This window comes from Aedes aegypti, chromosome 1 (assembly GCF_002204515.2).
Source record: "Aedes aegypti strain LVP_AGWG chromosome 1, AaegL5.0 Primary Assembly, whole genome shotgun sequence".
Taxonomy (NCBI): Eukaryota; Metazoa; Arthropoda; class Insecta; order Diptera; family Culicidae; genus Aedes; species Aedes aegypti.
Window position 1 is genome coordinate 222138448 of NC_035107.1, and position 72089 is coordinate 222210536.

The 72089-nt window shown below is 39.0% G+C and overlaps 3 protein-coding genes across 3 annotated transcripts; 1 reads left to right on the top strand and 2 right to left on the bottom strand.

The window, feature by feature from the left end:
- Positions 1–5161: 5161 nt before the first annotated feature.
- Positions 5162–6035, bottom strand: LOC5578808. The gene is made up of 2 exons (XM_001657123.2): positions 5611–6035; positions 5162–5551 (listed from the first exon to the last, which is right to left on the bottom strand). The coding sequence occupies exons 1-2, from the start codon at positions 5965–5967 to the stop codon at positions 5192–5194; spliced, it is 717 nt and encodes a 238-aa protein (XP_001657173.1). The 5' UTR covers positions 5968–6035; the 3' UTR covers positions 5162–5191.
- A 24842-nt stretch (positions 6036–30877) lies between these two features.
- LOC5576920 (N-acylneuraminate cytidylyltransferase A) lies at positions 30878–31946 on the top strand. Its single transcript, XM_001662967.2, has 2 exons — positions 30878–31151; positions 31207–31946. The coding sequence occupies exons 1-2, from the start codon at positions 31078–31080 to the stop codon at positions 31916–31918; spliced, it is 786 nt and encodes a 261-aa protein (XP_001663017.1). The 5' UTR covers positions 30878–31077; the 3' UTR covers positions 31919–31946.
- A 23731-nt stretch (positions 31947–55677) lies between these two features.
- On the bottom strand, positions 55678–57762 carry LOC110681562 (heat shock protein 70 A1-like). Its single transcript, XM_021857641.1, has 2 exons — positions 57297–57762; positions 55678–57233 (listed from the first exon to the last, which is right to left on the bottom strand). The coding sequence occupies exons 1-2, from the start codon at positions 57672–57674 to the stop codon at positions 55737–55739; spliced, it is 1875 nt and encodes a 624-aa protein (XP_021713333.1). The 5' UTR covers positions 57675–57762; the 3' UTR covers positions 55678–55736.
- Positions 57763–72089: the final 14327 nt, after the last annotated feature.

Genomic DNA, 72089 nt, shown 5'->3' on the forward strand with positions numbered 1-72089 from the left:
ACGGATACCGCAACTATAGGAACACAAATTAAAAATGTACCGCAACTAAAGGAACAGTATACCAATAGTGGAGGTATTATTTTTCACTGACACGCCGTGGATTACTGCGAAGAAATCATTTTTCTCATTAAGTCAACGGTCGTTACTTCCCGTTACAACATTAACATGTACATAAATTGCGCTACTTGAATTTGGGCGTTTAAATGAGGTTCAATCGTGCTTAGTACCTCCACTATTGGTACATTTACCCTACTATGATATCATCCCCTTCTAAACCGTGAATTTAATTAACTCCTAAACTATTTACAGCTTCCGCAAAACGACCACCAGGGACGGGTTTGGTGAGAACGTCCGTTTTCTGAAGCTCTGATGTAACGAGATCGCATTCTTCTCGAGTTGCTCTCTTATAAAGTGGTGCCTCGAGTCGATGTTTTACTTCGAGGCGAATTTCCTATCTCCTTTTGTGCCAAACAGATCGCGCTTTGGTTGTCACAGAAGATAGAGACCGTGAGATCTATTTGGAACATCTCTCCAAGGAATCCACGTCATCAAACTGCTTCTTGCGTAGCCCCCGACAGAGCCATGTACTCAGCCTCAGTAGTAGATAAGGCCACCGTCGGTTTACGCCTACAGCTCCATCAGGTCCGTCCCACTCGAGCTCAGATTGTGTACCACTTCTAGTACTGCATTTGGTCCCTCGGTAGTGCAAGTTTGACACTTTTCATGGCATTCTAGATTACCTTATAAGCCATAAAATTTTGGGCAACTGCAAGAGACATGGAGGTCTTTAATTTGTCTAGGTATTTAATCATTTGTAAGGTACGCTGGGTTGCGGTGGGTGCGGTCCGCACCGGGCCCCGGATTCTTAGGGGCCCCGAGATCATGGTGAAAATTTCTCAGCATTAGAAATTGAGTTTTAATTTATCGGAAAAACAGGTTTGGAGAGGCCCTGAATTGGTAATAAGTAGGGGCCCCTATATCATATACCGGGTACCCCCGTTGGTTTGACCACATTTAATCTGAACACTTTTTAATTTGTACCCCGCTAATTTGCACATCGTTCAGATTAAAAATGGTTCAAACGTCATTTTGCTCATGGAACGGAGTAAAGTGAAATGAAATACTGTGGAACGGAACGGAGAATCAAAACAAAACAGTGAAAGAGATAACCAGGAACACGTTTCTAGGGTTACTAGATGTTCAAATTAAAAATGAACCCCGATGGTTTGCATGAGGTACCGTTCAAATTAACGGGGGTGCACTGTAGTATATTGATATGGGCAGCTTTTATTTCATCACTAAAGAACAGCACTTTTGAACAGAACATCGTGGTTTTGGATTCGAAAATACATTGCTCTGTTAATCATCGAATATCAATGGGGCCTCTATAACTTGAGCCTGAGGAAGCCATGAACTGGTTTGGAAACATTTTATTATGAGCCATTTTCTCCTGAACTAAGCCGAAATGATTATTTGTTCACAGTCTTCAAAAGTACCAAAGCATATTTCGATAACGCGAACAAAGGTGAACAAAGGTCTATAAAGTAGAAAAGCAAAACATCTTATCTATCTAAAGTTTATTGTTCCATTTTCACAATGTATCTTGATGTATATTCTTTAGGCTGCAGATATTACTACGCGACGAGTCCACAGGTTCATTGATTTTCATCTTCAGGAATTCTTCTAGAGATTCATTCAGAGCTTTACGTACAAAGACTTCTCCAAGGATCTCCCCAAGCTTTCTTATAGAGATTCCTCTAGCAAGTCTCCCAGGAATTTGAAATGATTTCTTAAGGCTAAGAAGGCCGTCATTCGTTTTGGCAACAATGATGACCCTTCAGCTTGCATTTCAAAGTGATAAAACTCAGTCTCGATAGTTTATATTAACTTGAAAAAGTATCACTGTACGCGCTAACATGCATAAAGTATGCTGATACTACTGTGTCAGTGTTAAACCAACTGATTTTCTTTGATTCGATATCGTGAGATTAATTAGGAATAATCATCAACGACGCGTATCGTATTGTAGGTTCGGTCAATCATTAGAAAATGCATTTCGCCGAAGTTGGATTTTTCTCGAAATCTATGCAAGATACCCTACTTCGGAAGTAGGGTGCATTCAAGTGCATCCAGATGCGAATCGAATGCACCACTTCCGAAGTTAGGTATCTGCCATAGGTTCTGAGAAAAATCCAACTTCGGCGAGAAACTACTTCTAAGTTTTTACCGCGCCGACAATAATCCGGGGGCAAAATGATCGCTGGGGTGAATTTGATCAGGTCGATACAGAAAAAACATTTCCTTCCAAGGATGCTGAAGATTTTATTGGCACCACAGACATTCCATGTTTTCTAGTTTATAGATGTCCAATGATGATTATGAACTATTTAATTTTTAATAGGATCAGTTTTGCCCCCAAATATTCATAGTTTTTGAAGAAGTAAGCAATACTGTTGGAAATGTCTGTGCTCAACAATCCACCGGTGCTATGCCTACATATTAACTTTTAAAGCTTAAAATGTGGTGTATGCTTCATTGTGAATTACTCAACCTATTTTTGATACCATACAGCATAGCAAATATTGTTTTTGCCAATAAAACCGTTTAATCTCGAATAATGTGCTTATTTTAATGGCAATTGCCTACATTTAGGCGTATTAGGCAAATTTTCAAAGTTTTATTTTGCAATAAACTGATCAAATACTCGAGTTGTAAGAATTTTGATTTCATTTTCAGATTCAGGAGACACAAATTTAGGTAGACAGGAAAAATTTGAATTCTAAAATCTGCTTTGTAGGGGGGTCCGTAGCCTTGAGGTTACGCTTTCGCTTCATAAGCGGAAGGTAATGGATTCAATTCCCAGCCCCTCCAAAAATAACCCGTCCAGCCACCAGAAGACGCCGCACGGAGGACCGTGCATAGGGGAGCACATCCATCCTCCGTCAGTATCAGATGGTGACTGAGACAAATCGACCCACTTCGCAGGCATCTAGCCTCAAACGACTCAGGAACACGGCAAAACGAACCACCGCAAGAGCAATGGACTATGGCTTATGGAAATCGATTGGACCAACAGCAGAGCACTCTCCTACCTGCTCGGTGTGAGAGCAAAAGAGCAGAAGAGAGTGAAAGCAGATGTAAATATAGATTAGTTAAAAATAGAACTGTATCGGTAAGGAAGATACAGATAAAACTGATTCCGGCACAGTAGTGGCCACGAGCACGGAGTGCCTTAATAAAAAAAAAAAATCTGCTTTGTGATATGATGGTCAATTTCACCCCAAAGTGTCATTTTAGTTTTTTTGATTTTAAAACTTTTATTATGATATGTTAAATTTTATGTCATGAAAAATTTATTTCTTAAACTGATAAAGATCAATGGAGTACTGATTTTGTTGAATTTCACTTGACAATATTTGAATTCCGAAGGATGACACAACAAAAAGTTGTAAACTAGTGATCAATTTGCCCCCGGATTACGGTACGAATTTCAATGAAGGCCTACTTCGCCTTAAGAAATGCTAAGAGAAATTCCTTCAACATTTACTCCAGAAAATTCTTCAGCAGTCCAATAACGGAATAATAACGAAACTTCTTTCAGAAATGCTTGTAACTATTCCTCCAGGTATTGAACTGAGACTCCTTATTCCTAAATAATTTAGGAATGAGGTATAACAAAATAACGAAGGTGTATTCTACGATTGGTGTAATTCGTGTACATTATTTCGAGAAATCATACAAGAATTCCTCGAAAGTCTCTCATGGCAATTTTTCAGAAACCACTGGAAGTGTTTTCGGAACCTATCTGTCAATAATTACTCCACTGATTATCTCTGAAATTGCTCCATGAATTCTTGCAAGGATTTCCATTCCAAGGATTCTCATTAATTCCTCATTACTTTCTCCATAGAAAATGATTACTTACAAAGATTTCTGTAATTATTTTTTGAAGTAAATTCTACTTGGATTCATAAATTTGAAGATTTATGTAGTGTTTAAAACCACAAAAACCTACAGTAACTATTCCTGTAACTCCTCACAATTCCACTCGAGATTTACCAGGACTTTCCTCTAGCAAATTTTGATTGGGTAATTTTCCAATTATTTAATGTCTATGACGGCTCTTCCAAGACTTGCTCTAAATTCCCGAAGGGATCCGGAGATCTTTGAAAGTTGTAGGAATTTATCATATCATGTATTTCATCAGTGATATTTTTACGATTTCGTTCAGAAATATGTCTAGTTTTTTTTAATAAAATAAAAATCTGAAAATTTTCTTAAGCATCTTCGTGGACACATTCCTAAAGAATTCTTGTAATAATTTTTTGAGGACTAATTTGGGAAACTTTTTATGGCAATCTGTGGAAAAAACAGGGGGTTTCATTGGCCCAAAATAGCCATGTGTGACAGAACATGAGACTGAAAGTAGAAATATGGTAGAAGAACTCTTGCTCTCCACAATATGTATTCAAGGCTCCTCTGCTTGTCGCAAGCTCACTTTGAATGTTTTAATTTTTTTTTTCATACAAGTGAGTCAGCAATAAGCGGGGCGCCGCAAATTCATAATTTTGGAAGCCCGGGATTAGCATATTCCAGTTTTTTTTTTCAAAACTGAGAACCAGGAAAATCTGTTAGTGGAATCCGATTTTTCTTCTAAATCATACATTATATTCCATGTTTTTATATATAGGTAGAAACCCCTTATATCGGCAGTCGAAGAGTCAAGCATTTACGAGTTCTGCCATCTAGATCTAATGATTGCCTGATTACGCACTACCTGCCATCATCCTCCAAATTCTTGAAATACTTGGTTCCGGTTCACCCCCAGATACAATTAACGTTGTTCGAGGCAGTGTTCTAATAAACATGTGAACTATATAGAATTTACTGATACCAACTGATTCATAAATCGTGTTCACATTGATTAATATTTGTGGACAAATTTTTTGCCAATTTATAAATTGTGGTTTTAGACAATGTTCAAATAAGGGAAAATTTTAAATATTTTCATTAACTTAAATGACAACATTGTGCATGAACTGTAGGTATATAAACCCCACTTTACCATTCGGCATTTATTTCATAAAATAATATTGTTTATTTTGCTCTCTATAATTTTTCAAATTTAAGCAGAGCCTTAAATGATTAATAACTGTGGGACAAGTGTATAAGTATTGAATATATTGTCTCTTTATTTAACTTTGAGTGTCATCAACTTGTTGAATTCCACCGGCACCGGAAGATTATAGCCCATTTTAACTAGATCGATGAATCGCTTCACCACCTCATCTTGGAATCCCACTTTTGCCGCGGGCACCTGCGATCCCGGATGCGAGAACACAGTTGCGCTTAGAGTCAGTCCAAATGCCCTGCAAAATGAAATTCTTGCCCGAAGTATCTCCGTGGCGATTCCCAATCCCCGATAGATGGGATGAACCGATAGGCCCCAAGCCGACAGGAAGCAGTCCACTTGGTGGGTGTCGAAAAGTTTCCCCTGCTCTGTCATGTAAAGCGTTGCACTTACAAAGTCTCTCACTGCTGGACTTTCGAACTGTTAAAAAAAAATAAAAAAGAGAGATAACGTTCAACCAACTGTCATGACACACTAACCTTTGAACAGTCCGTTCCGTCATCCCGCGTCACAACCGTCAGCATATTCAAACCTACGATTTCGTCACTTCCCTCGCGGAAACAGACAACGACACACTGCTGATTGGCCACCTGGCGCCAGATGGTTGCAATTTCTCGCACCCCCACCGGGTCATTGATCAAACCAAGGCTGCGACAGATCGGTTCATCCCGCAGGAAATGGGTGCACATGTGCTGAATGGCATCGTCGACTCGTTCCGGTGGGAGATCCTGTACACGATAGTTGATCAAACGATTGTCGCTGGTGGGGTCTCCTGCTTGAAATGTGTGCCAAATTTGGGGAAAAGGGATGTGATCTGGACGCTTCCAGGTGGCCATCCTCGACGAAGCAACGAGATTGAGATGTGAAATGGGATGCGGTTGGAGTTAAACTAACTGGGCTCTCTTGATTACAGTGTGCGGAGAAGATGTGCTTATCTTGTGAATTAACTGTTGTTTTAAAGTGGTGCATTGCACTGCATCCAACTCGATTTGCAGTACTACATCGCTGCGTTCAACGCTTTAAAGAGTTAACGGTCTGAATGCGCTGGACCTTTAAAATGAGTGTTTTCAAGGCGAATTTAATATATCGTCAAGCTACCATTCACCGTGCATTCAAGAAAAATTTGTACTTCAAAAAATTTTATAACTTTTCCAAATAATCTGAAGCGTACTAGAATACCACTACGTAGGAGCATGCAATTATATTATGATTCAGGGAAAAATCTAAAACTAGTGATGCCTAACAAAAACTTCACAGCAAAAAATTCTCAAATTTACATGGCACGTAATATTTTATGATAATCATGTAAAACAAGTTGCAACTGAACATTCAACGATAATTAATGTAAACTGTCTCATTGCATTCGATAATGCTTGCAAACTTGAGTGAAATTGAAACATTGCATGATCTTCCTTTCAACATTCGCCAATGTTGCATGCTTTCTTGCATCTTGAAAGTGAAATTGCAAACTAGAATTCTCGGTTTACATGATTCTACGCTGAATATTCTGTCAAAAATAATGCACATGGATGGATCGACGGCTTGTCATTCCATGTGCATTATTTATGATTGAATTTTCAGCGTGAAAATCATGTAAACCGTGCCGTTTTGCATGCAACATTCTTCGAGAGAAGACGTTTCGCGTTCAATATTAAGGATTTTGGTAACAATGTTGTATATAATAGATGTGTTTATAGGTTTTATCATTGAATAATACATGAGAGATGGCTTTACATGATTGAAACTAAAATAACGTTACGTGTAAATCTAAGATTTTTTTTGGTGTGTTACTCAAAAATTATGTTTGAAAATGTCATGTTAAGGTCGCCTCGTACCGTTCTATGTCACAATTTACCGTGCACACTGTTTGTATTTTTAATTTCTTTATTAGTATCATTCCAAACATTACATTCATTTCTTATATCTTAGTGTTCTACACACCAAAAAAATCTTAGATTTACACGTAACGTAATATTAGCCTCAATCATGCAAAGCCATTTATCATGTATTATTCAATGATAAAACCTATAAACACATCTATTACCACACATTGTTACCAAAATCCTTAATATTGAACGCGAAACGTCTTCTCTCGAAGAATGTTGCATGCAAAACGGCACGGTTTACATGATTTTCACGCTGAAAATTCAATCATAAATAATGCACATGGAATGACAAGCCGTCGATCCATCCATGTGCATTATTTTTGACAGAATATTCAGCGTAGAATCATGTAAACCGAGAATTCTAGTTTGCAATTTCACTTTCAAGATGCAAGAAAGCATGCAACATTGGCGAATGTTGAAAGGAAGATCATGCAATGTTTCAATTTCACTCAAGTTTGCAAGCATTATCGAATGCAATGAGACAGTTTACATTAATTATCGTTGAATGTTCAGTTGCAACTTGTTTTACATGATTATCATAAAACATTACGTGCCATGTAAATTTGAGAATTTTTTGCTGTGTATGTTAAACAATACTAGCATCCTAATTAGCTAAAACAAGATTTTATTAACATTTTGTAAACCACATAGGGTCGATGTACCAATAGCCGCATAGCTAAGAACAAAAATTCGTATAAAATCGAAAAATAACGCTAGCGTCATTATTTTTACATCATCTGAAAGCTTTTTATCTTGGTTTTGTGGGAAAAATATGAAAACAAAAAAAAACTCAAATGTTTGTATTTATTATCACGTGTGCCACTATAGGAATACATGTGCCTATAGTAGCACTATTTCTAATTTCTGTTCCTATAGTAGCACTAGCATCACGGCGTTGGCAAAATACTTATCAAAACCGTATATTTACAAAACTTTTATATTTTTCCTACAAAGTGTGGATCAAAAGCTTTCGTTTGATGTAAAAAAAGTTCTTAATTCATCAATTATTTCGTATAATAAAAAATAGTTTCTCTCAGTAGTGCTACTATAGGAACAATAGGTTTACTATAGGCGCAAGGGAGCTCAAATTTTAAGCAAAACTAATTATTTCCATCATTTTTTGAACAATATCAATCTGTGTATCAATGGTACTTAGATAAATAGCTCCTGACCTTTATGTCAAAAAATGGTTTGAAAAGATTTATGGCAAAACGGCCGTAAAAAGCCACTAGTGCGACTATAGGGGACTGTCCACTAAGGGAACACCGACCCTATTACATTTCATTTGCCGTAGCAGTTCAGATTTTTTACAGGTGAGTTGATTTCACCTGCTTATAAGTGAGCATACCCCATCAAATCGGTCATTACGATAAACAAAAAAGTTAGCATCTCTCAAGTTTGGATCCAGGCTTCAAATAAGCTTCAGTAATAACTGCTATATATATGTTTTTAACTCTTAGAAAATTAAACAGCCCGTCTCTTTAGCATTTAAAAACGAGCATTCTAATACAAAATATTCAAATAATTGTTTGGATCCATTAGAAAAATGTAATCCAACAGCAATTTGATTATTTAATTTCACACCAACTTGGACTGCTTCCGTCATAGTGGTGGTTTTGATACATTTGATTCAGTTGTTTAGTTAAAAAAAAATAAAATTAGAGGGAGACATATGACTTGAAGTGGGTACATTATCTGATGATTTTCTGTTAAATTTTTTGGTAGACGAAGAGGCGGAGTAGAAGTTTCCTGTGGCGGCCGGGTTTTTCTATTTGATTTGAAACAACTATTTATTTATTGATCATCATCTTCAGTAATTGAACTGCACAGACTGATTTCTTAATAGTTATGATAATACTACTTTCATTCAAAGCGTAGGACAATTAACAACGATACATATTTAAGCATGAAATATCTTCAAACTTAGTTCATCAACTTCGCTAACTAATCAGCAGAATATAAACATAGAATCGTTTTCAAAAAGTTGGGTTTCGTTAATGATCAGGTCGATTTCTACTTTAAACGAGATAAAGTCCATTGTAGAAACGTCTTTCCAACTTGGTTTTAGGCAATGGATTGCGTAAATTTGGTCATTTGATCATTTGATTCACTTCATCTGCAGTAACCTCGTTGGCAATATTCGAAAGGTAGAGCTGGAATGTATCATTCAGTTCATTACGCTGTTCGACATAATAGGAAGATGGATCATTGGACGGATTTTTTGTTGATTACAGCGGCGGCACTTCATTTGACGACGATGAAAATACATTTTGCAATGAAGTTTGAGATGTAGAGATCAGGGAGCCAATTGTAGCATTCAACTCATTCAACCTTTCATCCATCTTAGTCATTTCACTTTTAATAGAGTCAACTTCGGCTATAACAGGATTGTTCATTGACTTCACAGCGTTAACAGTTGAACGATAACGCACAGACAAACAGACGTAACACTTAGAACAAATCTCGATCAAAATCATAGTCACGAGGACATGTGCGCCCAATGCTAAAATTATTGTATTTGGCCGACGGGCCAACAGATGGCGGTAGTGTGCAAACGTCAAACGCGAACAAAAACGATGCGAGCGCTGCGGGTGGCGGATTGGCCACCTACCATATTTTTGAATCGACCGTTAAAAAGGTGGTCAATGGACAATGATGAGAGTGTGACGTCTGTTTGTCTGTGGATAAAGCATATCTTCCATCAACATACGGCAGTCATCGCACATCCACATTATTGCGGCGCTTATATTAAATCCACATCCAGCGGCGGCGGTAACGCGCAGAAGATATGCGCGCAATTCAAACGCAACGTCAAAATTCAAGTAGGCTTGGATTTTTTCGTCGTTCAAGGACACACATGTTTCAAATTTGCTAAATCTAAAACATTTGGTGATTTTCATTACTACTGCGACCGTATATCGACATTTTCAGATAATCGCATTACGTGGATTTATCTTGCAGAGCACAATATACTTCAATAGAGATAAACAACCGCTTCTTCGTCGGAAAGTCCAACGCACTTAGAATGGAACCGACGGATACCTTCGCAAAAACCTTCGCAAACTACTACAGATTCATCAGCGCAACAATCGTTTCTGCATGAGTTGCAATTTTGTTCCATTTTGTCACACCCTATCTTGATTCGTGATTCCAATTCTCAGAGCTAGGTGGTGTTACGCATCCAATCGCAAAACTAAACAGTACGGTGGCTACATCTACTTTTCGCTGCGGCAATTTTCGAAGCGATGATGGTTGTGTTTTTTGTTCGCTGCAAGTACGCAAAAGTAAACAGTGTCATCGAAAATCGGTTGAATTTTGTATAAAATCTCAATTTTCAACGATGGATTCCAGTGAAAAAGGTAGAAAAAAAGTCATTATAGTGTTTATGAATAAAAATTGTTCTGAACTGTTCTACTATTTAATAAAAAATGAGATCCGGATTTCTTTAGTATATGCTGGCTGACGAGTTTTGTTGTGATGAATTCCTTTGCAGTACCCGAGGATCGTGACGTTGAAATAAAAAATGTGGATATATTAGATTACGTTGGCGATTCGACGAGGCCAGGAAGGTTTTGCGGTTTTTGACGCCAATCACATAATCTGTCTGGGGTACCGTGCTTACAATATTGGGAGTGTCAGTATCACAGCATATGTGACCTAATGCTCTCATCCCGGTAGTCATCCGCACCAGGTAAACCTGAACCTGGGGACGTCAGTTTCAGAATGGATACTGACCTGCTCATGTTAAGCAGGCACTGCAAAGTGCAAGCATATCATCGCATGCCTGCTTTACATCGAAAAGTAAGTAATGGATTGTCTTGATGTATATGTACTTCCGGTGGAAGGGTAGTAGGGTGACATAAATCATGATTATTTTTATAATTTTAACAGGTACAAACGCCTCGAGTTCCTTTCGGGTACTGATGTTACCCAGGCATGGGGAATGTCAAAATCACAAAAATCGGTTGCTTGGGGAGCAAAACGTGTACGGGACATGTGTTGCGTACCACTTCCCAAAAAGCTAAAGGAACAGCACATCCCCGATGATGGAAGGATTATATCCGAATCATTCCACCGTATTCTTGAGGGTAATTATGTATATAGGTATATTCAAGTAGTAGGGCGACTTGTTATATTTTCGGCAATTTTGTTTTCTTCGCCATGAATGGTTTTCTAATAGTTATTGGGCTCAAGATTTGCATCAATACTATATAAATAACCCAAGTAGCACTGGTAACAAATGATTCAATATTTTAGAAAAATAAAACAAATTACATTGTCGTTGCATTTCAGATAATTTGTAGCATATCTTATTGATGATTTTTAATTTTGGTTCTTAAATTATTGCATTGTAACTTCCACTTTGTTTACATTACATAGGTGTCGCATTTTTACTTGCATGTAACTTAACCTAGAGCTGTCAAAATGAATAAGTTACATTGAAATTGAATCTATGGTTGCAAAGAAACAAACAACACGCTAGGTTACATACAGATTGCTAAGTCACATGTGTGTAACAGCATGAAGTTTGTTTACCATTTGTCATAGGGGAAGGGGTGAAAAAATGAACAGGATGGTAAAATGAACACCGAACTTGTTACGCATGAACAACAAATTTCAATAATTTTTATCACGCACGGATGATTTAGAGCATAAATAAGAGTGTTTTTTGTTGATACGGAGATAAATTGAAGTCAGAACCACGTTCAGAAATTAAAACTGATGTAATTTTAGGTACGGAGATGTTGAGGTTTTTCAATGAGGTGAATATCGTAATGATATGATTATCGTAATGATATATCAAAATGATAAATATATCGTAATGATAAAATTCAAAAATGTTTGTTTTGCTCGTGTGTTTTACCACCAGCATAAAATAAACATTTCCATTATATTTTAATGACAATGAAAGTATGTGAAAATTTAGCTGTCTTAGTCTTAATTCGTGTCGCTGCGTTAATTAACATCTGAGTGATTCCAAGCAACAGCACCAAAATTTGGTAAATTTTTTAATTCATTTTTTTCTATTGAGCTGAAACTTTGCACAGTTTTCCAGTTCCATCTAAATCGTCATTTTCCGATATCAAATTTTCAAGTTGAGTCACGACTAACTTTTCAAAAGGGTGTATGTGAAAATGGTTCAAAAATATTCAAAAAGCTGCACAGCAAAAACGGTTCGTTCGATTGTTAGACAACTAAAGAAACAAAGTTAGACAACTAAATAAAGATTCCAAAAAAAATACAAACAGTAAAAAATTTTTTTTTTTGCATTAAAAAACTTTTGACACAAAAACTCAAATATCTCAAAACCCTATCGGAATACCAACGTAATTTTTTGAGGGAAAAATAAAAATTTGGTGATGGTAAACCAATAAACAAAAAAGTTATGACATTTCAAACATGTCACAATTTTCACATTTAGTAGAAAAAAAAATTTTTTTTCGGTGTAAATTATTACGGGAACCACAGTTTGTTGCTGATTTCATTGTTAAGGGCCTTGCGTGAATTAAACAAGTCGTTTTCATAAATTTCATAAATATTATGTATATGTATAAATATTATATGTATATGTATATATGTATAAATTAAAATGAATTAACAGATTACACGAAAATAATTTTTTTTTTACCATGATATTTTTTTTAGAGTATGATCGATGAGTTTCTAAATGTTATATATAAACTTTAAAAGTTTTGGATTTGGGTATGCGTTATGAGATCATGAAAACATTTTATTAATACTTATTTATTTAGTTATTGTTATTCATTTTTTTTACAATATCGAACACTTTTGCATCATTATCAGTACAGTTCGAGTATAGTTTTGCTTTAATTTTAGTTTCTGACAATGGAATGAAACAGTGAAATTTTTGGGTTCCTTGGATCGTTTTCGCGTTATTATATTGCTCGCTTAGCTCTGATGCCGTTAATTCGTACTCTTCAGTAGTAGTGAAACAAAATGATAATTTTGTTAAATCTTCTTCTTTTCTGCGATTTGCCCAATCAAATAGTTCTTTTGCAGTTTTAATTGGATGCTCACGTTCTTTGGCTAAACTTGCTCTTGTGGCCATGCGCTTTATGGTTCCTCCAATAGCATCACAAGGACCTTTGCCATGTGACGTAGCAAAGAAAAGCCATTCTGCATCAATTCCGTACTTTGATTTAAATTGACATAGGCTCGAAAAATTCTTACGGTTTTTGTACTGCGATGCTGCTCCATCAGACATGAAATTAGAGGGTCTTGTTTCCCGGATTTGAAAAAATCCCGGGATCCGGGATTTTATTTTAACAAATCCCGGGATTTCCCGGGATCCCGGGACAAAAATCAAGTGCTTCCAAAACGATTATAGCGCGACCAGAGCGCGTATTGAAGCTTTGTTTAGTCTTATAGAGCAGTTTCACAATACCCGAACCTGTTTTCGAAGGTTAAGTTGAATTATAGTAGACAAAAACAATGCTGTTTTAGATTTCATTCATCAATATATCACCTATCTGCAGTTGAAGTCAACGGGCATTTATTATAGTTGATTTGAAACTAAAATCAATCGTGATGTATAAGGTATAGTATAGGTGATACCAATCACTCGCAAATTTTACCATATCTTTTAAAATCTACTCTCATGATTATGCAACTTGTTTACATTGTTGTGTCAAATCTTCATGCATTTAAATTGTTGGCATGACAAACACAGATAAATTCGTCCTGGAAAATTGTATGGTACACCGGGCAAACTAAAAAGGGTACGGAAAGATAGAATGGCAATAACAAAATTTTAATATGATGAACAATTCAAGTACCAAAGAATTTATTGACAAATGGAACAAACCGTAGAGTAACCTACAGTTTACAGAAAAAAAAGCATAAGTGGCCCTAAGCCTCAATAAAACGCTTATTGAGTAAGATAAATGCAATAACCAAAATGCATTCCTGTATCAACAGTCAGCGGAAAAAACATGCAGCTTGTACTGTGCCATTATTTAAAAATAATACAATATTTTCTAGTTCAACATGAAATTTCGGGAAATCCCGGGATTTTCGAAAATATCCCGGGATTCGGGATTTTTTAGATCCCGGGATTTCCCGGGATTTTTGTCCCGGGATTCCCGGGGCAAGACCCTCTACATGAAATATATCTTTCTGATTTCTTTATCCTTATCAACGCGTAAAAAGTTAATCATTTTGGCAATGAACAAATTTACAGATACTGAGTCGTGTCTTAAATCTTCGGAAATTACAATAAAACTAAAATGTTCAATTTGCGTACTTCCATTGAAATAAATAACGAATGGATGAATTGTAGCTTGTTGTACGTTCCAGTGATGGGACTGCACTTCATCTTGCAATACAAAGCTATAGTTTTCAGAAAAATCACAAATGACTAAAAATTCACCATCTTGTAATTGCTCTGTTTTAATAAAGTCGTGAGGAATTAAACTTTCTAATTTCAAGCAAAAAAATGACACAAACTCATCTACAGGTTTTACAATAGTTTCTAGGTCACACCTATCCGTGGTCACCCATTGCTCAAATGATAACTGATCAATATAATTTTCTTCAAACTCAGCGAATAAAGTATTTTCCAATGATGAAGAAACTGGACAATCCGAACAAGATCGTAGATAGCAATTTGATGTTGTATTTTCACACAAAAGACTACCAGTTAACATTTTAATATCCTTTGATAAATTGATTCTTTTCAAACTATGTAAGATTAGGTTAATATTTTCGTGTGTTGTGCACACACAAACATTATGTGTTCCTGAATTGGATAGAAGCTTGCATTGCCTTGGACGAAGGCTTGCAAATGAGGAAAAACCTACCTTAATATTTTCGTTAATTTCCTTGAAGCGTGTATACGCTTCTTTCAAAGTAGTCATCATTAATCGTTTTTGGATTGCTTGACGCTTTCCATCTTTTTTTACAGATACATAATCTTTTTGGCCAGGCATAGCTCTACTTACTTCATCGTCTTCAAAATATTGAATTATTTTTTCTTTTGTCTCATCTGTTAATGAAGTACTCGACCTAGCATTTTTGGTTGCAAGACAGTTATTTTTGAATTGTTTTGCCTCTTTTGCTGTATTTCTATTGGTTTTGAACTCATCAATGGCGTCTTGAATAGACCACGAGCTTGGCAGCATCGACAAAATCAATAATTTTTCTTTCCATGTCGTGGCTAGATTCGAGAACTTTTCCTTCATATTCATAATTACCTCATCGTAGTCTGTATTTTCCACATCCTCAGGTCCTAATTTGAAGAGGTTTCTTCGTACAGCTTCGTTGATTTCATGGTATTTTTTCTCGGGATAATTGACGTAACCCATCTTCGTCCATTTAATCGGAGTCACTTTTATTCCATCTATCCCTTCGTTGAAGCGTTCGATGTTGACCTTCTGGATGCACTCATCTTCTGATTGATTTGTTGAAACAGATGTCGCTGATGGTACCGTGGCAAGACTATCTGCACTTGGTACTTCTGGTTACTCCTCAGTTGTTGTCGGTGCATCTAGTAATTCCTCAGTTGTTGTTGTTTTCGAACTTCCTGCAACCTGATCCACCGATGATGTACAAATTGCCCGTTTGTCAACGTTTAAACGGCAGGACGTACAAATGCGTAAATTTGTATTCAATGTAGACATTGGAGCATAACCAGCCGCTTTCAGTTTATCTATGGTGCTTTCGGTGAGATTTCGTAGCTCTTTCGAACACTTTTTTTCTGCAAACGGCCTGCAACAGTTGAGAAAGCGACTACTCATGTTGCTCGTTAGATTTTAATAAACAAAATCACTTTTAAGTTTTTACTGACTAGTTTGGTGTCGTTTGCTTGACTGAAGAAAAATTTTACAATTAAATCTTTTATAACCATAGTGGTAGTATATTTTTAGCTTTTTCGTGAGTATGTTCATGGTATGTACCTATCATGTTTTTGATGAAGTTGAAGTTTTGATGTTGTGAAGTCGCTTTCTCCCAAATATGATTAACAAAGTCTATTCTCTACCAAGGCGGGTCTATACCCAGGTGTAATCAGATTTTAACTTTGTGGAGAAAACCGACCTGCTTTACGTATACTAGATCACCTGGGTATAGACCCGCCTTGTTCTCTACGAGGTAAACTTTTTGCAGGTAAACTAGTCGTATACCTGTATAGAAAACTTTTTTTGTAGCTTTTGTCTTCAATATTAGATTTCTTATAGGTTTCTTTTATCAAAAGGTTTCAACACTATTGAGAGAATTTTTCTTCAGTTACGTACAATAAAAAATATGACACTATCAAGACTTTAGATTACAACACTGGATCGCGTCTAACTTTCTAATAGATGCTATAATAGTTATGAATAATTAAATAAAATATCATGAAAACAACTTGTTAACCTCATGTGGCACCCTTAACAAAAAATTCAGCAACAAACTGCGGTCCTAAAAAAATTAACAATGAAAAAAAAAAAAAATTTCACTAAGTGTCAGATTTGTGAAATATTTGAAATGTCATAACTTTTTTGTTTATTGGCTTACCATCACCAAATTTTTATGGTAGATAGCTAATATAATGGACCGTTTTCCCTCAAAAAATTGGTATTCCGATAGGGTTTTGAGATATTTGAGTTTTTGTGACAAAAATTATGTTTTTTAATGCAAAAAATTTTTTTTTTTACTGTGTGTATTTTTTTGGAATCTTTATTTAGTTGTCTAACTTTGATTCTTTAGTTGTCTAACAATCGAACGAACCGTTTTTGCTGTGCAGCTTTTTGAATATTTTTGAACCATTTTCACATACACCCTTTTGAAAAGTTAGTCGTGACTCAACTTGAAAATTTGATATCGGAAAATGACGATTTAGATGGAACTGAAAAACTGTGCAAAGTTTCAGATATTTTTGAAATGGTCGATCAGAATCGACTTGCATGCCTCCGTGGAATCCCTCATCTCTATTTTTGATGTTGTGCGATAGAACTAGTTATAATTAATAAACAAATTAATAAATTTTGAATTTATTTATCGGAATATCGGTCTATTTTGCTCGAAGTAAGAGGGAGCATGGAGAAGAAAGCAATGAATACTAGACGGATAGGTACCGTAAAGGAACGGCGAGAGAAATTGGATTAGATGTTGAAGAGGGCATACCATATGAAACAGTGTTACTTGAACCCGAGCAGAAGAAAATAACTACTGAATACCAAATTGAGGTATTCCATACCAGACAATTTCCAATACTTACAACCTGAATGAGGTATGAATGAGCCCTGCATAAGAGGTAAAATACCTCAAATAATACCTTATGCATATTCTACAAATACCAAGCTGATAACTAGATCAGGTATTGTAATACCTAAATAATACTTGATGGATTTTCATATAAAAGTGAAATTTTTCAATACCTCCAGCAGTCCTCAATAGCTATCGAATACCAAAATGAAGTATTTTTAATTGTTTTTCAAATATCATTATAATACCAAAATGAGGTATTGACAACTGAATAATACCTAATTATGGTATGATACCAAAATATGGTATGCATAAGTTATTGGGGAGTTATTTGTTCCTTCTCGGGAAACGTCACTTCCTTGTGGCTAACGGGGAACGCCAATCTATGAGCCGATGACACGGAATGACGAGAATTCGCTTAAGGGGGCAGGGTCCGTCATCAACTCCTTAATTTTCAAAACCAGTTTTTTCGTTCAAAATCATGAATATATTCTCCAACCGAAACACAGTGAACACATTTTCGACGAGTAAATTTCAGTTTTGAACAGAAAAATGGCTGTTGAAGTTTCGATGTTTACGATGACGGATCCTTGAACGTTAAAGTGTTTGGGTTCTCTAGACAATTCGTAATCAAACGTCAACATTCCACCACAAAATCGCTAGTATTTGGAGGTGATGTTTACTTCAAAATTTCGAAATCAACATCTTCAACTTAGTTCTAATACCCTCCGTCCACGAATTATTGTGGCGCGTCGATCGTCGCAAGTTTCTTGTTAAACAGTCAATCCCGTAAATGATTGTGTTTTGTTAGGCTTAATTACTTTTAGACGACAACAATCAGTGGCTGTCTTCTTTGTTGAAATTTGTTCTGGGGTCCACTTATGCACTGTCATAGTTTGTATTACGTGCAATAAATATGTTAAATTTGTCCTTGAAAAACTTATCGAAGGACCTAAACTATAATCAACTCGTGGGGGCAAAACCCCCACCCACCTATTTCATAAGACCAAAACAGCTGTTGAATTCAAATTCTACCAAACGTAATGCCACACTGAAGTAACGCGCAAATTAGAACCTTACAAATGTAAATTTTTCGCATCAGCATGTATCTATTATTGAACAATAACATCAGAACAAACGCCTGCATTATATATGCAAAATCGATGAAGAGAAATCACTCATGTTAGTTAGGCCCTATTGAAGTGATAGCACAGAAATGCACAAGGGGCTACCATAAACAACGCGGTTATTTTTTCCCAATTTTAGACCCACCTTCCCCCTAGGGCTTATTCACAAATTTCATAACGCTGAAGGGGGTGGGTGGGTGTCCTCACAATGTTACGGCTCATGCAAAATTTGTAGAATATCCATACAAAAAGCGTTACGACAGGGTGGGTGGGTGTCAAAAATGGCCATTTTCGGCGTTATGATATATGTGAATGAAGTAGTCATCCCAACTAACAATTTTAGCGCTATAAGCCAAGAATATTTGGTTTGTGCTGTATAGCAGTTGAATTGAAGCAGCGCACGCAGCAAAAAATGAAAGCTGTCAAAAATAGAACGATTAGCGTTAATACAGCTGTAACGCAAACGTTTTGCAGCTACAAATCTTAGCTGAATAAATTTCATCAGTTATCGCTTTTGCAGCTTTCACTAAGCTGTAACTCAACACCTTAAAGAATAGCAACATCAATCCGGCTGCTTCTATACAATATGATTTGTTATGCTGCTCAATATATATTTAAGAAACGCTTTGTCGTTAGTTATACAGCGAGCATACAGCAGTATGCTGTAAAACAACAACTTGTGGCGCATCTACTCAGCTTGTTGGATGTAAACATTGCGTTTGACGTTTCACACCCTTTTACAGCCTGATGAAGTGGTGTAAGCGTGGCTATTGCATCTTTTACAATCATTATAAAATATTGTGTGAACCGTTTTCAATGTAGAACAAAACGGTGTGTTTTCTTTGCCTTTCGATATAGACTGTGGTGGCAACAAGGACAGCGTCGAGACTTGTGGATGCAGAGATCGTGAGTTCGATTCCAAGCGGTGGCAGGTAACGTTGGGAACATTAAATTCAGATACTTATGATATGAATTCCGGAAGCTGTGAAACAGCTTGAATATAATATTTAATCGATAATACAGCGAAGCTGTATAATAATTATTCAACAGTTGCAAAATGGTTGAGAAAGCGCTTTCCGAAGATGGTACACAGCTACTTGTCGTATAACTGTTGAGATAGAGCAATGATCGATATGAATAAGAGCTGCCAACACAGCTTAAAAGTAGCTGAGTAGATTCGCCAGATTTGTTGGTAAAAGGATCGCATAGAAGCTTTCGTTCGTATGTACAGCGCCTTTACTCTGCATAAAGTCGTATAAAGAAGGCCTAGAGAATGTTTACATTTGCACTAAATGTTAGTTGGGATTTGTCCATACACAAAATTTACAATTTGTATGGACCGTGGTCATTGAGCAGAATCTCTCCCCTCCCTTCAATAAATGACTACGTTGTTTATGGATGACCCATAAGCACGTATTTTTTAAATTGATTTTTTAACCCTAGAAATACTCAAATGAATGGATGTTGTTTCTTCTATTTGATAGAGAACATATTTGTATATCCGATAATAATAAAAAAGAGCATGTTTTTCACATCTAAATTGCTATTTTCCTTATCATGGGCATAATACCCTCAGTCCCTTATATTGGCAAAAATTGATCAATTGCTAAATTCAATTCGTTGTTTCACCTCAGGGCGCAAGATTGCATTACTTCCTAGCGTCTTGTAGTGAAAAAATGTTAACAAACCTGCATCTTGTCACCTTTATTCACAGAAGATAGGATCGATGAAGAGAAATCGATCATGCGACTTGCGCCCTTATTATAGCACACGCTTGAATTTGCCTTCTTTCGAGCTATTTGAGCCATTTGAGCTCGTCACAAACCATGCGCTTTCTTGGACGGAGCATTTAGTTTTTATACATTTGTAAAGTTCCAGTCAATTGGCTTAGGGGATTTTTGCACATTATGTGATGATATATCGCAAATTCATCGTTTTTCCCATTAAAAGCAAGACGATATCGTTTAGGTGTTCATTTTAATACCCCTTCCCCTATTGACAGCAGTGTAATATATTGGCAGTTTCAGTATAGTTACACATCATTTTCAAAATAACATAAGATTTCTGGGTAACCAATGTGTAACAAACGAGTAACTTGCTGACAGTGGTCAACACTACATGTCAAAAGTTTTCATACGTATTGTGAATTTTGATATAAGAACTTTACTATTTTATGACTAGTTATTGTTTTCATAGATATTTTTCCAGTGAATAACTAAAATTGTTGAATTTACAATTTGCAGCCTCTCTAACAACTTTTTAGTAGTTGACATCATTTTAGATTGGCTGTCCTGTTATTCGGAAAAGTATCTGCAGCATGATGAAATGAAATGGCGATTTATGATAGGCAGCCCAGAAAATCCAACTGCGGGACACGAAACAACGTGATTTTGGAATCACAATCTTCACAAACAATTAAATTAAAATCATAAACACTGCTAATTTTAGTAACAGTGTCAATTTCCATTTTTTTGTGTCAGTTCTAATGGAATAATATCTCAACAATCCAGGTATCATGTGTTATTCAATATAAAATTATTATCTATTTCATGAGCGCGTTAATTTTGAGCAAGTAAAATGATTGATTTCACCACAAATTCAAATCGGCATGTTAAATCTATTATGTACTTGTGAATAATTACGCGTTCGAAAATCATACGTATTACTTTTATTGACATTCAATTTTAAAATGGTTGTTCAGTTCCAAAACTGTCAGAAAGTAACAACAACTTCAACACCGTTCCATTTATTTTATCGCAAAAAAAAGAAAAAAGGAAAACTCATGCGTAATCAACAAATTACATAGCAGTCGCTTGTAAACTTCTTATGTAACGAACAAACAAGTTACATAAGGCTCGGCTTTTTGCGCTTTTTCGGTTACATAGCAGTATTTTTCCATGTTGCAAATGTATCATATTGTAACTATTGAATATGTTAAGTAGCCGTTGCTGTAAGCTACTTGTAACAATATGTGCTGCTTGGGAAAAGTATATAAAGACACCTCACTACCAATTTTCAGCAGATTAGATAGACAAAAAACTTCATGAAGAAGAGAACAAAATGGCAGAATATATGTACATATTTATCTTGGTGCACCATTACAAGTTAAAAAACACTTTGCTAGAAAATGAATTGAACCAAGCGTCGCAATTTAATACTGGAATAACATTATCTGTTTACTACGTGTTCTAGATCTATCAAAAATAGGCCGCTAGTATTAACAATTTCAAGCAAAGCTTATAATATTTCCTTTCCAATGTTGTACTGTTTGTCATTAGCTGTTCTCTACATTATCTTAAATAAAATCATACGATTGAATGAGGTGACTCATAATACCCCATACGGTTGGTAACCACGCAGAAAAACATGGTTTTCAAAAACGATCCTCGAATAATTTTCAAATTGAGGTTAACATCATTTATCGACATAACATTGAAGAAAACATCTTATAGTACAAATCACTTGCATTTAAACGATAGTTTTATTTTGTTTTCTGTGCATTCCATGGTGTTTTCCTTAGGTGGCCCATATTGCCCCGATCACCCCTATTCATCTTAAAACCGGACACAAATTTTACGTATCCAGCTAGTTATATATATATATATATATATTTAAAGGGAGCTGTCAGTATATCAGCTCATGTATCAGTGCAAATCAGATAAACTTATTCAAAAAAAATTGTAAACTATCGTCACAAGCCTTTTCAAATCAACAAAGGATCAAGTGAATCGTAGGCTAGCGTGAATGTTTTTACTCAAGTAAAAAATAAAAAATCTTAATTCTTTGAATATTGTAGTTATTTTTGAAATTGAACAATTCATTTTTTTATCTATATAAATAAAAATGGAATAGTGTTTGTCACGAAATGGCTTACGAACGGGTCAACGGATTTGGACGATTCTTTCTCCATTTTGTTTGTCAAGGGTTCCGACGTGTTTGTTCAATATTCATACATTGCACTTCAATATTCATACATTGCACGTTCTTTTTTCTAATTTAAGTTGCGAAAAATTCGGCAGTGTTCAAGCACATCAATGGACGACAAATGGACAAAGTGAGAATATATCCAAACCGAGCTAAGCAAGCTGCTTCAAAAACTGATAAATCATATGTATGGACCAATGCACGGGTTCACTATTTGACGTTTCAGCGGTGCCGTGTTATTTATGTGACCATGACAACTAGTGAATTTGGCACCGCTCAAACGTCAAATTAGTGAACTCGTGCATAGGTCCATTCTGCATGAAGGATGAGATCATACACTGTTCATTACTAGAACCAGCGGAAGATGACAAAGTAAAATCAATGGATCAATTCACGAGTTCACTAATTTGACGTTTGAGCGGTGCCAAATTCACTCGTTGCCATGGTCACGTAAATAACACGGCACCGCTCAAACGTCAAATAATGAACTCATGCATCGGTTCATTCCCGGCAATTTCCAAAGCGACAACGAGGAGGAGTACTACAAATCAAATATATCAAGCAACATCAATAGAACAGCAGAAATTGCTTTATGTACCGTAGAGCAAAATTCAAACGAGTGGCTGTTTCAACGATCAATCAGGAAAACAGCTAGTTCTTGCTATAAGCTGTATACCTACCTGAGCAACAAAAATACGGACTGGTCAAAAAAAAAATCATAATTATTGGAACACAAAACCCATGAATCAAAGAGCTATGAAATACGGCAGTACAACGGAAAACATTGCATTTGAATGTTATCGGCAGAAGCGTAATCCACTGATAAAGAAATGTGGCTTGGTGGTTCACCCAATTGAATCGTGGATAGCCGGTTCCCCAGACGGAGTGGATCCGCTTACTGGAACACTTTTAGAAATAAAATGCCCAGTAGGCGGTGAAGCTACTTTGGAACAAATTTTACAGGCACAAAATGTTAAGCGGTATCTAAAATTCAACGAAATTTGTCAGAGTTACGAATTGAATTGTAAGCATGAATATTACTGCCAGGTGCAAGTAAATTTATGGATCATAAACTGTACCATTTGCGACTTTGTTGTATATTCATTACAAGACAATGATTTTGTTATCGTAGAAGTTACTTACGACGCAAATTATGTAAGCAATGTAATCAACAAGTTAAAGAAGCTGTACTTGCTTACAACATTAATCAAGTAACATACGATTCACAATGTATATGCCAAATATACAACATAGCTTAACCCGTATAGGCCTGAGTGAATGCAAAAATACTAAAACTCTCACCGCTTAGCGAATACTTAACGGATTTAATTTATTTTTTGTCAGTATACTGGCCCACATTTCCAGTTCCAAAAAGTGGCCAAGGGATCTCGGGAATGTTACTGTGGTCGGAAACTGTTCTTCCAACGATCAAAATCGATAAGTTTTTAAAGCATGCATTTGCTACAGCTTAGTAATATTATAAGCTTTCATTATTTCTTTATTTGTAATTATTTCAACAGATCTCTGTGATCTAATTTAAAATTGGGGTTATAAAAATTGGTTGCAAAAAAACTTCAAACAAATGAACAAAGTAACTAACTATTACTAACTAATCACGATACATACGCTAAACAATCTTAACAAATGCAAACTTAAATGCAATATTTCCTATGTCATCAACACAATAAACAAACATACAGGTTCCCAAATACAGTTTCTAAATTCGCAAAAGCATAATCCGGCAGGCTATGTTGACTAATGTAACGTAGTTTCCTTCAAACGAGCATCGATTCCTACCTTGAACGATATATAGGGCATCGTTAATTGACTTTTCCACGCTGCAACAAGCATTTTGACTTCGATCGATGCTTCAGATAAGAGGCAATTTTCAACCATCCTGGACATTGTGAGCTCGGTGACATCGTTTTTGATCATCGTGAAGAACAGCCAAAATTTATCATCCGGTGCCTTCGCAGGAAGGATTATATTGCGGCGCTCATATGAAATCCACATCCAGCGGCGGCAGTAACGCGCAGAAGATATGCGCGCAATTCAAACGCAACGTCAAAACTCAAGTAGGCTTGGATTTTTTCGTTCTTCAAGGACGCAAATGTTTCAAATTTGCTAAACCTGAAACATTTGGTGATTTTTATTATCACTGCGACGGTATATCGACATTTTCAGATACTCGCATTACGTGGATTTATCTTGTAGAGCACAATATTTAAAGCACTGATTTGTCGAAACAAAAAAAAATCTTCGTCGAAATGGTTGCATGGGACGAATGCCATGCAACCATTTCGACGAAGAAAGCGGCGAAGATCGTGCCATAGGAGGTCACAGATGTAGGTTTGCGAATGATTAACCAGTCGACTTTGCGGTTGAAGCCTCGGCAAGACTCTCCCGAATAATTTCGATTCGTCTTTTCATCTCACGAATTCACTAGCGTAGTTCATATTTTCATCCGCTCCGGCGGCCACCACTTTCATTGGAATAGCAGCTTTCGATTCTGTTAGCAAAATACGATCGTTTCTCAATTCGCGCATTAGAGGGGTACACTGATTACAAAGCCACCAGATGTTGGGAATGAATCGACAACAAGCAATTTAATTTTCCAACATACATTGTTAGAATAATTCAAAGTTATCTGTCAAATCGTACACTTCAGGTTAATTATCAAAACTCCAGATCTGAAAGACTTCCTGTAAGAGCTGGTGTTCCCCAAGGCAGCATTTTGGGACCAATATTATACAATATTTTCACATCTGACTTACCTGAGTTACCTCAGGGATGTCAAAAATCTTTGTTTGCGGATGACACAGGCCTCTCCGCCAAAGGACGAAGCCTGCGTGTCATCTGTAGTCGATTGCAAAAAAGTTTGGATATTTTTTCTTCATACTTGCAAAAATGGAAGATTTCTCCTAATGCTTCCAAAACTCAACTAATAATATTCCCACATAAACCAAAAGCTCTTTATTTGAAACCTTCAAGTAGACATGTTGTCACGATGAGAGGGGTTCCAATAAATTGGTCAGATGAAGTTAAGTATCTAGGACTCATGCTAGATAAGAATTTAACTTTCAAAAATCACATTGAGGGCATTCAAGCCAAATGTAACAAATATGTAAAATGTCTCTATCCCCTTATTAATAGAAAATCAAAACTTTGTCTTAAGAACAAGCTTTTGATATTCAAACAAATTTTCAGGCCAGCCATGTTGTATGCTGTACCAATATGGACTAGCTGTTGTAATACCAGGAAGAAAACTCTGCAGAGAATTCAAAAGAAAATTTTGAAAATGATTCTGAGGCTTCCTCCCTGGTATAGTACCAATGAGTTACATAGAATATCCAATGTTGAAACATTGGAACAAATGTCAAATAAAATAATCAATAATTTCAGGCAAAAATCGTTACAATCTTCTATTGCCACGATTAATGCGTTATATGTTTAGGTTAAGTTAGGTTAAGTATATTAAAAACTTTTTTTTTTCTCTTATAAGCAGGTGAAATCAACTCACCTGTAAAAAATCTGAACTGCTACGGCAAATGAAATGTAATATGTTGTTAACAAAATGTTAATAAAATCTTAGATTTGTTTTACCAAATTAGGATGATAGTGTTGTCTAATAACACAGAACACCTAGATATAAGAAATAATGAATGTAATGTTTGGAATGATACTAATAAAGAAATTAAAAAAAAAAAAAAAAAAAAAAAAAAAAAAAAAAAAAAAAAAAAAAAAAAAAAAAAAAAAAAAAAAAAAAAATCGACTACAAGCAACTACCTCGGGATGAAGTTTGGTGCATGCGAAATTAAAACGATGTCAAATTCCTGAGATACTTAATTCTCCCAATCCTCCAGGGATTTTTTCAGAAGCTCTTTCCGATTCCTTCAAATATTTTACAAAAAATCTTCCATGTATTTAAGTTCCAGTTATTGCGTTAAATGAAATTCTTTTAGGAATTCATTCAGAATACTGTCAGGAACAGTGTTGATAGGCTCACACTCAAATCTCAATCAATGCGCTCTCCCATGAGAGCAAACTCAATAGAGATCTGCTTCGCTAATCTCACGCTTGAGATTTTGATGCAAAAATCACTCAATCAACTCAAACCGTGAAAAATAATTCAAAAACTCGTGAAACCCGAATGTTGTTGCTTACGTTAAAAAGGATTACTATAATTCTATAAAGACTTACAAGTAATTATTGCCGTGTGTGAGTAAACTGTGGAAATACGAGACAATGAGTCAAAAAGGTGAGCCAACTCATCCATGATTTTTTGACTGCTGATTGACGACTCACACATGAAAAATTTCAAGCGTGAGTTATGAGAAATTGAGTTTTTCACAACACTTACCAGGAATTTCCCCAAACATTTCAATTTCACCGAAAACTTTTGAATTTTTTGTTGACCTAATGCAATAAAAACAAATCAGAGTTCCTTCAAGAATACCTCCAAGAATTTCTTCATAAATTACTGCAGGGATTCCTTCAAGATTATGATTCAAGGTACCGTAATTTCGGGTGAAATTGATCATTTATCACAGTTTTTCTAGTCTGTTTTCTATAATGTTAATAATGCCAAACAACTAAATGCAGGAAAACAAGTACGAAGGTGAGCCTCATCGACTTATGTACCGAAATTTTCTAACAAATGTCATTTTAGTGTTAACAAATACCTCTAAAATAAAAAATCAGAGGATCTCATTTCGGGGTGAAATTGATCACTTGTCAATGTCATTATTGTTAGTTTCCTAAACAACTCTGTATGATAAATTTGAGCTCCCTGAATCCGAATATGCTTGTCAAATTCTTAACAATGCAATATTTATATAAATAACGAGTAGTTAAATTTCAAGAATTACGTGGAAAACGCCTAAATGTATGCAATTTCCTAAGGAATTCAATGATATCTAACAGAAATTCAATTATTTCAACCCTATGAGCTAATTGGTACGAGTTTTGGTGATGAAATCTGGTTTGGAGATATATCGCAAGCATCCTCACAAAATTTCAGGTTTATACCATGTTCAAATCCTTGCTTATAAATAGAAGTTCATAGCTGTTTGTCAATACTGCACCGTGCATGATTTTGAAATTTTACGTTATTTTCATTCAGCTGAACATTATTTAACGAAAAAAACTTCACAACACACAATTCTACAATAGTTACGACAAGCAACGTTCATTTACTGCAGCTTACATTGATATTTGGGCTCCATTACGAATGAATAAAATCGTGTGATACGATGATCAATTTCACCCGTCTGATCAATTACACCTGATTTTACGGTACAAGATTTTTCCAGGAATTTCTTAAAGATTTGTTCCAGTAATTTCTCGGGGGAAGGTATTCGATGGCAACTGTATTTTCTAGACAAGTTACGATTCCATTACTCCAGGGTTTTTCTTAGAGACACCTCCAGAGAATACTTAAATGATTCCTCCAGGAATTCTTCCAGAGGCTCCTGATTCTTCCAGGAAAATTTCTACTGAAATCCTTCCAAATGGTTTTCGGGTATATCTCTAGAAATTTGGCAATTTCTTCAACGATTATTGCATAGATTTCTCTAAGGTTTCCTCCTACAGTGATTTTTACAGTATTTTTTTTTCCAGGAAAACTCCTAGATTTTCCCAGAGATGCACCCAAGAATTCCTTCAGAAATTAAAATACGTGGGTGATCCTTTAGAGATTCCTACGGTATTTCTTCTAGAAACACTTCCATGGAGATGCCTAATGAAATCCTTACAGCATTTTTTCCAGGAATGTCTCCAGGGATTACTTCAGAAAACTTTCTTCATGGGTTCCTTCAAAATTTGTTTCAGGATTTTTTTCAGGATTTCCTCCAGAGATACCCCAGCAATTCATACAAAGACTCAGAATAGAATTTCTTCAGGGATTCTTTCAGAGATTTAACCAAAGGTTCCTCCAGGGATTCCCCCAGTAATTCCTCAAATGATTTTTCTAAGAGTTACTCCATGGAATTCTACGGAGATTTCTCCATATTCTTTCTAGAGGTTTCACTAGGGTTTACTTCTGGAATACCTCCTGGTACTTTTTCTAATGAATTTATCCAAGGATCTCTCCAAAAATTTTGTCACAAAAGAATTTTTGAAAAAAAAACCTTGGAGAAATTACTAGCTAAATCGTTGAGGTTATTTCTGATGAAACTACTGGAGGAATTTATGGACGAATCGCCGGTTTTTTTTTGTATATTAGAAACATTTCTCTAGAAAAATTTCAGGGTTAATCCCCGGAGGAAATCTTTAGATGAATTCCTGTACTGCTCATATTTGTATGGTGGACGTAACCACCATCATAGGTAAAATGTTTTTTTTTGTGTTTCCAGCTGGATTCTTGATTTATTCAACAATTTCGGTCAAAACATCTGTGCATTTGCTAAAATTTGAAATTCAAAAGTTGGGTTTGGAAGATTTTTTTTATTATTTTCTTACCTTACAAACGCATACGTCATTTTGTCCGACCAATGAATGAATTTGATAAACGATTATATGGATGAATTGACATAAACACCAGGTCACTGTCATAGCAACCTTGTTTATACGCTAAACTATCCCAATAAACACTCAGCAAACCGGATGTTTCTTCGGTTAAGTTGGTGTGTGTGCTCACGTCAATACGTTTTCCTGTAATGAGCCTCTGTACGTGCCATAAATTCTTTTGTTCTTTTGACTTTTACTGTGCGCCGTGTGTTGGTGCTGTCTCGCTCTCTCTCACGGGCAACTTGAAAACAGGGCGCACAGTAAAAGTCAAACGTTTTATAGCATGCATAGGCTCATGGTTCAAATCACGGTAGACACAACAAGGTAGGCTATTCCCACGTGTAAACAATGATTTTCCATCAAAACATGTGTCGTCAATCGTCATTCCTATGGTCAAGCATAGGGCCTTGAGGATAGTAAAGGAGAGCAGGCCTTGCTTTCTTTTGCACTCGTTCGAGTTTGCGATAGGAATGACGTCACTGCCAAATGTCATACCTTGTTTGTTTTTTTTACCGTGGGTTCAAATATTTTAAAGCAAATAAGCGCTGTTCGCATGTCCAACCCTGAGAGAGACTCGCGAAGTGGAAAAATATCAACGTCATATGCAGCCCAGATTCCGCTGTCACGAAACATCAAATACAGCCCGTCGGTTTTATGGCTGAAAAAGTGAAAAGTATTGTATTCAAAATAAACTGTCATTAAAAACTTTTGTCGGCGGAGCAGTTTTTTTTTTTTCCAAATATGCTGATAAATATAACTACAAGGCTAGTTATGTATTTCTTATGTCTGCTACGTTTGCCGGCATGAAATTCCACTCAAAAGCCTGTTTATGCTTCGGTGTGATGTTAACGCAATATTTTTTTGCTGAGATGTCCATGTGAGGGTTTGAACGGCTTGTGCATGATCGATGAAAACACAGAGTGGAATAAGAAAAAAAAAACTCAGCAATCACAGAAAAAGAAGACCGTCTCCGCGAGTCTCGTCTCAGGTCCAACCTATGCATTATTAGATAAAGAATGCATATAATCGAAAAACGTGCATTTTAGTCGTATTGGCGTTTACCTCAACTATTCAAATATCGCTGAAAGTACATCTGGGAGTATTTCTGGAGGAAACTCTTGAGGAATTCGTTAAGTAATTACTTGTATAATCACTGAATGAATTGCTGGTGGAATCTTTGCAGGAATTCTGGTAGAAGTCCTGAAGCGACCTCTGAGAGATTTTTTAAAGAAATCTCCGGAATGATTATTGGATGAATTTTGAGAGCCTACGGCAAACCCTACAATTATCCTTAGAGGAATTCGTGGAGGAATTTGTAGAGAAATATCTGTAAAAAACAGGAGAAGTTGTCCAAGTATAACCCCTTAAGAAATTCGTAGACAAATCCTTGGTGACAACTCTGCAAGAATCCCTGTACAGATTTTTTTGAAGGATCATTGAAGAAGTCTCTGGAATAATTTCTGGAGAAATATCATGAGAAACCGCTTGAAAATTCCCTTGAATCTCTGGAGAAATCCCTAGATTAGTTGCTAGAGGGATTCTTGGAGAAATCCCTGGATGAAATATTACCGGATAAATCACTAGAGTTTTTCCTGCAGGAAATCCTTGTGAAATATCCAGAGGAATCCCTGAAGAGATTTTCCTGGAGGAATCCCTAGAATAACCCTGGAACTCCTTGCAGGTTTCTATGAGGAATTGCTAAGAATACTCCTGGATCGGATCCGGTTTCAAACATACTGGTTGCAATCAAAAATGCTTCCTGGAGGAATCTCTTGCGGAATTCCTAGTGGAACTTCTTGAAGAAATCGCTGTAAGATCAGAAATTATCTTGGAGAAATTTCTGGTCAAATCACTGGAGGAATCTTTGAAAAAATACTGGAGAAATTCCATTTCTGTACCAATGTTTTTATATAACAATCTGACAAAGACGAATGCATAATTTGGTTTCCTTTCGTACTACACAACTTGCATAAATGTTCGAGCATTACACGCACTTTCTAATCAAAGCTCGAGTCAGCCATGAAAACAAACTATTGCTACGGCTTTACAAGATGAGGGTTCTGTTTTGCGAAACAGAGCAAAAAATGATAGCGGAACATGCGCAGAAGTGTTTTTCAAAGAGGGGGCCATTACTACAAATGAATCACAGACGAGATTCACTTGATGCCTTTCTTATTCCAAGCCTCCAGCATCACTCCAGTCAGATTAGTTCAGTAACAAGATTAAATTGTCCATTTCCGGCCATGCAGTCAACGGCTCCTGATAGCTGTCCAATCATAATGGAACAGAGTTGATAGTCATGCGGCTAGTTTTGATTCTGACGCTTCTCAGTGCACATCCAGCATTTGGTTTCCTTCAAGAGAAAAGTGTGACGTGGGTAAGCTTTTCGGTGCCTAGCGAACATCTTCTAATGCTGCCTACATTGCAGGTGTCCAACATCCCCTGAAAGCATATCCAATGACAGCGTCATAGCGTTGATTTTGGCACGAGGCGGTTCCCGTGGCATTCCGCTGAAAAATCTAGCCAAACTCGACGATCGTCAAACGCTGTTGAGTCGAGCGCTTCACACCGCACTCTCCACCGATGGATTTCACTCGGTGTGGGTTTCAACCGAAGATGATCGGATTGCCCAAGCGGTAGAACGTGACTTCCCGCACGATCTCGTGAGAGTTCACCTGCGTCCGCCGGAGGTAGCCCAAGACCACACCAGTTCCATCGAATCGGTCCGGGAGTTTTTGGATCATCATCCACGGGTGCAGAATGTGGCGCTGGTTCAGTGCACTTCGCCATTTTTGGGGGTGAGGTATTTGGACGAAGCATTGCAGCGGTTCCAGTCACTGAGAGTGGATTGCGTATTCAGCGTTACGAGAAGTTTTAAGCTAAGGTGGCGGAAGGAGAAGGATGGAAGGGTTAATGCGCTGAATTTTGACCCTAGAAAACGTCCCAGGCGTCAAGATTGGGACGGAGAGCTTGTTGAGGCGGGGATGTTCTACTTTGCAAGGAGAAAGTTGCTTCTAGAGGGTCGCTTTCAGAACAACAACTGCGAGGTGGTTGTGATTGACGAAAGAGATTCATTGGAGATCGATTCGTTGTACGATCTGGAGTTAGCAAGGAAGATCATTGGATCCACAGTAGAATAAATAGCTATTATGCTTCAGAATCACAAAACATTGTTTTACTGGATTAGTGCGCAACGTACTCTCGAGCAGTGCGTGTACACAAATTATTTCTGCTCTCGGAAGTTTTGAAACAATCTCGGGAAAAACCTGTTTGGAGGTTACGGCTAAATATATACCGCGAACAAAAGGAAGAATAGATTTTTTGAATTAACAATTTCCTTCCAAAAAAGTGGAATTGAAAACTATTAACACAGACAAACAGACGTAACACTGGCGAAATTTCCATCGACCACTCATTCAACGATCATTTCAAATTCGTTATGTTACAAATCTCACAACTAGAGGCGCGCGCATCGTTTTTCTACGCGTTTGACGTTTCACACTACCGCCATCTGCCGGTCTTGTTGCACGAAACACCTTTTTGTGCAACATGCTCACCAGATGATGACAGTGTAAACTGGGCGATGGATTTTGAAGAAATTTGTTCTAAGTGTTACGTCTGTTTGTCTGTGCTATTAATAAACGTTGAAGAAATCATCCTGAATGCGCGTTATATTCCAAAACTGAACGTTTGTTCAAAATCGTCTTGAAAGGTCTCTCAAGTGACTATAAATCACTTGAAAAGATTAAAAATGAACTAAATGATTTACTTGGATTTTCTCCAGTCAAAATAATCATTATGAAAAAGAGAACCCATTTTGGCATTCGTTAGAAAGTGCTTTCTCAAGAAAATATTTTAGTTTACTTTGACAAATGTGATCTAAATAATATTAAAGCTTTAGAAAAAAGCAATACCGTAATTTCGGGTGAAATTGATTGTTTTTCTCGGTTTTTCTGGTCTGCTCTTCATAACGTTGACAATGCCAAATAACTGGATCAAGGAAAACAAGTACGACGGTGAACCTCATTGGCTCATATACCGAAATATTCTAACGAATGTGATTTTAGTGCTAAAAATCATCTCTGACATAAAAAATTGAAGCAACTTATTTCGGGGTGAAATTGATTACTTGTCAATGCGATTATTCTTAGGTTTTGAAACATCTCTACATACCGAATTTAAGCTCCCTGAATCCGAATATGCTTGCCAAATTCTTAACAATACAATGTTTATGGAATATTTGGAACAATTTTTAAATTTAAAGTTTAAATATGTTGTAGCCGTTATTTTAACTTAAAACATGCTAAAATAGTTGCATGAACATGCTCTTCCGTAATATGAAGTAAAAACAAGAATACATTAAACATTTTAGGACCCAATAGGCACGTCGGCAGCGAGCCGGATTACATGGGAATCAAATGGACGGTTTAAAATAGGAAACGTCAAAATTGTAAACAACAGTTTTCCAAATGTATATTTCGCTGGGAAAATTTAATGATTTTGTATGTTTCACAGGTGTACTATGGAGTAAAGACATTGAACCTGTTGTTAGACTCCACAAAACGTATATCCGTCTGAGATATCATTGCGGAGAAGCGTCGAGAATGAATTTCAGCTACTAAGGGGTCTAAAACCACCTGCTTAAAACCACCTTTAACTTGGACTGCACTGCAGTTGGTGTAAAATATACTTATAAAATTTGTTATCGGATTACGTTTTTCTAATGGATCCAAATATTTCCTGGAAAGTGAAAAACAAATCAAAATTAACTTGTTTGGTATGAAGGAACATATATTATTTTAATTGTCCAAAGATTGTTATCACCATTCATATCTATAAAAAATTGCTCACCTTTTACATAATAAGTAATAAAGTTCTTCTCAAAACCAGACTATCAAAGATCTTTGCCTCGCGCCTCCCTAGCCGAAAAAAAAATTGCCACGGAAATTGAGCTTATGTTTGAATTTCTCAAAAGTTGTCTTCAGCATTCATATTTCAAAAATAATTGCTCTGATTGACTACTTGAAGAATTATTCAACTTCACAAAAAAATTAGACTTCTCTTCAAGATCTCACCAGACATCATTTGGCGATTCCATCAACAACCTTCCATATATCTAGAGTATTCTGTCAACAATATTTTACATCATACCACAATGGGTTCGAACAGCGCCCTAAAAAGGGCACTGCAAAACGCATGAGCGTAAAGAGAGCCTATAGCTCATTACCACAGCGGATTAAGAATAACAGAATGTCCTGAAGATTCAGGCTTCTGAATTCAGTTTCACTTAATAAGTGTTTACCTAGTAATTGGAATCGTATTTGCGCAAAAACTGGACAGTTACATATCAGGTGCTACGAAGTTCCATAATCGGAGTCACAACTGTCACACACAAATGAGTCAGCACGTTGAATATTTGCCATGTGATAGTTGAGTCGGCAGTGGCCTGTCAACGCTCTGACCAAGAGACTGCAATTCTGCTTTGACAGATTTGTTAAATACTTCGCCACCCTTCGAGATGGCTCAGTAATGTACAATTTTGTTTGACGACATGACTCCAAACTATTCCAATATTGCTTGTGCTGAGTTGCCGCCCAAGAATTTATCTGAAGCTTCACCCAGCACTTCGAAATTGGAATAGCCGGCTCAGGGCCAATGAAGTCATGCGATGCTCCATCGCGAGCTAGCTCATCAGCCAATTCATTTCCAGCGATGGAAGAATGGCCAGGTACCCATACAAGGTTTACAGAGTTGACTGAATTCAGTTCCTCAATTTGAGTTCGACATGCGATAACAAGCTTCGACCTTGAGTTGGCCGAAGCGAGAGCTTTTATAGCAGCTTGACTATCTGAACAGAAGTATATGACTTTACCCATTACGCGCTGTTGAAGTGCTGATTGCACTCCACACATAAGGGCAAATATTTCCGCCTGAAAAACGGTGCAGTTTCTACCAAGTGAGTAAAACTGATTCAGCCTTAGCTCACGAGAATATACTCTTGCACCAGCTCTACCTTCAAGAAGGGAGCCATCAGTGTAACATACTATATTGTTTGATATACTTCTTTCCAAATAGCCAGACGTCCACTCTTCCCGTGAAGGGAATTGTGTGATAAATGTCCTGTAAGGAAAGTGACAAGCAATTGTGAGATCACTTGGAGCAAGGACAATTTCGTCCCAATTCACCAAAGTGAAAACAACGAAGTGTGTGTAGATCTACGATTCACTGGATTTTTCTCCAGTAGATCCAGTAACCATAAACGGTAAGAGGTGCTTCTTGTTTAAGATATATGTGTAGTGGCGTAACGTCGAAAATGGCCTCCAGCGCTGCTGTGGGAGTTGTAGAGAACGCACCAGACATCGCAATCAAGCACATCCTTTGGAGATGGCCCAGTTTTGATTGGATTGTTCTCACTTCGCCCTTTTGCCACTTTTATATCCTGTAAATAAAGAATAAAATAATATGTTAACCAGTCCACAGTCCGGGAAGTCTCTCTACTGAGCCTACAGCAACCAGTATTTATAGCTCAGAAATCCCGTAGGTACGAACCAATAAAAGGTAGGTACCACAATCGAAAGGTATAATAATTAATATTACTTGAGATAGGTAGACATGACAGTTCTTTCCCCTTTAGAAATATTCTAATAAATATCAATTCCGCAATATTATCTTAAATGCGCAAATTTGTTAATTTCATGACTACAACAAAACATTCAAATCATTGGATTTTCACTACTCAACATTGCATTTGACGAATTCGTCAACACTAGAACGATCTCAATACAGCAATCGCTTCACAAAAGAACAACTATGTTCACAATAAACGACAATTTCGTCACCTCTGAAGAACAATTTGATTCAACTCAATTTGGCAATTTCACCACACTTTCTAAAAACAAATACAATTGGCAATTCGCCACCCCAAAGAAAAACGATTATCTTCAACACACGTTTCCATGATCCTCGTCGTCACTTTTATATCCTGTAAATAAAGAATAAAATAATATGTTAACCAGTCCACAGTCCGGGAAGTCTCTCTACTGAGCCTACAGCAACCAGTATTTATATTTCAGAAATCCCGTAGGTACGAACCAATAAAAGGTAGGTACCACAGTCGAAAGGTATAAGAATTAATATTACTTGAGATAGGTAGACATGACAGCCACCACACAAGACTTCCATATGCCAATATTGGTCGAACAACTGTTGTGTAAATCCATTTGATATTTTTGGGTTTAAGGCCCCAAGTTTCACCAAAGGTTCGCCGGCGTTGACCGAAGGCCATGCAAGCTTTATTTACTCTGAAATTAATGTGAGGTGTCCATGAAAGTTTGGAATCTAGAATGACTCCAGGAGATTTGAAAGAGCAAAACTATTTAGTGCCCATTGAATCGATTCAGTAGTTACGATACTGCGAGCCGAGACCAGAGACTCGTAACTACATGAAAAGACATTTGGTTCATCCGTAGATGCTATGTCCTCACATCCGGGGAAGTGTGTATTGAATAAACATTCTAAAACTTCTTCATCGGAAGAAGTAAAGTCACCATTAGGTAAGCGAATTTCGTTCACTTGGAAATCCTTAGATTTTGCAAGGATTTAGTTCAGCCGACTGACTTCACTCAAGCTGGAAACATTTGTACAAAGGTTTTTCCAGCCAGATCGTTCAGCAGAACGAAGAGCCTTCTTGTAAGCCTTGCGAGCCGACTTGAACGACTTTGATCCAGCTGAACGGCGTCTGTTCCAACTCTTTCTACATTGTTTCCTGAGTCTAGTCAGATCGGAATTCCACCATGGGGTCCCTCTTGTAGTCTTTACAGACCGCAGAGGACATGCTTCTTCAAAAGCTTCCATAATGTAGGATGTTGTAGTATCAACGGCATCATCCAGATCACTTGGATTTTCAATGGACGGAGAATATCCATGAAATTTGGTCGCAACCTGGGAGGGAGAAACCAATACAAAATTTCTGTACGTCATAGTGAGCCGAGATTCCGCTGTCACGAACTGTCACTGTGAGCCCAGATCTCAAACATTGGACTAACATGAAAAAAGCGCGTAACTGATTAAAACACATTTTCGTATTTCTTCAAAAGTGATAAAAATCGAATGAAAATCAATTCATGCACATAACGCAAGTAATGTCACGTGAGCACCATTTAATCTGATTGAACATAAAGCATTGAAAAACGCATCGTTCTACTTTTTCCAATGAAAATGAATATTTAGTGCATATAAAACTGTGGCCCTTTTTTCATGTTTGTCAGGAAAGATCGAAGGTGCACAACAAATCGAAACTACCGATTTTCTCGAAGCCTGCCTTGATTGTTGTTGGCAAGCTGGAGTTATCTTGCAGTTCAAAATAACGTTGTCTTATATTTCGTGTGTAGTATCGGTGCCTCCCTCCCAGGTCGCAACCAATTCAATATAGAGTTCCCAGTTTGTTGATCGGGGATTCCTAAAACGCAAAGTCTGCGCAGTTACATTTGAATGTTCAAAGAAGATGTAGCGATGATCAGATAATGATTCCTCATCTGATACATGCCAATTCGTCAACTCGTGACTGATTCTATTCGAGCAGAGCGTTATGTCTAACACTTCTTCTCTATTAGAAATCATGAAGGTTGGGCGATTGCCTATGTTAAGTAATCCAAGGTCTGTACTACTTAAGTATTCCATCAGACTGGTGCCTCTCAAATTGATATCTGAGCTGCCCCAGATGATGTGATGAGCATTGGCATCACTGCCCACAATCAGCGGAAGGCCTTTTGTTACGCAGTGTACGACAACTCGTTTGAAGTCATCCGTTGGGGATGGTTCATCATGTGGTAAATATACCGAACAATAGACGTATTTCCTGTTGAGGTCACCAACAGAAACATCAATTGTGACAGCACATACATCTCTGGTCGTCAACTCAGAAATGAGTGTAGCAACGATTGCTTTAATTACGAGCACGCATGCGCGGGGCATGGAGCGCGAGTTTGCCATTTCAAGTTTGCTGAAAGTAGCAAAAACTGGGTCCACAAGGTTACCTAGATAGAAGTTTCCTCTACGAGAGTAGGGTTCTTGAACTAGCGCCACTTGAGCTGCACCATTTTGCATGAGTCTGCAAAGATTGATCGTTGCTGTTCTTTTATGCTGAAGATTGATCTGAGCTAACCTAACCGTAGCCACTACCCAAACTAGGCAGGATTAAGCATTTTGGAATCTCAGCACGAAAAAGACCAGCAACGAGAAAACCAGATCGGTATCTATTTAAAGTCGCCAAAGGCGAAAGAGCACAGAATGCACTGTGTAAAACGCATAATGCGAATCCATATAGGTGATAATTTAAATTAAATGTCAACATATTCATAATCCCACCCTTATTAAGCCTCAGGATAGAGACTGAAGAAGGGCAGCCGATTATCTCGGAGAAACACAAGGTCACCTGCACCATTGCTCCGGGTAGCACAGGAAGGACTCAATACTGTGGAGGGCGCCCTGGTACCCCACAGGCTCCGTTTGCGGTTAGGTTTTATTTAGACCCCCCTAACCATTCATTCTTAGGCACGGTACGCATCATACCATAAATTAGGGGTCACCTGTGAGGTGGACTTTTACCACCGGAACAGGCAGTCCATAGTGTTGATTCTTAGCCAGCTGAAACAACCGCTACCGACACTACGCGGCTATCTAGGCTGCTCGGGAAAAGGAGGTTAATATTGATGATTAACTCCTGACGTGCCCAAACAGCCCTCACCAGACATCATTTGGCGATTCCATCAACAGCCTTCCATATATCTAGAGTATTCTGTCAACAATATTTTACGGAATTCTAAAAGATCTGCCAAGTAATCTTAAAACTAATTCTTACATGAATGCATCATAGAATATGTCAAAAAAATAAATAAGAGATAGCTCCACATATTCATGAGAAATTCCTCCTCAGATTTTTCTAGATGTTTTTCTTTTGATTCTTCAAAGATTTCATAAATAAAGTTTATTCCAGAAATCGTTTCTCGGAATAACTCGAATTTCTTTAATGAGTCTTCAACAATAACTCAAGGTTTTTGTTTGGAAATGTCGTTGTAGTGCTACCAGAACTTTCTTCAAAACACAAGGTTTAATTAATTGTTACAAGATTTCTAACAAAGAATTTACTGGTAAGTTGAAGGGATTCCAGCAATAATTCGCCTAAGATGGAACATTCGGAAATTCTTCTACGTATTAAAAAAACAAATCACGTGTTTCCTCCGAACTCAGTCGGAAGATGAATAACTTTATGAACTCCTTCACAGATTTCTTTAGAAGTCTCAATTCTTCAAAGTTTCTCCTATATATTCTCGATGAAATTTAACCTAATTCTCAGAAATTTGTTCAGGAATGCATCTTACAACTATTTAAAAGATTCTTCCAGAAATTTCACTGGATTTTTTGCAGATCTCACGCCAAACCATTTTTTTTATCATTCTGAACAATTTGACTGCAAAGATTATCACATAATTCTTGAAGGAATTATTCTTGTAAATTCTTTGTTAGAAATCTTGAAACAATTCATTAAACCTTGTGTTTTGAAGAAAGTTCTGGTAGCACTACAAAGATACATTTCCAAACAAAAACCTTGAGTTATTGTTGAAGACTCATTTAAGAAAGTTATTCCGAGAAACAACCAGGAATTTAACTAGGAACATCTCCAAATATTGCATTGCCATATTCAGGGATTTCTCGAAAAATAGCTAAAGGGATTCTTCAAAGTAATTTATTTTAAAGAATATGAATACAATCATAGATAATCCTCCAGAAATTACTTTTGAACTTGAAGAAGTTTGGAATTTGTGTAGGAATCCCACCTCTTTATATTTTCGAGCATTCCTAAAAAATATTAAATAACGATTCCTGCAGAAAGTTCTCTGGCCAGTTTTTTGGAATTTCGTCAGATATTTCTACAATCCTTCATGCAGTTCTCTTAAAAGTTCTTCGAAAACACTTAATGAGAGTTCGAAATCTTTCAAGAGTCCCTTCAGAAAAATAGTTTAAATATTGATTCGCCCAAGTATTGATCCTTTCGTTTCCCAGGAAGAAACCTAATGATTTTTGTAAGGATGTCTTCAAATATTCCAACAGGAATCATTCCACAAATGCATTAGAAATTGTTTCAAAGATTTTGCGGGTCTTCATCTTATGCTTCCCTCAGGGTTTACTATCATTTCTCTATGAATGTCTCTTAGAAACCCAAAACTCCCTCTGCAGAATTAGTAGGATTTTTCAGAATGTTGCTTCTTAGCTTCAACAAATTTCTGTTAGGGATATTCTTCGAAAATATTCTGGATAGATTCTTGGAGGAGTTCCTGAAAGATTTTCTGAAGTATTCTTAGAAAGAATGCCATAAAAAACTCCTCATTGAATTTTCGAAACATTTTTGGGCACATTTATTTAGAAGTCTGAATATGAAATTCTGGGGGAATTCTTTCAAATTAGCTTTCGGTAAGTTTTAAGAAGAGCTTCTGATGAATTTCTCACTATTCTAGAGAAGTTTCTAAAGAAATTCTTATATGATAAATATATGTAAGAATATTGACGATCTGAAAATTTTTTTATTTTTCTCAAAGATATCTCTGAAAGAAATTTTGATTTATTAAATTAATTTCATTAGAAATCTCTAGGGAAATTCCTTAGAGAAGTACTCGATGAAAGATTTTTATTACAGAATTCATGGATAATTTTTGGCAGAGCCCCAACAACATGATCAAGAATAATGTTTAGGAAATATCTTGAGTATATCCCAAGAAAATCCCAAGAAGAAATTTAAAGAGTTCCTTGTTAAATCTCGAATCGATTCTTAGAATACATTGACAACATTCTTTAACGAACTGTTCGTGAACCACGAAAAAGGGAATTAAGGGACTACGCGCGCCATCTGCTTCTCAAAAGAAATATTGTCAATTCATCTTATCTCCCCCGTTCGTCGACATCCCGGTCAACCAGTCAGTGATTTTCGATAGCGATCGATATAGATTCGTTTTGAACCGTTAGCGATCGCCATCGTTGGTCAAAGATCTATAAAGAATTATGAAGACTGGTTGGTCGGGATCGATAATGGCCCAAATGAGATGGAAAGAGAACTACCATGGCTGCACACCTTCTTCCGGGACACCTTGATATAAAAGGAACCTAGGGACATGTGTCACGCTCTCTTTTTATGCTGCTAGAACTTGGACGTCATTGAGGGGACTGCACGGAGAAAAGTTTATAATTGAATTAAGAGTGGAAGTAGTGAAATTTGTGAACATTGTTATTAAAATTGAATTAAAATAGAAGTGAAGTAAAGAAAGTTACCTGAAAATAAAGTTATTTCGTTAAGTTAACGCGTGTGAGTGATTTACTTACCTGCCTAAGTTGCCTGCCATCCGGGATAACCTGAAAAGGAAGAAAAACTAGTGGTGATACTTACCTGAACCTGTTGTGATCTGGAATTTCCCTATCGCTAAAATTTTGGATCCGCTACCGCTCGCTGTGCTACTCGACAACTGGTCCTTCGAGCCGGATCACGTCGAATCTCCGTAAGTCCGGCAGTCCTGTGCTAGCGAGTCGCTATCATCTGCCCGCCATCGTGCCCCGGAGGATTACAGAACATCGACACTCGTCTCCATTCATACAAGCCCGAGATACTGTTTGCTTTGACGCAAGTCGGTTGGATTTTGATCATACAAGGCAATTTAATTGCCTCTAGCAGGTAATTAACACTCCAACTACTCTACTTTCTCTCTGTGCGTGCTACGCTTGTCCATTTGTCCACAGAAACCCTTCTGTTGCCGTAATGTCCACCGAACGTCGCCTTAAGACACTCAAAGGTCGGATAAAGAGTTTGACGGCATCTCTCACCTCCATCAAGACTTTCGTAGATGGGTTCGACGAGGACACGCAATCCGAAGAGATTCCAGTCCGGCTGGAGAGTCTCTGCAGTTTATGGGCGGAGTACAACACGACGCAAAGCGAACTGGAAGGGCTCGACGAAACCGCTCTCGATTCGCACATAAAGCAACGGACAGCGCTAGAAGCAACCTACTATCGAATCAAGGGCTTCTTACTGGCCCAGAATAAAACTCCTTTAAATCGAAGCCTTTCATCTACCCCTAATTCTGACATACAAGCCCCCATGTCCACATCGCAGGTGCGATTACCGGATATCAAGTTGCCCGTATTCGATGGAAGGGTGGAGAATTGGCTTGTCTTCCACGATTTGTATCTTTCGCTGGTCCACTCATCGACTGCACTCTCGAATATCCAGAAGTTTTATTATCTACGGTCATCGCTCTCGAACTCGGCTCTTCAAAAAATCCAATCAATCCCAATAAGTGCCGATAACTATGTGGTAGCGTGGAATATGCTTCTGAAAGAGTATCAAAACCAAGCGCGTTTGAAGCAGGCCTATGTCGATGCACTCTTCGACTTTTCAGTGCTCAAGCGTGAATCGGCATTTGAACTCCGCAGTTTAGTGGAGCGGTTTGAAGCCAATGTCAAAGTTCTACACCAGCTGAACGAGAGAACGGAGCACTGGGACATCTTGCTTGTCCGTATGCTCAGCACCCGCCTCGATGCAACTACAAGAAGAGATTGGGAGGAGCACTCTTCGTCCATGGAGAACGTCAAGTTCAAGGACTTGACTGAGTTCATTCAGCGACGCGTCACCGTACTTCAATCCATCCAACCAAAGGTCGTCGATACTCCGCCATCTGTCCAAGGGAAGAAGCCAGCCCAGCGTCCTATTTCTAGCCACGGGGCCAATCAGCTCAGTCCTCGGAAATGCCTCGTTTGTTCGGATCACCACCCTCTATACTTGTGCGGAAGTTTTGCAAAACTGTCAGCTGAGGACAAGGAAAAGGAGGTACGTCGACAACAGCTGTGTCGAAACTGTTTGCGCAAAGGTCATCAGTCCCGAGAATTCTCCTCGTCCACCAGCTGTCGCAAGTGCCGCGGACGGCATCATACTCTACTTTGTGTCAACGGTTTATCTTCACAATCTACGTCGAAACCTCTAAGCGCCCCACAATCAAAACTACCAACATCCTCGTCAGACTCTGATGCTCCAATTACCTCTGCATCAGCTACGCGCATGGAGTCCTCGAGTTGTCCATCCGCCGGCCATCAACAGAAAACCGTCCTTCTGGCTACAGCGTTGATCACTCTCGTCGACAACAGCGGCATCGAACACATCGGACGCGCTCTGTTGGACTCGGGCAGCGAGTGCTGCTTTATCACGGAACGGTTGTCGCAGCGCATGAAGGCCCAGCGGCAGAAAATCTACTTGCCGATCAGTGGAATCGGGCAGTCAGGTACACACGTCAAGCAAAAATTCTCCTCCATCATCCGCTCACGAAGTGGCGAGTACTCCACCACTATCGATCTGTTCGTTCTTCCCAAAGTAACTATTGACCTACCAGCTACATCCGTCGATACTTCGACATGGAATATGCCACCTGGCATTCAACTAGCGGACCCCTCATTCGACGTCACCAAACCAGTAGACATCATACTTGGCGCTGAAATCTTTTTCGAATTGTTCCGCGTCCCAGGTCGAATTTCTCTAGGCGAACATCTCCCAGTACTCGTGAATTCGGTTTTTGGATGGGTTGTGTCTGGAAGGTCCACCGAGAGATCCTTCAATCCAAAAGTTGTCGCTAACGTAGCCACCATCGCCGATATTCACCAGCTCATGGAAAGATTCTGGGTTATTGAGGAAGATAGTTCACCCACAACGCATTCTGTCGAAGAGCAAGCCTGCGAGAAGCATTTCCGCCGTACTGTCTCACGTACTCCAGAGGGTAGGTACGTTGTTCGCTTGCCGTTTAAGGAAAACGTCCTCGATCGACTGAACGATAACCGAAGAACTGCTGTTCGTCGCTTTCATCTCCTACAAGGTCGTCTGGACCGAAATTCCGAGCTACAGCAACAATATAAAGCTTTCATTGACGAGTATGTGGCTCTAGGTCATATGCACCGCATACATGAATACGACGATCCTACCATCAAACGCTTCTATCTGCCGCATCACGCGGTTCTACGTGAGGACAGCGCCACCACGAAGCTACGGGTAGTCTTCGATGCTTCGTGTAAGACTCCAGCCGGTCCATCCTTGAATGATGCGCTCATGGTCGGACCAACGGTTCAAGAAGACATCCGATCGATAACTATGCGATCCCGGAAGCATCAAGTCATGGTAGTCGCCGACGTAAAAATGATGTACCGTCAGGTACTCGTAGATCCACGAGATACACCCGTCCAGCTTATTGTATGGAAGCCGTCATCAGATCAACCGTTGGAGACATACGAATTGGACACCGTAACGTACGGTACTGCGAGCGCGCCATTCCTTGCCACTCGCGTACTGATCCAACTGGCCGACGACGAATGTTCCAATTTTCCACTAGCTGCACCTGTTGTAAAAAAGGATTTCTATGTAGATGATCTGTTTTCAGGTGGAAAACACGCAGAAGAAGTAATTGATCTTCGGAATCAGTTAGAAGCTCTTCTAGCAAAGGGTGGATTTCAACTACGCAAATGGGCATCTAACAACGAAGCAGTACTCGACGGAATTCCCCCTGAAAACCGGGCCCTGAGCACCTCAATAGAACTTGATCCCGACCAGACAATAAAGACGCTTGGACTCCACTGGGAACCTTTCGCAGATTGCCTCCGATACAAGGTCGAACTGCCATCAGATTCATCTATCCATCCTCTAACAAAACGTCTTGCTCTCTCTCTAATCGCGCGACTATACGACCCGCTTGGCCTTGTGGGGCCAGTTGTGACGATCGCCAAGGTGTTCATGCAAAGTCTGTGGACCTTGCACGGTGTCTTTGTGGAGCAACTTTATTACAAAAAAATAGGTAAGTCTGAAATTTCGAACTAAAAACAATTAGACTTTGCTCTTTCATTTGCGACCAAAATCAAAATAATCGGTCGGGGGGTCCAGAACATTTTTTTTTTATTTTGTGTGAAGTATTCATGGATATGAGTTTTTGTACCGACACACATTGCGTTGAACATAGATACGGGACAAACTGCAAGATCAAACCATTTGAACACCTTGGCTTGGAAGGTAAAGTTATTCTTGCTCAAAAGAGCTGTAATAAGCATATATGACATATGATATACGCATAATTGCAAAACTGTCTCAAACGTCATTTTAGTTATTGTCTACGAAAAACCTTGAAAATCGTACTTAAATTGGTCATAATGATGTAAGAAGTTATTAGGAAATATTTTTAATAGGTGAAGATGCTTCGATATCAAAACTCGAATTTTCAAGAGCTTGTTTGTAGATTTGTTTCTTGAGAACCTGACAACCTTTTGCGTTGAACATTTAATTGATTAGTCGCCACCAGCGAGTGACCAGTGAGTTACCGGTTGTCTGCTTCTCTAGACTTGTGCTTTTGAAAATTCGAGGTTTGGCTTCTATGTATATTCACCCTTAAAACCATTGATAACCGAGTGTGTAGCTCTTTGTTATTAAGCAGATAAACGGACCAAAATAAAAACTGTCACCGCTGGGAGACAGAGGTGGATCTTCTCTTCGTCGTAGCATTGTGAAATAAAGTGTAAATCCATTCGTTTGCTCAGTAATAACAAGCTATGGCTTTTTGGACGAAATCATAAATTATGCGAGATTTCTCTTTTTATTCGTAGGGGATGGTACACAAATAATGTCACACTAAATTTCAATTTTTTCGACACCTGCCCCCCCCCCCCCACACACACACTTTCTGTATGAGTCCTCCGATAATTTTGTAAGGCTTGTCACGCATGGCTTAACCACCTCCCCCCCCCTTGAAGCGTGACGTAATTTGTGCATGGCCCCTAGATACAAAAGTGACTTATCCGCTTTTCAAACAACACAATTTCAGTTATTCGAATTAACTAGTAGAGGGCTTCGCATGTGATAAACCTTGTTATAAGGCATGTAATATACTTGCCCCATGGTGCTGAAAAATACGCTTATTTGGGTGGTATTTGAGAAGTTTCAAATCTTATATTTTTTATGTTATTTTCTTAATGGCACAGTGCTTATGAAAAGATCAGAAACTAACATCATGAGGCTAAAATGGGTTTGGGATTTTTGTACTTGTTTGCAGTACCATAACCCCATATTAACCCCTCTACCGGCAGCTTCATTTTTTTCAAAATATTCAAATCGCGATAACTTTTTTGTTTCTCAATATTTAAAAAAAAATTTCCACAACTTCTCAAAAAACTTTCTTATTTTCAGAATTTGTATCGGTTTTGAGCATTGGTCATCTATATTCGGAGATATTTCAAAATTCCTTGGGGGACCGACGCATAGCCATAACTCTCGTAATTATCTCTGGCTACAGATTTTTTCTCATATTCGGTTATTCGCTTTTCAAAACTAAACTTTGATGAAAGTCTATTGTGAAGAAATTAAACAAATCGGTGTAACTGTTTTTGAGCAATGAGCTTCTATGTTTTTGGTACCACTCTAGCCGTAACGAGATCTTGAAAACTTCTTAAAACATCATATTGATATTTTATATGGGAAGTGTCGGTCCCCTAAGGAACACCGAAATATTTTTAAAACCAGTTGACCAATGGCCAATACCGACATAGATTCCAAAAGTAGAAGAGTTTTTTGAGAAGTTGTGAAAAAATGGTGGAAAAATATAGAGAAACAAAAAAGTTATCGCCATTCAAATATATTTTTGTGCTGAAAAAATGAAGCTGCCGGTAGAGGGGTTAAGCTAAATAATAGCAAACATACTCATGAATATCTCTTCTGCTAACTGTCGAATTGAATTTCTCTCTTCATCAAATTTCTTTATTATGGTTTGAAGAATGAGCTTTTACAATGGGATAATAAGTTTGTACTTACATTACAGTACAAGCGTGTTTGGAACATACCTCAAAATTTCTTCATAGTAATTTCCGTATAAACCAACATTGTCTTTGAGCCACCTTAAATCACCACCTAGAAAGCTGCGAATTTCACAGAATACTAATTTATAGTAAGGATAGTAAGGAATATATGTGAGATTGAATTCTCAAACATTTTTTAATTTTGAACCGCCCTAATGTACATAAACACATAGATAGGCAAATTCAAACATATGTGCAAGTCTCACGAAATCAAAAAAAAAAAAAAAATTACTCTGGACCCCCCGACCGATTATTTTGGTTTTAGCAGCAAATTAACGCGAGAAACCTAGACTTTATTGTGGAGAAGTTTCAGACTTACCTATTTTTTTGTAATAAACTTGTTCTACGAAACACACCGTGCCTTGAAGGACGACGATGACAAACCGTGGGGCTGGGATAGAGAGCTGCCGAAGGAGTACCAAACACGTTGGATGAAGTATCAGTCGTTGCTCCCAAACCTTAACAAACTTCGCATCGATCGTTGCATCCTCCTTCCAGAACCAGAAATCATCCAGATTCACATTTTCTCCGATGCGTCGAAACTTGCATACGGTGCCTGCGCCTATGTTAGATCTATCACCGCTGATGGGCTAGTGAAGGTTGCTCTACTCTCCGCTAAATCCCGCGTAGCCCCACTACAGAGTCGTAGCATTCCCCGTCTTGAGTTGTGCGGCGCACTATTGGCCGCCGAACTTTACAAAAAAGTCCAATCATCATTACAACTCGATGCAGAATCCTTTTTCTGGGTCGATAGCACTGTCGTTTTATGCTGGCTCAACGCTTCGCCTTCGACATGGAACACGTTTGTGGCCAATCGTACTTCCAAAATTCAGCTAGCCACCCCAAACAGTGCATGGAATCACGTTGCTGGTGAGGAGAACCCTGCCGACTGCCTTTCTCGCGGTCTCACTGCCGATGCCATCATTAACTTCGACCTGTGGTGGCACGGACCCCAATGGCTACAACAACCCCAACAATACTGGTCGATAACCAAATCTCCATCTGAACAATCACCAGAAGCATTGAAAGAGATACATCGATCGTCCGTAGCCGTCCCATCAACCCCAACGGATCCATCCTTCATCGACATCATCGTTGGAAAATTCTCCAACTTCCATCGCCTCATTCGAGTAGTCGCTTACTGCCAACGATTCCTTCGCAACTGTCGAGTTCCCTCGGGCGAGAGATCTATCGCAACAATCCTCAACGTAGATGAGCTACTGGAAGCTGAACACTGCGTCATCCGTTTAGTTCAACTTCAATCCTTCAGCCAAGAATGGAGTCAGCTGAAAAATAATCTCCCAGTATCGTCAAAATCCCGTCTGAAATGGTTTCATCCGTTTGTATCGTCGGAGAACGTAATCCGGATTGGTGGCCGGTTGGGAACTGCTGTTCAGCCATACGATGCCAGGCACCAAATTCTTCTGCCACGATCACACCCATTTTCGCTTCTCCTAGTCCGCAACTACCACGAACGTCACCTTCATGCAGCCCCCCAGTTGCTGCTCAACCTGCTTCGACAACGATACTGGGTCATAGGGGCCAGGAGTCTGGCCAAGAACGTTGTCCACAACTGCATCGTTTGCTGTCGAGCACGCCCACGCCTACTGCAACAAATTATGGCTGAGTTGCCATCATCACGAATCACTGCCAGTCGAGCATTTTCCATAACGGGAGTAGACTACTGGGGGCCCATTCTACTCAAACCAGTTCATCGCCGTGCTGCACCAGGAAAAGCTTATGTTGCCGTCTTCATATGCTTCAGCACCAAAGCGGTGCATTTGGAGCTGGTGGGGGATCTAAGCACTGCCAAGTTCATCCAATCCCTCCGCCGATTCGTATCACGCCGAGGATTGTGCAAACACCTGTACAGTGATAACGGGAGAAACTTTGTGGGAGCCGCCAACGAGCTAAAGCGGCTCGTGAACAACAAAGACTACCAGAATGCCGTCGCACAGGAATGTACCGCGCATCAAATTCGCTGGCATTTCAACCCGCCGAAGGTGTCAAACTTTGGTGGCCTCTGGGAGGCTGCCATACAGTCTGCCCAAAAGCATTTCGTCCGCGTCCTCGGAAAAAAACACTCTACCGTACGATGACATGGAGACTCTTCTGTGTCAAATTGAATCCTGTTTGAATTCGCGTCCACTTACGCCATTGAGTGACGACCCATCGGACTACGAATCGTTAACGCCAGGTCATTTTCTTATTGGATCAGCACTCCAATCGATTCCTGACGTCGATTACACCGAAATTCCATCAAATCGGCTTACCAAATGGCACCACGTCCAAAAACTGTTCCAGCAGCTATGGGAAAGGTGGCACTTAGAGTATCTTTCGTCACTACAACAACGAACCAAGTGGCTTTCTCCTCCTGTTCCGATCCAGAAAAATCAACTCGTCCTACTCTGCGAGGAAAACATCCCACCGATGCATTGGCCAACCGCAAGGATCGAGCAAGTTCATCCCGGCCCAGACGGCATCGTCAGGGTAGTAACCCTTCAAACACCTGCTGGAAGTTTCGTCCGACCGGTAAACAAAATTTGCATCCTGCCGATCGCATCATCTTTGGACCAACAATCGGCGACTTCAAACTGAACGCACTCACAACAAAACAGCATCACAACAGAAGCCTCATCCAGAAAATTTTTGCATCCAATACTGTCGCAATCCATTTTCAACCAGCACCGCATCATCTGTCCTGCAAGAGTACCTAAAAGCAAAGAATACAAGGCATATTATTAGCCTGGATCAGATGTCATCCTCGATTGCATCATGCCACTTGATTTGACGTTTTCCAATCAAAACAACGAAGTTCATCGATTGTGCCGCAAGCCCCGAGAGCTGTCATCCACATCGTCGTGAAAGGTGTCAGAAACAACGTTCCTGAAGGGGCCAGCATGTTCGTGAACCACGAAAAAGGGAATTAAGGGACTACGCGCGCCATCTGCTTCTCAAAAGAAATATTGTCAATCCATCTTATCTCCCCCGTTCGTCGACATCGATAATGGCCCAAATGAGATGGAAAGAGAACTACCATGGCTGCACACCTTCTTCCGGGACACCTTGATATAAAAGGATCCTAGGGACATGTGTCACGCTCTCTTTTTATGCTGCAAGAACTTGGACGTCATTGAGGGGACTGCACGGAGAAAAGTTTATAATTGAATTAAGAGTGGAAGTAGTGAAATTTGTGAACATTGTTATTAAAATTGAAGTAAAATAGAAGTGAAGTAAAGAAAGTTACCTGAAAATAAAGTTATTTCGTTAAGTTAACGCGTGTGAGTGATTTACTTACCTGCCTAAGTTGCCTGCCATCCGGGATAACCTGAAAAGGAAGAAAAACTAGTGGTGATACTTACCTGAACCTGTTGTGATCTAGAATTTCCCTATCGCTAAAATTTTGGATCCGCTACCGCTCGCTGTGCTACTCGACACGAACTTTGAGTGTAATTCCTGAATAAATTCCAGAGGAATTATTTGAAACCATCTATTGAAAAACGAGATGTATTTTTCAGCATTTTAGTTGAAAAATATTAGGTGGAATTCAGAAAAAAATCATTGGAATAGTTTACAGAGCAATCTCTTTATATTGCTGTTTGCGTTTGACGTGCGAAGCTTGTTCAAATGCGTTCCAAATGCGGTAACACAAACTAATCAAAGGACTCTTGGCAACCGCGATAAAAATCACCGCCAACCTAGCAATAAAAATCTATCTTTGACTTCGCCTTCCTTGTGAAACATCTTCCCGCACTTGGTGTTCCCGCATTTGATATTTGCATTTCAAACGCACACAGCAATAAATGTTGGTATGAAACTTAAGAACCTTCTGTTTTAAAGCAATCAATTCGATAAATTAGCTTGAAGAGTTTCTGGGAAAACTTCTTGAAGACTACAATTTGTAAAATTGAATAAATTAAATAAATATTAAATCAAAACAAAATCCTGTTAAAAATCTACATGAATCCGTAGACAATTTCTGAGGGAATTTATGTCTGATTTCTTGGATGTATACTTGCAAGATGCCTGGAGAAATTTGGGATTCATTCCTATGAGAAATGCATGTAAAATCTAAGTATAGGTAATTTTAGATGAACTCCATGAAATCTATAGATCCCAATGGGACTTAACCAACGGAATCTTGAGGCATTTTCCATTCCGGAATTGTTTAAGGAATTAATGGATTCAAATATTTTAAGGTATTAATGGACAATAAATTGAACCAAGACGTGTATCAAACTCCACTTTGCTAACTGTGAAAGGGAAAGGATGTGGACATTGATGTGGATGACTTTCAAAGCTTAATGTTTCATATAAAAAGGGTAAGAAGGTTGTGTTTAATGATCGTTTTGCATGAAATTCGTAAACATGTTATTGAGATCACTTGTCCCCCTCAGAAGGAAATCCTGGCTACGCCCATGCTAGCCACCTTTGTAGCCAACTGGTCATTCATGCTGATTTTAATTCTGATCATATCCCTGTTATATTTCAAATATCCCATGACACGATTCTCAATCCTATCAGTTTCACTTTAGATCATTTACGAGCCGACAGGAGAGTGCTTTTAATGGCTTCGTTCGTTTGCTCAGTGATTTGCGAAGACCCAAGCAGTTTGATTCATTTTCACGCGCTCGTAGTGTTTTTCGGTGGTTTCGTTCGTTTGCCTAGTGCTTTGCGAAGACTCAAGCTGTCCGATTCATTTTTTGCGCGCTCGGAGTGTTTTTCGATGGCTTCGTTCGTTTTCACAGCTCAAGCTGTCGAGTGTTTTTGTTTTTCAGTTAGCACTTCATTCGCGCGCCATCGGAGTTATTTTATATTCCTGCTTACACGTGTTGACGCAGCGATTTTAACTGTTCAGTCGAGGATGGATTACCTATTGGTGAGCTCGCTTCATGCTTGTAATAACACATTTGTATCATAACATGTATTTTTGTATGAATTTGTTGAACAAACTATGAATAGTTCGTCACTTTAAGTGTTGAAATAAGCGCTTATTCATGTTTTATAAAATTTCGAGATTCAAACCTTTGAATAGTTCGATGTTTAAGATGTCGATGCATTGATAGATAATTTTTTAAACAGAGGTTACATGAATCGCATTACTTACCAAGGTGAATCCTGATCATGTAGCTTTGATGCCCTCCCACTAACAAAACTCCTTCCCGTGGCAACCATGAAGATGCAGAGGTATACTCGGCCTTTAGTAACAATGGATGTCACACTAACATGTCTTCCCTTCCCCGATGACCGTAAGGACGTGGCCGGCGCCGTTATTGACATTACTAATTTCAGAGTCCTCGAAAATGTACATTGAAGATGATATGCTACTCCCAAGCTACATCTGTTGGTTCCCTGTACAATTTCGATGATTCTTGTCAATCACGGAGTAGCAACTTCGAATTGTATGGTCATCAACAGGGTTGGGAAAAATCTTGAAATTCACTCTACAGTAGCCAAGCAAAGCCAATCACAGTCAGCGAAGCCAGTGAAACTCACGCCCATCGCTGCTGTAGGCAAAAAGCCTTGAAAATAGCAAAACACCCGTTGCTAAGGGCAACCCAGAATTACTGTAGAAAAATGTTCTATTTCCCGCTGCATTTCCCGCATTTAGAGCCTTCAATGACACTCATGATTTAGAAAATTCGTGCACCCAACATAGGCTACTTGATGAGATTCACGTTTTTGAACTACTGTACTGGAGAGCCACGTGATTTTCGCGAAAATTCAAGCCTACTACTATTACCATTCCCAGCACTGGTCATCAATGCTCATGCTCATGCTCAGATCATTTACGAGCCGACTGGAATACATATGAAACATACAACATCGATAGTAATTTTGATGTCAACATTTCTTTATAAACGAAACTTGATACAGGTCGGACTCGATTATCCGGAGTATCGATTTTTTTTCACTCCGGATAATCGAATCCTTCGGATAATCGAATCACTAAGAAAAAAATTAAAATTTTCGATAAAAGAACATAAACCTTATCTTTTTTTGTTGTTTTATTTATATGATGCTGTGGCGTAGCCAGTAATTTTGTAGGAACAGTAGGGGTCTTTACAAGAATATTTTTTTTTGACCAGCATACACAAAACCACTTTTTTAAACCCCCTGTTTTTAAATACGTTCAAAACTGCAAAACCATTCATGTTGTATATTGCAATACCAAATTATCCCAGATTTATGCCTAAAAATTGAAAAACAAGAATATCAAAAATCAAATTTCGGATCCGTCTTTAAATCGAGAGCGCACTTGTGATATTGCTATGAAAATTGTATGCCATGACTTTAAAAGTAGATTAAAAAAACCTTTTATTTCTAGTACCTAAGGCATTTGCATCTTTTTTTTTAACAAAAAACTATTTAAATTATGATATTGTTTTTTGTTCTCTAATATTTTTGCACCATATTTTCACCAGTTCTCGAAAAACTCTTCTTCTATCAGAATCTGTATCAATTTTGATCATTGATCATCTGGAGATTTTCCGAAATTCCTTGAAGGATCAACGCTTAACCATATCCCAAGTCAATATCTAAGGCTGTCTTCTGTTATTTGCACAAAAGTTCGATGAGAGTCTGTCGTGAAAGAACGAAGCTATTTGGCGCAATAATTTTTTTTCAATAATCTCCCCTAGGAAATTTTTACTCTCGTGTTAAATTCGTATCTTGCTTAACGGATTTTTTTGATCGGATGGGTTAAACTCTCTCTATGTTTGAGTTCAAGTAACGCTTATGCAGATGATTAAGGATCGATATCAATATAGCTTTTTAAACTTGTAAAACATGGTGCAAAAATATAGAAAAACGAAAATTTTACCGTGAATTGATTTTTTTTAATTGGACTTGCTCTAAGGCCCCAAGCACAATGTGAACGGCAACGCGGTACAACGGCAAAACGGCATGCCCATCTTGATCTACACTTTACTTATCAATCCCATGTTGACTAAATCCTTTTCAACATTGACTTGACAAGCAGAGTGTAGCTCAAGATGGGCTTGCCGTTTTGCCGTTGTACCGCGCTGCCGCTCACATTGTGCTTGGGGCTTAAGTCCTTTTGAAAATTATTACCTGCGAGATGGTTGTTATTGAAGGAAGAAATTCATTGGAAATTTATTTGTTGAAACGAAGATCATTACGACTGCTTTGGAATAAAAAGCTATGATGCTTCATGGTAATTGGATATTTCGAGCTTTAGTAACCAATTAATAGTTTTTTTTTTTTTTTTTTTTTTTTTTTTTTTTTTTTTTTTTTTTTTTTTTTTTTTTTTTTTTATGTTGCTAGCCGTACAGTGAATACTGTTCAAAGCTCTAAACTAGACTTTAGATAGTAAAGAGGACGTAATCCTTCTGAAGCAGTTCACCAGACGTGCACGGAAAGATGGCTTCCAAGAAGACACTGTTGCGATCTGTCTCAGAAGGTTACGGTAGAAGGTGGGAAACGTTCTTTTCACACTATCACTTCACTTGATAACTATTAGATTACTTCATAGCACTATTCACTGGTATTGATATCACCATCTTCATTATCAACAGAATTTCTACTAACAACGTCACCATTATCCATATTAATTTTATTATTGACATCACATCTATAACCCAGCCACAACACAATACTACTGCTTCATCAAGTTTAAAGTATAAAACTTCTCATTAAAAATAATCACTGTAATAAATAAATCACATCAACACCAATATCATTATCTTCATTAAAATAAAAGTAGGATTCTCGTTTCTTATATCACTAATATTCAAAATATCACAAACTATCATCACTCTAATAATCACAACCTTAGTAGCTTACTACCGTTAACCACACAAAATTATTCGACACAATAACGTCATCTCACTATATTATCACATTATCACTATTTTCTTAGTAACATGATCAAAACCAGCTACGGAATTATTCATATATCTTCTTAAGGTGATCCCGCCGAGGGCTGAAGGCCGTATAATAATGAGAACAATATCCTGCAACAATGAAGCGCATCGCACAGCAATCACAAGTACAGATTATACTATAATCACTTACACTTACAAAAATTCAACCTCAGCGAATAAACTGTTTCTATTTTTTACCGCGCCGATAATATGTCATTACTAGGATCTGTTATAAGAAGAAATTTGTTCTTTACGTTGTTTGAAAACTCTAACCGACACTATCAGATTATTAAAATTGTAGTAATCTCTGATAATTTGGTGTTATAAATAATATGTGAATATAATATGAGCTTACCTTTTCAGTGTTGGGGGTGTTAGTGATTAGTGCGTACTCACTTATATCCTTGTATTTTTCTCATGAGTTACTATTCCTATTCACGGTTACGGGTACCTATAAATAGAGATAGCGATTAGTCACACGTTTTTTTTAGTCTGACGGCATTCTTATAGTATATTCAATGCTATAATGAAAACCCTAATCCTGAAATGACGCTTGTTGACGAGAAGAGAATGATATAATTAGTAAATTAGTAAATAGTGGTATTATTAGTAAAAGAAACGGGTTTAATAAGATTTTGTTGTATCCTTGTACGTCGATGCGTGTTCCTGTTCAGCACGATTTCTTCAATGTTAGGAGGTTTTGATTAAACTGTTACCGGATGAGTGTCTGGAAGCATAAATAAAAACGTATAGAAAAAACAAACAAGGACCGCTTCATCATAGACCACGTAAAGTATCGGTTCTCGGTGATGCTAATCAATAGTGTTCATTAGAAAACACTCTTGATTATAATCACCATTGGCACCACTAGTGTGCATCTTTCTCTTCAGAGTAAAGATACATTTAAGCCCCGAGACCTGACAGCAGTCAAGCTGATCACAAGGTTGTGCCTTTGCCCAGGGCTTTAGTAACCAATTAATAGTTGATTATTTAATATCATGGCCAACGTTTCGATCACGTTCGAAACGTGAGCAATGATTTTAATTTGTAACTGAGAGCCAAAATCTCAAAATACCATAATCAAAACCCAGTCAATCTTCCTTAACATCTATGATGCTTCAGAATCACGAATCATTGTTTTATTGGCCATATCTTTTCAATCAACTTCTTCAATTGTTGGTCCATTATTCCCAGTAGACTCATCCGCGCGGTGCAATTTAGTCATGATTGGAGCGCAAACCTTGGACAATACCTTATACCGATGATCATATTCTTTCCTTTCGGCTCCGCTGTTTTCTTCCAACCATTTAAGAGTATCATCACATATTTTTAGCACCTTTTTTCGATCCGACTCATTCATCCCGTTCCCGGATTCCTCCACCGTTGACTTCAAACTAAAGCAATACGATTCCAGCTTGTTCTTGCCAAACACCCGCTGCCGCTGCTGGTCATCTTCAACCTTGAAACGCTCGGCATCGGCCAGCATCCGGTCGATCTCCTGCTGTGAAAGCCGTCCCGTGTCGTTCCTTATCTGAATGTTGCGCGTCTTACCAGAGCTTTTGTCTACGGCTGTTACGGTCAGGATTCCGTTTGCATCCAAATCGAATGATACGTCGATTTGTGGAATGCCTCTTGGAGCTGGAGGAATGCCAACAAGCTCAAATTTCCCTAGAAGGTTGTTATCACGGGTCATAGCTCGTTCACCTTCGTAGACTTGAACCGCTACCCCTGGTTGATTGTCCGCATACGTGGTAAAGGTTTTCATCTGCTTGCATGGAATTCGGCTATTTCGATCGATGATGTTGGTCATGAGTCCTCCGGCAGTTTCTATTCCTAGAGAAAGAGGAGCCACATCCACCAAAAGTACGTTCTGAATCGTGGTATCTTTATTACCGCTCAGAATCGCTGCCTGAACTGCTGCTCCATAAGCGACAGCTTCGTCTGGGTTTATAGACATGTTAAGCGACTTTCCAACAAAGAAATTTTGCAACAAACTTTGAATTTTTGGAATTCTAGTGGAACCGCCGACCAAAACAATGTCATTTACGGACGCTTTGCTCATACTGGCATCGGAGAGAGCTTTTTCAACCGGCTGCAAGGTCGATCTGAACAGATCTGCACAGAGTTCCTCAAAACGAGCGCGGGAGATCTTTGAGAAAAAGTCAATCCCATCGATTAACGCATCTACTTCAACGGACGCCTCGGTGCTTGAAGACAGTGTTCTCTTCGCTCGCTCCACTGCCGTCCGTAGCCGTCTCAGTGCTCTCGGATTGCTCTTGATGTCCTTCCGATGCTTTCGTAGAAACTCTTCCACGAAAAAGTCCACCAATCGACTGTCAAAGTCTTCTCCTCCGAGGTGCGTATCGCCAGCCGTAGCCCTTACCTCAAACAACGATCCTTCATCAATGGTCAAAATGGAGACGTCAAATGTTCCGCCTCCTAAATCGAAAATCAGCACATTACGTTCCCCTGTGAGGTTCTTGTCTAACCCATAGGCCAAAGCAGCTGCCGTTGGCTCGTTGATAATTCGCGTTACATTCAGCCCGGCGATAGCTCCTGCGTCCTTGGTTGCTTGACGCTGAGAGTCGTTGAAGTACGCCGGAACCGTGATCACCGCATCTCGCACTGATCTACCCAGGTAAGCTTCTGCGATCTGAAAAATCAAAAAACACAGTCACTTCATAGTTCAAAACCACGTTCAGTTCATCGAACAAACCTCCTTCATCTTGGTCAGGACCATCGAGCTGATCTCCTCCGGTGCGAACACCTTCCTCTCCCCTTTATACTCCACGCAAATTTTCGGCTTGCCACCTTCGTTCTGCACCAGAAAGGGCCAATGCTTCAAATCGCCCTGCACTTTGGGGTCGTCGAATCTCCGGCCAATCAACCGCTTGGCGTCGAAAACCGTGTTCTTTGGGTTCATGGCCACCTGACTTTTGGCAGCGTCCCCGATCAGGCGCTCGGTGTCGGTGAACGCTACGTAGCTGGGCGTCACCCGATTGCCCTGATCGTTGGCAATGATCTCCACCTTGCCATGCAGGAACACTCCCACGCAGGAGTAGGTTGTTCCCAGGTCGATTCCAATGGCGGGCATTTCAAGAATAGGGAGAATCTGTAGAACTTTGAATTTGGTCACCAAATGACTTATGATAAGTAGGTATTTGTAGCTAAGTAGAGTAAAATCAAAGCCAACTACGAAAACAACATTAAGGATCACTCAAAGCAAGGTGATATCATCCACCTTAATTATGACCTAAATCAAGTTCTGATTAGGGTCTGGTTCTCTCTCCTCATCGCTTTGCTGCAGTAGCATCCTTTAGAAGAACCACTTCAAACTGTTCATTACATCGAGCGAAACAACTGCAATTGAACTGGCTTTCAAAACATAGGGTGTAGCCATAGGGCAGAGCAGAGAGAGTTCCTTGACCCCCCACGCTGATGGAAAAAAATCCAAAATAAACTGATTTAAATATTACGATGGTTTTTGTTTTATTTGAATTTTTCAAAGATTATCTCCAGTAGTAGTATTTATCAGAAATTGCATAATGATTTTTTTTCGTGTTGATCTAAAACGTGACGCTAATGTAGTTCAGATTTATGATCGAAAGCTAAGCAACAACAACGAAGTACAATGATCGGTAGCATCCCGAGCTTTTTTGGAGCTACATCATTAGAAATATTTACCAAGATTCCGGAAACAAATTTTCCATAAGCGAAGACAAGAGTGAAAAACCACAACATATTGTTTATCAACTTAAAAATAATCTTACTGCTCAGTGCCTTTCAGGATAACTTTTGAGATTTTAAGAGCATGTTGCGAGTAAATGCTGTAGAAGTGCCGGAAATATGTTATAAAAATTAAGGACCTCTTGAGAATTGACCAGGATTACCTCCAAGCCTTTCTCTAGGTAAATATTCTTCAAAAAATGCCTTAGTTTATACAAGTATTCCTCTTCGGATTTATAGGGAATCTTCCAGAGATTTGTCTAGAATACTTTTGGGTTGGAGTTTAGTAGTTAGCACGAATTTCTAAACTGATATCTCATAAATACTTTCTGGTATCCAGTCTTACTGATACAAACATTTCTAATATAATCTACAATTATGAGCTACTTTTGTATTCAATTAGAACATAGTTTAGCTTCATTCCTTGCTTGTGGTTCGTTGCTAAAAATGTGTGCCACTACCCCGAAAGCCTTTACCCCGAATGGGTCATTTCCCCGAATAGTATGAGATGCAGTGCAGCATCTTGTTTTGCGGGCAAAAATGCGTCTCTAATAAAAACTGGTAATTATTAACGCGTAAAATTCGTCGGTAGAATGTTCGTCATGTATTTTCCCTTCTATTATATGTCAGCTATTTTTTACAAATATCTTGTTGGCAACTACAGTGAGTCACAGTGAAAATCGTCCACCTTGAACATTACCAGAAAAGTGATTCGTACTATTCATGTATAGAACAATAATTCAAATTAAATGGCTCGTTACGTTAGTTCGGCAAGGCTCTTGATAATTGTATGCAATTCAAGTCATTGAATATTAAAAGAATAAATTAAGCTTTAAATATGTAAAAATATTCAATAATAAGGTCACAGTGAAAATCGTCCACCTTGCCGTTATGCATGATTTTTGGGATAATATTATAAAGTTTTCATTCATATCATTTCTTTAACTCGCGCACACACATACATTCAAGCACGATCTGCTATACAAGAATAAAAAAAGGGTTAAGTTTTTTAGAGTATTGCCATTAAAATGGGACGAAATAAACAGACATCGTCAGATATAAGAAAACTTGTGATAAAACTACACATAAATGGCAAAAATCAACTGAAAATCACCAAATTTGTTGGAAAAGGGTGTACTACTGTATAGAGTATAATAAGTCGCTACAAAATTAACCATTGAAGTAAAATCAAATCCAAAACATCGTTGAAGAAAATTATCAATGGAGCAGTTGAGCGTTAGCTTCTTCGCCAGGTTGATGCTAACCCCAAGATAAGTGCACCGAAACTCTCAATTGAAGCGAAAAAATATCTCAGGAAGGAGGTATCTCAGAAAAAGTATCTCATAAAGCCAGAAACTATGCGTAGAGTGCTTCGAAAATATAACGTTTCATGGCCGAGTTGCAAGTCGGAAGACGTTTGTATCACCGAAGTACGTGAAATGTCGTATGGAGTTTACAGAAACACACGTTGGAAAGAATTTCAACTTCTGGAAGCACTTACTATTCACAGATGAGAGCAATTTTAATATTTTCGGATCTGACGGCATCGTTATAGTTGGCCGGAAACCGAATGAAGACCTGAAAATGAAAAATCTTTGTGAAACTGCTAAGCATGGTAGTAGTTCCGTGATAGTTTGAGACTTCATGCCAGCATCTGATGTTAGTAACTGGCACTTTATCGAAGAGATCATGGCTCAATACGTCTATCTTGATTCATTGAAGAAGAATCAAAAGCCTAGCCTTTTAATTTACCTATCTACCTTATCTCACATAAATGGGCATAACATCTACCAGGATAAACATCTGCAACATACAGCGGCAAAACCGAAAGCTTGGTTAAAAATGCCCATCAATCATTAATCTGCCGAGACAATCTACAAATCTCGACATTATCGAGAACTTGTGGCATCTGTTGGATGTTTAAATCAGGAAACATCAAGTAACGAGCAGATATACTTTGAAAAGTGCGCTTACTATTGAGTGGATTAAGATCACTAAAACTTAAACTGAGAAACTTGTGCGATCTATGCCAAATCGTCTCAGGAAAGTTTTAAAGAGCAAAGGCTTACCTACTCGATACTAGTTTATGGGTTGACACCTGAAAAAATGGCAATTCTTTTAGATCAACTATAAATTGATATCGGTGGACGATTTTCACTGTGACTTATATTTGAGGTTTAAATTTACTTTATTATTTTTTCCATTTTGTTTTTAATATTTATAAAAACAGTGCCACAATGAAGTTATAGAAATATGCAAATAATTGTATGAATTAGAAAACCACAACTTTTTTATATATAACAATAACAGAACTTTGAAAGGAAAATATGAGGGTGGACGATTTTCACTGTGACTCACTGTATATTCTTCTAATTGTTTCTGAGACAGTGCCTGTTTATCAGGTCAGTGGGCACTTTCGCAGTTCAAGTTCACAAATTTTATAACGCCAAAAAATGCCATTTTGGACACCTTCCCACCCCCTTGTACTATTTTTTGTATAGAAATTCTACATATTGTGTATGGGCTGTAAAATTTTAAGGACAATCACCCACAACATTTTTCCCCCTTCAGCGTTACGAAACATGTGAATGTGCTTTTAATAAAATAAGCCTTTTATTGATTGAGACCTTTCCTTACCAATTTATCATTCTTGTACATGTGCCTCTAGGCCCAGGGACGTCAAGGAAATGATCAATGCATAAGACCCGCCACCGGAGGAATTCGAACCCATAATCCTCAATATGGTCTTGCTGAACAGCTACGTGATCACCGATATTTGGACTTCTTAGAGGTGTTGTTTTTGAACAAATATGTTTCTTACTTATTGATGGGCAATGGACGGGTGGCTAAGTGACTTTGATGTTTTGGGGGCCACAGCGAGGACCGGAACGGGTTCTTACGGGGTGTGATGCGGCCGTTTGCTCGATACAGGTTCACATCAACCTCAGCGACAATGGGTCGCGGAAGGGCAAACGGTTGGGAGAATATCGCTTCAATCTAGCAGATCGACGTATTTTGGCACTATCACATAAACCGACAACGAGAATTCTATTCGGCCGTGGTAATCTTCGGGATGGGAGAATTGCTGGCAAAATGACGGAGATTTTGCACATGTGATCAGTACTCTGCTCTAAACTAAACTATATTTCAATGGTATAAATGAATAATAGAAAGAAGTGCGACGGCTGAAATATTTCAGTCTGGGTAAGATTTCAGATACAGTGGTAGTTCAATTTAATATCTAACATAATACCGACCACCTTTGCAAATTATTTGCAAAATTAAACTAAACGTAACTCAAACATATTGTCCATAAAAATATAATGTACATCTCACTCTTCCATAGCACATTCCATTGGGCAAATTTTGCAAACGGCTCTCTTAAGAACTCCGGACGGCGTACGAAGACTCACAACTCGTGTCACTCCATCGGGTCCTGGATGAAGTTCAATGATGCGGGCCAACGGCCAGCGGGCAGGGGGATAGCATTCATCTTTCAAGATAACGAGGTCTCCGACGTTTAACTGGTAGCCTTTCGGGTTGGTCTTGTACAGTGAGTTCAGCTGCTTCAAATATTCGTTTCGCCACCGATGCCAAAAAAGTTGGGAAAACTTCTGAAGAACCTGATATTGACCGAGACGGTTGAATGGCACATCTCGAACGTCGACTTCGGGGAGAGGGCGGATCATATTATTCACCAGGAAGTGCGCTGGGGTAAGGGTACCTAGATCATTCGGGTCACTCGATAGCGGCAACAGCGGTCGAGAGTCATGCATCCTTCAATTTTGATGAGCACCGTACACAGTTCTTCAAAAGACAGAAGAGCAGAACCAAGCTGACGCACGAGGTGAGTCTTGGCAACCTTGACTGCCGCTTCCCAGAGGCCACCAAAATTAGGAGCGCGAGGAGGTATCATGTGCCATTGGATGTTATCTTCGGCGAGATGCTTGGCGATCTTATCGTTGTCGGGACCGGATTGAAGCATAGTGTAGAGTGCGTGCAGTTCATTTTTCGCCCCAACAAAATTCGTACCGTTGTCTGAGTACAAATGCTGAGGCTTGTTCCGCCGCCAAACGAAACGGTCAAGTGCCATTAGGAATGCAGCCGTACTTAGGTCACTCACCAACTCCAAATGGACCGCTTTTGTACTCAAACAAACGAAGACGCAAATGTAAGATTTGCGAGCAGCGGCCTTGCGGTGAACTGGCTTGAGGAAAATGGGACCGCAGTAGTCAACACCGGTGCACGCAAAGGCTTCGTTGGCGGTGACACGGGCAACGGGTAGCTGGCCAATCGGTTGCTGGATGGGTTGGGGATTCGATCTGCTGCACCTGTAGCATTTTCGGATGGCACTCCGAACTGCTCTCCGGCCATTTAGCGGCCAGAACTCGTCACGAACGACCGACAAAGTCATCGTAACTCCTCCATGAATGAGCTTGCAATGGTGGTGGTTCAAAAGTAGTTGCGTGAAGGGGTGGAATCCAGGAATGACAATCTGATGTTTCACATTGAAAGATTCGTTGGACAGCCTCAATCGGCCACCGACGCGAATCAATCCATCGGCGTCAATGAAAGGGTTCAGCAGGCGAAGGCAGGATTTGTTTGAAACCATTTGTCCCTTTTCTAACCGTTGTAGATCCTCGGGGAAAACCTCACGTTGAACTAGCTTTGCAAGCGCTAGTTTGGCATTCTGCAACTCGATGACGGAGAGGACTTTGCTGGAACACTTCTTAGTTTTATTACGAGCATAGTTGCAGAATCGGAAGCAGTATCCGACAACACCAAGAAGAGTTTGGTATGACGAAAATCTTTCAAATAGCGGATTCGGCTGCAGTATTTGGGTGGTCAAGATGCGATTCTTTTTCATCTCCAATTCTTCAACAGTGAAACGCTTTTCCTGAATATCTGGAACGGGCCACTGCGACCGTTCTTCGCGTAGCCACTTGGGGCCACATTTCCACAGTTCACTGTTCACCAGATCATCGGCGGACATTCCTCGTGATATTATATCCGCAGGGTTTTCGTTTCCAGAAATATGGTTCCAATGTGAACCGTGAGAAAGAGCCTGATTTTCGGCGACACGATTAGCCACAAACGTCTGCCACGTCCGCGGGGGGGCTTTCAACCACTGAATAACGATTGTTGAGTCCGACCAGAAGAAGCTTCTAGAGAACTTCATATCTAACGCAGAGATGACCTTTTCATATAAGCGGGCGGCGAGCAGAGCGGCACACAGTTCCAAACGAGGGATGCTCAACGGTTTTAGAGGGGCTACCTTCGATTTGGAAGCGAGCAAGCTCACATGTACACGTCCTTCATGGTCCTCGGAGCGGATGTACATGCAGGCGCCATAACCGACTTCCGACGCATCAGCAAAACAGTGCAGTTCCGCAGAGCAATAGCCGTGAACAAACGCAAATCTGTCGATGCTGAAGTTGGAGAGATGTTGAAGTTGCTCGCAGAATTGGTGCCATTTTCGTTGCAAGTCAGGCGATACTTCGTCGTCCCAATCTAAAGCCAGTAACCACAAATGCTGCATTAGTATTTTTGCTTGCACTACAACGGGAGCGATGATACCAAGCGGGTCAAATAATTGCGCAATCGCTGATAAAATATTGCGCTTGGTAGCAGGTTGGTTCTTCACCATGGGAGACACATCGAAACGAAATACATCTGCTTCAAGGTCCCACCGTATTCCCAAGGTCTTGATTATTTCACCGGCATCGAACCTCACAGATGATTGTGTCCCAAGCAGCTCAGAGGGAAGTCCGGATAGAACCGGGAGCGAATTCGAACACCATTTTCGTAGACGAAAACCTCCTATTTGTAGCAGATTAGAGAGTTCTTCACGGAGCTGAATTGCGTCATCAATACTGTTGGCTCCAGCGAGTAGATCGTCGATGTAAGTGTTTTTCTTGATGACTGTGCTTGCATGCGGGAACGGGGTGCCTTCGTCCTCGACAAGTTGCAGGAGTGTTCGTGTGGCGAGGAACGAAGATGGAGCCAAACCGTAAGTAACGGTGCTCAATTCAAACTCTTGAACCGGAAGCGTACTGTCGAAGCGCCACAAAATTCTTTGCAACGGACGATCTTGTTCGTGCATCACAATCTGGCGGTACATCTTCTCGATGTCAGCCACCAAAGCGATCGCAAATTTTCGAAATCGGATGACCAGACTAAACAAATCGTCTTGGACGACGGGTCCGACAAGCAAGGAGTCGTTCAGAGAGTGTCCCGAACTCGTCTTCGCAGACCCATCGAAAACGACTCTCACCTTCGTAGTGGAGCTGGAATCTTTCAGAACCGGATGGTGCGGAAGATAGCAAGCCTTCGGATCGTCCTCGTCGTGTAGCGGAACTGGTGTCATGTGCCCAAGGGATGCGTACTCCCTGATGAAGTCGTGATATTGCGCCCTCAGAGTATTATCTTTGGAGAGTCTTCGCTCTAATAGCAGGAAACGGCGGAGCGCAGCCACCTTGGATTTACCAATCATTTGGTCGTGGTCGGGATGTTTTGGCATGCGCACGATGTACCGACCGGTTGGATCACGAGAAACGGTCTCTCGGTAATATTCTTCGCAGCGTTGTTCGTCGATGGAGTAATTTGATCCGTACAGCTCCTCCACTTGCCAAAACCTTGCTAACTGATCGCTTATAGAAGTTACGGTCGCCGCATGACACATAACTGTAGGTTGAGAATTGCTATCACTAATAGCCTCAAATTTCCCGGATACTATCCAACCAAATACCGTTTCGACGAGTAACGGACCATTGTTGTGCAAGCGGAACCTTCCATCCCGCAGGAACGAGTAAAAATGACCGGCGCCAATAATCATGTCCACCTTTCGGGAAGTATGAAAGTCGGGATCAGCTAGCGGAAGATTATCGGGAAGTCTCCATTGTGACGTGGAAAACGACATGGATGGCGAATCATGGGTCACTTTTCGCAGAACAAGGAAATCTAGAGATTCGTTAAAATTAGCAATTCAAGAGCGAATTTCTGCCCGAATTTCGTGTTTCGCATTAGTGACGATACTGTCCACTCCAGCAATCGGCACGTTGACAACCTTTCGGGGGAGATGAAGCTGCTGACACAATCGCTCACTGATTGCATTGGGTTGCGAGCCTGTGTCCAACAAAGCGCGAGCGATATGCTCTTGGCCGTAGACATCAACGATGATCAGCACGACGGTCGTGAGGAGAACATTAGTGCTGGATGATTTAGCCGTGGTCACAATCTCTGGTACGGGTGCTGCTACCACTGCGGTGGTAACACTGGAAGTGCTGGGCAGCGTAGCGTCGATATGGGGCGAAAAATTTCCTTCGGAAGCAATCTCGAATGGTCCTGGGTGGATCATGGAATGGTGTCGCTTGGAGCAGTGTTTGCAGGAATATTTGGAGCGACAGTTGCGGGCAAAATGGTCGCTGCGGAAGCAATTGCTGCAAAGCTTTTTGTCGGTAACCACCTTTAAACGGCCTTTTGTGTTCAAGCCATTGAAGACAGAGCAGTCGAATATTGAGTGCTTGTGCTTGTCACATGCTGGGCAAATCGGGAACGTCTTCGGTGGGATTTCAGCAGCTGCCATAGTGCTTATACGTGGTTGATTTGGCTTTTTCGATGCGGAATTATGAGCCGCCGGCTTGGCGACAGAATGCTGCGGACGATTTATGGCGATTGTCTCCAAAATGCGGGCTCGTTTTAGCAGAAAGTCGACCATCTTGTCATAGGTGGGATGTGCATCATTGGCAATCGACTCCTCCCAAGCTGTTAGCGAAGCATCATCCAATTTATCCTCCAGCAACTCGATCAAAATAGAGCTGAAATAGTCCACTGGCTCACCTAGCTGCTCTAGCACTTTGGTGTGGCGCTGAAATTCATCGACGACCTTGTGAAGCGCCTCCACATTGTTGTTTGGGATCTTGGGGTACTTGTGCAAGGCCCTTATATGTTTCTTTCGTAGAATGGCCTTGTTGGAGTACCGGTTGACCAACGTGTCCCAAGCAACGGCGTAATTGTTGGCTGTGATCGTGATCGACTGGATCGAACTGACCGCTTCACCCTTTAAAGCAGCACGCAGATAATGAAATTTCTGCACCTGGGAAATTTCTGTCGATGAATGAATCATTGACAAAAAGGTGTCGTGGAAAGTCAGCCAGGTATTGAAATCGCCATCGAATTCGGGGAGCGATATGGTGGGTAACTTGACGTTGGCGAGTGGCGACGGAGTAATCGGCGCCGATGAAGGTCCTGGTACTGCTGGAACAGGTGCTGGTGGCAGTTTTGCAACAAGACCAGCTTTAACGCGAAAGTATAATGCCTCTACTTGACCACGTAATTCCAAATTCTTCTGCACGGATTCTTCCGCTTCATCCAGCTCTTCACATTCGTCCTGCACGGCTTCAAAAATCTCCCATACCTTTTCCAAGCGGTCCAAACGAGGAGCAATCTCACGCTGGTGTTGCTCAGGAACATAGCTGGCGAGAAATATGTCCATCCGCTTGAAGACATCGATCGCGTTCCGCCGCTTAACCTCCTTGACCTTCAAGCGCTTTTCGTCGACCATTGCTGAGCCTCGTTCCGAAGTCGCTGATCGATAGACGGGCTGAAAGATCAAAAAGATCCAGGAAGTACCGCGCAACTGGGGGTAAACAGGTTGGAGAGGTACTCACCTGGTACCTCTCTTTAAGAGGCCTTGTATATTTATAATCAGGAATCAGCTACAGCCTCCGGAGAGATTTATGACGGAGAGCGAAATCGAAAGGAGGTTATGTTGTGCACGTGTTCGGGAACGGAAGGACCAGAAATCCTGGTCACGGCACCAGATGATGGGCAATGGACGGGTGGCTAAGTGACTTTGATGTTTTGGGGGCCACAGCGAGGACGGGAACGGGTTCTTACGGGGTGTGATGCGGCCGTTTGCTCGATACAGGTTCACATCAACCTCAGCGACAATGGGTCGCGGAAGGGCAAACGGTTGGGAGAATATCGCTTCAATCTAGCAGATCGACGTATTTTGGCACTATCACATAAACCGACAACTTTCTCGGGGATACGACTGTGATGATTATGTTGTAGGTTATGGCCTTCAGTCTATTATGCTCAAAAACGGATTTTACGTTTTACGACAACGAGAATTCTATTCGGCCGTGGTAATCTTCGGGATGGGAGAATTGCTGGCAAATTGACGATTTTCGGATAAACCACGGAGACTTTGCACATGTGATCAGTACTCTGCTCTAAACTAAACTGTATTTCAATGGCATAAATGAATAATAGAAAGAAGTGCGACGGCTGAAATATTTCAGTCTGGGTAAGATTTCAGATACAGTGGTAGTTCAATTTAATATCTAACACTTATGAATATAGGTTGTGCCATAGAATCACGTTGTTACAGTTATCATTCACGTCATAGCTGCAAACATTTCACCAGAAATTTGCCCTTCTTTCTTAAATAGGCTGTTCTTTCAAGTTTTCATTGGATAAGCTAGTCATTAATATTTCCATATAGAACAGCTTTTTTTGAAGGAATATATCCTGATGAATGCCTAAAGTGAATCGTGCTATAATTCTAATAAGAAATTTTCCCTTTCCTTTACCTTCTTGTATTAAAACATTACGGATTTGCTCACCACTTTTCTGCCATCAACATTTCTTCATTGTCTTGAATAAAAAAAATGTTTTGTGGTTTATCATTGAAATTCAAATTTATGATCCTATAAACCAACGAAAGTTTTTACTGTAGCGGTCAGAGGCTGCCGTTTTTCTAACATGCACAAGTGTATTAACGTTTCCTATATCGAAACGGTTGTCTATCAGGTTGGTCTTTGAGCGAGTTTCATAGAACAACACTTGCAGTGACTATCTCAGGGTGATCTTCCATTACCATCGCTTACGAAACAAAATCTTTAAGAAGATCTTAATGCTAGTAGCCCGACACTAACCAAAAAAATGAATAAATGAAATGGGTACTGACGTCCAACAAAAGACTTTACTACATCCTAATTATAGCTATCTTTTTCAAAATAAATTCATCCTTCTTTTCGAAATAGGCTATTCTTCAGAGCATTGCAATGTGGCTGTGTGAATCACATCAAAATTAGAGGACAAATCCAAACAAAACTTAATATGTAAAAATTATTTGCTGAAAAACTAGCTGCTTTTTATCTTCTAATATTTCAAAAATAGCCAAACGAGATTTGAGCCAAACTCGTTGAATACTCATAAGGAATCGTTTAATTATCTCCCCACTCTCTAACTAGAATAAGTCTCATAATGTTATGCATTCGGGGTAGTGGCGTTCGGGCTAATGACCCATTCGGGGTAATGGCATTCGGGGTAGTGGCATTCGGTGTAGTTTCATAGAGTCGTTGCAGAGGTACTGACATAATAATAATTTTAAGCAGTTTTTCCGCGAGAAACTAATTTCTTATTTCTGTTTAGGTCAATTTTCCACCATAACTTTAATTTTTCTTCAAATATGCTTTGGGGCTATCCATTAATTACGTAAGGGGTTATGGGGGGAGGGGGGGTTTGAGAATTCTTACGCGCCATACAAATTATTTTTAATTTTCATACAAAAAATCTTACCATGGGGGGAGGGGGGGTTGAAAAACCGCCAAAAAAGTCTTACCTAATTAATGGACCGCCCCTTTACAAATAGTGTTTTTTTTTTCAACATGGTATGATCGTTGACATACAAATAGTATTTTAAACTGCAAATATATTTCGAGAACCTTTTATGTCTGGCTATGGTACCCGGACAGCATCTTTTTGCTCTTCAACTAATTGATTTTCACATCAAATCACTTCCTTCACATTACAAATTTTACTATCTATCATCTTAATCAATATTCTGGACGAAACAAGCAGTAAAATTAATATTTATTCAAACATTCGCGAATGAACCAATTCTGATAAGTCAAAGTTTTAATGTCTGTATTGAAAAGCTTACTAAATGGTACATTGTTTTAAAAGTATGAAGTAAGTTTAAAATCTTAGGGGTAAGATGAATCGAATCATTTCAATCACCAAACATCATTTTTTCAACAGCACAAATCAAACATCAATTTTAGCTGAAAACTCAATCGATTGGTCACTAGCGGGTAGTGTAATATAATCTTTCCAGAAATTGACAAGAAAAGCACTTTTCTTCGATCGCAATACGCAGTTGAACATAAATGTCATTTCAAATGGAGCGAAGAAATTTTTACTCTATTGAGCGGAACAGCATAGGAGGAAAAAGCTACATGGGCACTTCCACGATTCACTTTGGCATGGGTGATTTTTCTCGGCCGAATTGTCTGAAACTTTGCAATAAGGAGTCCAGATGACGCATATTGTGGCAAAATATGAGCCAAAAATAAGATCCGGCTCCCTACTTAGCTTAACTGTAAAGTTCTAAAGCTAGGTATGCTGTTCCGCTCAAGAAAAGTAAAAATTTATTCGCAAGAAATGGTCAACAAATTTTCTACAGTGAGCTCCATTTGAACACACATTTATTTTCAACTGCGTACTGCGATCAAAGAAAAATGCTTTTCTTGAGCATTTTTTGTATGAAATTTCCCACGCATCGAGATAGGCGTTTACTATTCTGTTGAAGTGCATGCTTCCCTTAAAGCCTGATTTGCTGCTAAAGCTAAGTATGCTGTTCCGCTCAAGAAAAGTAAAAATTTCTGCCCAAGAAATGGTCAAGGAATTTCCTACAGTGAGCTCCATTTGAAATGACATTTCTTTTGAACTGCGTACTGCGATCAAAGAAAAATGCATTTCTTGAGCATTTCTTGCAAGAAATTACCCACGCATCGAGATAGGCGATTACTTTTCTGTTGAAGTGCATACTTCGCTTAAAAAGGAATCGCCAAAGGAAATTCTTGCCAATTCCAGAAATTTTCTACAGCGACTCTCGTTTGAACTGACACTTCTTTTCAACTGCGTACTGTGTTCAGAGAAAGTTGCTTTCTTGATCTATTCCTTGCAGGAATTTCACATGCATCAAGATAGGCCAAGAAATTACTTGTCAGCAGCGAATCAGGCTTAATACGGAAAAGTTCATAACAATCCAATCAATAAACCTAGATCATGGCCTACATCGACTTTGCTATAGACGGATTTCACGCCAACTCGACAAAGGGATTGGCAGCACCCCTTCAGAATTCAATGAAACTTTTTGGGTGTGAAGACTATGTGAAACTAAAATACTTTCTTTACATACTTTGTTTTTTTTTCAAAATCGATCTACACTAACATTTGGAAAGGGTCAATGTTTTTTTACTATTTTTATAAACCCTTCTTCTTCTTCTTCTTTCTGGCGTTACGTCCCCACTGGGACAGAGCCTGCTTCTCAGCTTAGTGTTCTTATGAGCACTTCCACAGTTATTAACTGAGAGCTTACTATGCCAATGACCATTTTTGCATGCGTATATCGTGTGGCAGGTACGATGATACTTTATGCCCTGGGAAGTCGAGAAAATTTCCAACTCGAAAAGATCCTCGACCGGTGGGATTCGAACCCACGACCCTCAGCTTGGTCTTGCTGAATAGCTGCGCGTTTACCGCTACGGCTATCTGGGCCCCATGAGAAGGCTTTTTATAAACCCGTATAACTCGAAAACCGTAATGCCTACAAAAAAGTGTTGTATGGGGGACTGTCGTAAAATTTCCTGACGTTTTAGAGAAAAATATTGAAAAAATAAAAACACATTTTCTACACTGAAAAAAAATATATTCAAAACTTTAAAGTCGATTTAAAAAAAAACAGCCATTTCAGATTTTGATCATCCTTAAGCAAAAAGTTTCGTTAATAAATTTACTAAAAGTCATCCATACATTGCAAATTGGGCATATTTTAGGGAAAAAAGTATTTCTAACTTTGAATTTTTTAAGTCCATAACTGATTTTTTTTTTCAAAGATTTTGTTTTAAACCGTCAAATATGATCGTGTTTTCAAGTAATAAATGAGTTTGAATCAGAAAACAGATTGTATTTTTTTATTGAGAATAGTTAAAAAACGGAATTATACAGTGATTATGTTTTTTATGAAGGCAATCAATGGACTTCGCCTCTGCCTATGAGAAAATCAACTCCGTCTAACAATCCGACGGATTTGTATGGTTTGAAAGGTATAACAACAGTATTTCAAACATTGAAAAGTAACAACCTTATCCATACCCCATTAAATTCTCTTCCAGAAAAGTTTTGTGAGAAAAAAATTACTTAACGTACCTGCATTAAACGCAAGATGAATAAGAAATAATGAATATATTTGTATTGTTATCTACCTAAAAAAGTTGATAAGCTCATAACTCATGATTTTATTTGCAAATAACAGTCTTCTTTTCTACGAAACAAAAAAGACTCCTTAAAACAAGGTTAAATACTGAAAATTATAACGTTGCTCAAGGAAATCACTGGAATAATTCCCAAGCAACGATACACCAATTCTAGATTTACCATAAAAAGATAATAAATTGGAAAATGTTAGTTCTATAATAAAATCAGACCCATGACACAGTTCAGCTATTTCAATTCGACATTTGTTCCAATGTTTCAACATTGGATATGCTATGTAACTCATTGGTACTAAACCAGGGAGGAAGCTTCAGAATCATTTTCAAAATTTTATTTTGAATTCTCTGCAGAGCTTTCTTCCTGGTATTACAACAGCTAGTCCATATTGGTACAGCATACAACATGGCTGGCCTGAAAATTTGTTTGAATATCAAAAGCTTGTTCTTAAGACAAAGTTTTGATTTTCTATTAATAAGGGGATAGAGACATTTTACAT

What these genes read in the sequence shown, in the direction of transcription:
- LOC5578808 (XM_001657123.2), bottom strand. Translation starts at nt 5,967, where the DNA reads ATGGCCACCTGGAAGCGTCCAGATCACATCCCTTTTCCCCAAATTTGG. An exon ending in ACGGAACGGACTGTTCAAAG is followed by an intron (nt 5,552 to 5,610) that starts GTTAGTGTGTCA and finishes TTTTTTTAACAG; the next exon opens with TTCGAAAGTCCAGCAGTGAG.
- LOC5576920 (XM_001662967.2), top strand. Translation starts at nt 31,078, where the DNA reads ATGCGGCTAGTTTTGATTCTGACGCTTCTCAGTGCACATCCAGCATTT. An exon ending in CTTCAAGAGAAAAGTGTGAC is followed by an intron (nt 31,152 to 31,206) that starts GTGGGTAAGCTT and finishes CCTACATTGCAG; the next exon opens with GTGTCCAACATCCCCTGAAA.
- LOC110681562 (XM_021857641.1), bottom strand. Translation starts at nt 57,674, where the DNA reads ATGCCCGCCATTGGAATCGACCTGGGAACAACCTACTCCTGCGTGGGA. An exon ending in TCCTGACCAAGATGAAGGAG is followed by an intron (nt 57,234 to 57,296) that starts GTTTGTTCGATG and finishes TTGATTTTTCAG; the next exon opens with ATCGCAGAAGCTTACCTGGG.